General features: G+C 46.2%; 3 protein-coding genes across 3 annotated transcripts in view; 2 read left to right on the top strand and 1 right to left on the bottom strand.

Moving 5' to 3' along the window:
- The first annotated feature begins 1997 nt into the window (after positions 1 to 1997).
- LOC149328885 (uncharacterized) lies at positions 1998 to 27596 on the top strand. Its single transcript, XM_089559128.1, has 5 exons — positions 1998 to 2071; positions 9291 to 9412; positions 18838 to 18945; positions 23390 to 23497; positions 27466 to 27596. Exons 1-5 carry the CDS (start codon positions 1998 to 2000, stop codon positions 27594 to 27596), a joined length of 543 nt encoding a protein of 180 aa, XP_089415254.1.
- A 6151-nt stretch (positions 27597 to 33747) lies between these two features.
- Positions 33748 to 45498, top strand: LOC149328886 (uncharacterized). The gene is made up of 2 exons (XM_089561983.1): positions 33748 to 34029; positions 44628 to 45498. The coding sequence occupies exons 1-2, from the start codon at positions 33748 to 33750 to the stop codon at positions 45168 to 45170; spliced, it is 825 nt and encodes a 274-aa protein (XP_089418109.1). The 3' UTR covers positions 45171 to 45498.
- Positions 45499 to 61565: 16067 nt separating this feature from the next.
- LOC149328887 (uncharacterized) overlaps positions 61566 to 72089 on the bottom strand; it is a 15879-nt gene continuing 5355 nt past the window's right edge. Inside the window, exon 2 of the mRNA XM_089561984.1 lies at positions 61566 to 63409. Coding sequence (XP_089418110.1) covers positions 62765 to 63409 — 645 coding nt within the window. The 3' untranslated portion in view covers positions 61566 to 62764. The remainder of the gene's footprint in view (positions 63410 to 72089) is intronic.

The raw sequence follows: 72089 nt of genomic DNA on the forward strand, positions 1-72089 counted from the left end.
ACCTCGCGCTTTGAATACGGTCAAGAGAAGAAGATAAAGTTTCGGAAAGCTCAGTGGCTCCACCGGTAGCTCCAAGGGCACAAGAACAACTTTGAAGACCACCCTTTGCTGCCATTCTCCCATGTAAGTGCTCTACACTTCCCCTCTTATAGTAGTGTAGCCTGTCTTTTTTCGGGGACAGGCCGCCTTGGCAACCAACTAGCACTAGCTTCTGACTGCTGGGCGCTGTGTAGCGGGATCGAAGCTTGACCACGGCCGCCTCATTCCATCGTATCGAAGTGTGACAATGCCTGCGCGGAGGGGAATCCAGGGCGGGTTGAAATATTAAATGTGATCCTAATTCTAATGAACTCCGCTGTGTGATGGTATGAACTGCGATGGTGGTACGTGTCGCTGAAGGTTCCAAAACTACAGAGCCAATAGGAGCAACGAAGTAGTAAGAAGAGGGGAAGAATTTGCTTCGGATCAATTCTCTCCTCCTAGTGTTCTTCACATCTTCTGACACAGCACAGAACAACGGCGTCGTCGCATTTCGCCTGCATCGCAACTGAACCGCTCCTGACAGAATTCCCTTTTGCGCCCTCAGGCTGAGCTGCCTCAAGGCATAGCCGTTAAGTCATTTGACCCATGATAGGCGCCCTACATTGCCGAGTCTCAGATGTTAGCTAGCAGCGTCCGAGCTTGAAACCTAACATTTCCACCTTGAATATTTCTATGCTGCAGTTGAAATTGCAGCTCCTGTTAGGACGAAATTTTATCCCAGAGCGAAGGTGAGGTTCTGGCATTACAGTTAAGGGAGATTGACTGTACACACTTTCCACTTTCGCTAAAGCCGCTCGTAGCTCTCAGAGAAAAAAAGAGTTGTTGGGTGAGTCGAGTCATTATCGCGTGGGTAACTGACAGAAAAGTGGACATGGAAGGCACAAAATAAGTGTACCTTCCCATAAATTAGTTTTCTGTGCCCTTCCCGTTCTTGTCTCGGTTCGCGCAGTTACCTCTCTGTCAGAGGAAAAAAAAAATCTCAAGCACGCCGCCATTACCTTTTAGAACTACGGATTTGAGCGGAGTAAGTTAAGGTTGGTTGGTTGGTTTATGGGGTTTAACGTCCCAAAGCGACTAAGGCTATGAGAGACGCCGTAGTGGAGGGCTCCGGAAATTTCGACCACCTGGGGTTCTTTAACGTGCACTGACATCGCACAGTACACGGGCCTCGAATTTCTCCTCCAAAGAAATTCAGCCGCCGCGACCGGGATCGAACCCGCGTCTTTCGGGCCAGCAGCCGAGCACCATATATACTGAGCCACCGCGGCGGTGGTGTAAGTTAAGTGCGCAAAGATGAAGACAATTGTATTTAGAAACTAAGATGCGGGAAATTAAGTTCATTTTAAGTTGAGAACATGTTTATTTTCGGAGTTTGTTGGCCTTGGAGAAGTTATGTTCGTGTAGACTTTGACGGTTCGAGCGCTGGTCTCCTTAAAAGCGAGAAAGGTTAAGCGATATGTAAGAAAGGTGCCGCTGAAGCAAAAAGTTATTTAGTTGACGCCTCTGTGCACACACTCCTCAATGTTTGATACATAATTCTGCACTAGGTTATTTTGGTCCTTACAGTGAGCTTTCAGTTTTGCATGGAAGTGTTTTTAGCGGAATAGTACTTGTAGCCTCGATTTCGGACACAGATCTATGTTTTTTTTGTGAAAAAAAAAGTACCTTTTTTGACTTAAAACGTAAAGGCTAAACTTCCAAAGGCGTAATCATTAAAGAAGCGTGAACAACGTTGCTCATTCTTATATGAAGGAATAAAAGCTGACACATGCACCGGTGATAGAAGTTCATCAGCACTATATAAAAATTCATATGCGTTAGGAAAACAACATATTTCGAAATTGCATTACATCTTAAAGCGTCTCCGCCGTCGAGTAGCGTCTTTTTGAATGCCCGAATATGCTTTTTCAGCGACCAATTTTCCTCCAGTACCCTGACGCTGATAGGAACCTGAGATGATGCGCTTCCTGGCCATAGCGACATCGCTGTTTCTCTACCTTACTATACTACAGTGCGCAGCGCAACAAAAGTAAGGACTGCATTGAAACTTATGAACGCGTATTACATAGAGGGAATCTGACTTCATTTAAGCAAACGGATTCAAAATGACAAATATTGGAGCATGTCAGAGAATAATACATTTTTCGTAAACATCAACAGGTATCAACCTCGCCATAAAACTTTCCCTGCGAAGCATTCTCCGGTCACTATTCCAACATTTTATTATATGTTGTAATCTGTTGAGAATGTTTTTTTTTTTTTCATGAGAACGGAGGCGTGTAACTTTTGTCGATGAATGTCATGGGCTTCCGTGTAGATAAAATGGAATAGTGTTCATTGGTTGAGTGTAATTTCATGCTGTCGTTTTTTGTTCACGGCAGAACATGAAATTGTTAAGGATAGTGTAAACAGCCTTTCATTCACTATATTTGGGCTGCAGTGACCGTTAACGTTCTGGATCGATCCTACCAGAAAATGAGGCTTTGCAGTATATAGCGCGCAATAAATTGTTTTCCGTGTTTACAGCAGCTGCGGTGCGAAGCACGACATACAAGGGACATTCAATAAAGATTTCCCCTGCCCCACTTGCTGTGGACGGAGAGCAGCGAAACTTTGCAGATTTATTAGTCCTTCTCTACATAGGTGTCAGCCAGGGACACACACTTCTGCCATCTTGTTATGCAACTTTAAACACCTCGCTTGTGGAAGTCGACAGGTTGCTCCAAAAGCCATGTTGTGACTTCAGAAATCAGAGTCTCATCATCTGGAAAATGCTTGCCCTTCAAATATGACTTTATTGTTGGAAATAGGTGGAAGTCCGATGGTATGAGGTCGGGTGAATAAGGGGGATGCGGTAGAATTTAAAAGCCGCAGCAGCGTGCTTCCATCTGGGCAACATGTTAGTTGTGAACTGGGGCACTGACTTGCATGCCAAGTTCCTTGCTTTTGATAACCTCCCGAAATTTCCATAGCAGTGAAGCATAGTATGCCCCAGTAATCCAGTAATCGTGGCACCATTTGGTAGAAAATTCATCAAGACTACTCCGTGCTGGTCCCAAAAGACTGTGAGCATGACCTTGGCCGCCGAGGGTTGGGCGCGTGCCTACTTTGGAGGCGGTCAGTCCAAGTGCTTTCATTGCATCGACTGGACTTTAGTCTCCAGATCATAGTGCTGGACGCAGCTTTCAGGCTGTGTAATCAGTCTGTTGAAAAAGTCCTCCTGGTTTCCATGGCACATGGTCAAACGAGCCTGGTAGCATTGGACTCCTTCCTGCTTTTGGAAAAGTGTGAACAGCCGCAGAACCCAGCGAGTGGCTGCCTTTCGCATATGACGGTTGTTCTGGACGATTTTTTCCACGGACCCTACACTAATCGTAACTTTTGGGGCTATGTCTAGAACGGTTGCGCGCCGATTTTCTAAAATGGCAACCTCCACTTGCAGGATGGTGTGTTCATCGATAGTGGAGTGGGGTCGCCCTGCAATCGGAGCCGTTTCCACCAAAGTCCGACCACATTTGAATTGACGATGGCAGTTCTCACTACATCATATAATGGGGAATCCTCCCCATAACTCTTTTTTATCTCATCCAGCATCTGCCTTGGAGTGCGGCCTTTCAAGTACTGGAACTTGATGACTGTTCTGTATTCCACTGCATCCATTGCCACACCTAACATCACTTCCGCACCTGTAAAAGAAAGACCGCTATTAGTTCAGAGTTGCACATTGGCACGTGACCTATAGTGACATAAGTCATTACACGTGCGCAGTTTCAGCATCGTGCAATAATTATAAGTGAGTCAGGGGAAATTTTTGCTGAACGCCCCTTGTAGAGACTTCCACCGCCGTTGCTTTTCCGCTGTTTGCAGGAAATTTCTTCTTTGAAGCGGAGAACAATTCGCTAATTAGAAATTGTCACACAACTACATGCACGGAATCAGCTATCCAGAATTGAGACGGAGATAAACTTTTTATAGTATCACTTTCTTCGGAGGTCCACCTACCTAAGATGCACAGCGGGGAATGCTCTGTCTCGAGCACGGCGGGTAGCAGAATATTTTGGCCTGGAAATGGCAGGAACAACCAGCGATCCCACGAGGCACTAGTTGGTTATCGAACAGGAACTTGGTGTTTGGTTGCGCTTTACAAGACCTTGTGGTAGGAAATCAGTTTGCTAGTGGCCAAAAGATTGGGAATGACCGGGTGCAGCGGTTTCCTTGTCGGCTTTCGGTCGGGTTAGAAGGTATCTGTTTGGAAGGGCCAACACAGGAAAACAAGCTCTTCTTAGGAGTTAGCTGCGGTGTCGGAGGCTTTCGAGCGACTCTCATCGGTTACCCTGCCTAAACACTTTGAATATAATAAGTGCGTGCTCAGGTTGTCCACCGCATTAAAGGTGCACTGAAGAGGATTCTGAACATGTCTTTTTGCCGCGGGAAGTCGATCCACACGTTCCTAGCATTCTTAGAAACAGTGACTTATTGCCCTGTGTGGCCGATTTCCCCAATTAAAACGAATTAACGTCCGGCTCCCGCCTTTTTTTTTTAATTCTGCCTCGTACGGTGGGCGGAGTCGACCAACGCGTGGAGCGCCTTTCACTCAGTCCCGTCGAGGCTTTGCTTTCGCTTTATTTTGTTTTTTAGGTTTCCATGAATGAATAGTCTCATTCGCAGATAATATAGCCGCAAAATAAGCCCGAAGAAATAAAAATACGCGCGGACTATTTGCTACTACGGACTACTACGTATTACTCCGCCGATGGCAGAGCGGCAAGCCGCCACGGGACTGGGTGAAAGGATCTCCGCGCGTTGGTCGACTCCGCCCATCGTACGAGGCAGAATTAAAAAAAAAAGGCGGGAGCCGGATGTTAATTCGATTTAATTGGGGAAATCGGCCACACAGGGCAGTACGCAGTTTCTAAGAAAACTCGGAACGTGTAGATCGAGTTCACGCGGCAAAAAGACAAGTTCAGATTCCTCTTCAGTGCACCTTTAAGGCCTGGTCGCCTAACCGTCCCAGAGGCCAGCCTTTTTTTATCTGCTTATTCAAGAGAGCACTAGAGGGCCCCTACACTTAGACGATGAGGTAGAGCAAGCGCAGGCGGTAAGACCACAATACGTTAGACATGCCGCGGTCTAGCTTAGGATGCTGGCAGTTCCCTTTACGAACCCGCAACGAATTCCTACACGCTTTCTGTGAGTACGTAAGGGTGATTGCTGGCATAGTGGTATTACGGTATTACTTGTCTTCTTGTATTATGCTAAAAGGTCTATGCCTGCAGCTATGATGAGTTTCTCGAATTCCTGGGCGGCGCTGCCGTGTATTTAGATGCCGCCGCGTGCTGGAGAGCTGTCGGCCATGGCGACCGCAGGTGTTAAAGCTTATATGCTACGAGCGCTACTCGTCGCCAGTGAGCTGCACGCCAGCGCAGTGCAAGACCGCGATGACCATCGGACAGCTGAGGTCATCGGCGACGTCGGAAACTTCACAAGAGCATTTAATGACCCGTTCTAAAGTGCCGCTGATTCCAACGCAAGCCAAATACCCCAGTTGACCGCAGCGGTGGCTTAGTCGTTTGAGCATCCGCCTCGCTTGCGGGAGGTCCGGTGTTTGATCCTCAGAGTCGCCGGGGAACCCAACAGTGATACAATGCGTGCAAGCTTTCGTCTGCATGGTGCTCAGCTTATTTAGGGTGAAATGGAAAAAGCGCAACTTGCGCAGCAGCCCAAACCTACTTTCATGCCTGTTCCTGCATCTATCCTCTCCGCTCGCTTTAGTGTTGTTCATCCCTGTCACCGTGACGAGCACACCCCAAAGCAACATACGCGTAACAACGCAATGGCAAGCCTAGCAAGTGGAAGCAAGTGGAGATTAGCGGCGAAAACACAGAGCTCATTCCACGCTTTGTACAGCGAAGTCCGTACCGCCTGACTAATGCAGATTTCGCGTTTCGGGTAGAAGAAACATTTTACCTATATATTTATGATTATGTTTCGCAGAAATAGCTTCATGCATGCTCGCAGGCGTGCGCATCTGCACCGGATGTCTATAGCATGCTGCGTCGGCCCGCAGTTTCTAATGGTCACTTGTGTAAAAAAAAAAAAAAAGTTGTAGGGTTGCAATGTAAAACAAAGTTGTCCTGCGAAAGCGTGTGTTTAGCCTGGTTGGGTGGTTTTGTTTTGCTCGGTCGTAGGCGCGTCTGGAAGCGATATTACGTTGAGGTTAAGCTCTGTTCGAGGTTAAGCTGGTCGCGCCTGTTCGCGCCGCAGATAGAAGCTGATGAAGACGACGATGATCAACTGACAGCAAGAGTATGTTGCAGGTTAACATGAGGCGTGATGAACTGTGGAGATAGCATTGTGCCCTCGTGCAGTGGCCAGCGAAGCTGATCTGTTCCCGCCGCCGTGTGTTTGAAACCAAATGGCGGTAATATTTGCTTTATTTATGCCCCCTTATGCAATATTTATGCCCCCTAAAGGTTAGGGACGCCATAAGATTTTTGGTTGGGTATGACTTCCTTGTAGTAGTGCTTTCGCAATAAAATAATACGACTTATACCAACAATCTTAGCATTTTGGCCTAACGTCTCCAGGATGATAATCATGCTGTCGACTAGTGCCGAACTCCTGAAGCAGCATACTAGGACGTTACCGTGGCTTTCCGTAACTTTGATTCGGTTCCACATCCCTTTGCAACAAGTATTCACTTTCTAAGTAGATTTTTGTAAAGGAAAATAGGCGTTAGAATATGGTAAATACGATGCTCACCAAACAGTAAAAACTATTATGGACTCTAGAGGTTTCAGCGTATTAGTGGCCCGAGGAGAATGTGCAGCGTTGTGGCACCTGCCATGCACCCTGATATCATGGAAGCGTTTTTGTATAGCACGCAGCGCCACGCCCGCCTTGTCTGGCGTAGCGGTTGAGCATCTATACACTGTTTCATGCATCAGGTGCAATGCTGTTAAGAATATCGATATTGTTTGCGTTGCCTACATCTGCGATAAGAAGTAGGGCGTTCCTTGTGGTGAGAGAAAAATAATGAATGCTTTGCGTGCAGGCCTAATAGGTGATAAGTTTGCTCTGAACTTTATTAAATGCGCTCTTATTGCTGACGACAGCCTGTCGCTTTCTCGTGTCTCTGATGACTCGGCCCCTATAGAAACGCGGATTACCATGCCTGATTTTATTTTTTCATCCGGACTACTTCCTTACCTTTCAGAGCGTTGCACGTGATGTATGAAACGAAGGCTGCGAGCGGGAAGTTCTGTTTGCAGTCGATATCTATCTGACTGCATGTTTCGTGGTAATGGTGAGACGTGGGTCCGGGCCCACTCGTCAAAGATTTTGCGTTGTTGTAGGGGGTCGTCTCGGTCGCCAAGTAGTCTAAGTGAGCGTCTGCATTGCTGCGTTGAAGGGCTTTGCACAGATAATTTAATTCTTTTCCGTTTCATATTTCATCGAACATATTGCCTATGCCAAAGGAGAGGAGTTTAGCTGCGTCGGCTTTTGCAGTGTCATTGACGATCGCCGCCTCCATTTCACTCTCCTCTTCTTGGGAAAGGTTGTTTTGTAGCAGGAACCAGGTAAAACTATCCGATGATGTTTTCGTTTCCCGATATCTGCCTCTTGAATTCCGCGTCGTCTATTAGACACGACTACTAACGTGGTCACACCTGTGTATGAGGATCAATAGACGCTGTAACCTTGAAATTTACTCCGGTGTTGTGCTGGATGTAGATTTCTACGGCGCAGATCCTATGCTCGTAGGGGATCGATTGTTTGCTGAGGAGTGCCGGAGATGGGGGGGGGGGGGGGTTAAATGTAGCCCATGCGCTGTGTGTAGCGCCCAAAGCCTGCCGGAGTCCTTCCTTCGTCAGAGCCTGTCGTGATAGAGGGCTTGCAAAGCATGCACAATTTACTGTTCCGGTTCGCTAATACAAAGTTACAGTCCTCTGATAGCCCAGAATGCGGAATGCTTTGTTCCTGATTCCCATTGTTTTATTTTCTTGCGGACACTTTTACAGGGAAAACGCACTTTTGTGGCTCGAAAATAGTGTGCATTGACATAAAGGAGGCACTCGTTTGAGAGCTTGCTAATCACGAAAGAAGATCTCGATGAGCGCTTTTGTGGGCAACTTGTTCTCCCAGTATTTAACTAAAGCATAGCTGCAAACCTATTAAACAGAATATAGCTATAGCCAGATACAACTCAAGAACCAAGCGGAAAATATCCCACTAAAGAGGACCTCCAGCTAATGGCGTCAGCCGATTTCTATGACACAGCGGTTAATACGGTTAAGCGGCAGTTATTCCACATTCATCTGCCACTCAGATCGATTTCATACTAGCCCACACTAGGGGATCGGCCAAGGGAGAGGGGGGCGCAGTGGTACAGGGGAGAATCGGTCAACGCCATTGGCTGGAGGGGTTCCTTTCCAGGCGGGTCTGCCGCTTTGTTCCTGAGTTTTATCCGCCTACTGCAGGCTTCATTTTCTGTTGCAAGAGGCGCTTGCTGCAGTGCATAAGAAAAACTACCTAAGCACTATTTGGCAGTTGAGATTATAACAGAGTGGCGTTAGGATGTCACATGAATGTATTGAGTGGTGTTAGGGGTTTAGGCAGGTAAAACCATCCTCACAGGTTAAACCATCTGGTCAGCAAATGACTTGTCTGAATGTAACCTGCTAACGTGATTCGTTATCGAGTTCTTTGGGAGCAAAGCTACAAAATTCCTCCGAAAACTTCGCGTGGAACCCTGATGCGTTATTGAACGTGAGTCGACTGTGTGTCAGAAATAGTGTTCGGAATATGCAGTAAAGAAAAAATAACAAAATGCTCAGCGCTTATTTTCTCTAAGAGAAAAGGCATTGTGAATGGTTTGTTTTTTGTTCCATGCGGTAAATACGCTCGCGAAGCCATAGTGTGAAAAATAAGGCCTAAGGCAAAACGAAGGAAATAGCTTTGAGATGATCAAAATCATCTTCATTTAGGCAACCTGAAAAGATAATGTCCTATTTCTAGCAGCGCCCCAAAGGTTCCCATGTAAAGCGACTGTAGATGGCAAGGCCGTGTACTCGGAGTTTCTGCGTCTTTCTGTCTTTGTGCGCGTGTACCTACGAGATGAAAGATAAATTGTAGACAGGCTGTTTTATTATTTCATGGGCGAGACACCATGACATACCGCAAGTTGGCCAGTACTTATGCATGTATGAAATAAACAAGTGGTTATTGCCGTTTTCTTATCATTTCAGCGCCTCTGGTACTTGCGACGTGAAAGAGTGCACCGGAAAGTGTACGGACGCGTACGGAAAAACGTATATAGATGTCACCGGGAAATGCGAAAATGCCAAGTGCATCTGCCATTTTCATACGCGTACGTATACTAACTAAACATAAGCTGCAAAACTGCATAATTCCGTTCCAGTGGTACATCAATCTGCGTTCTTATCAACGCAACACAGGAACTTGATGACGATCCAAGATTTTCGCCTTATCTGAGGCAGCTCACATACAGTTATTGAACGGTCAACTGAACTTAGAAAACGCAGAGTTGGAATAAAATACGTATTCACTTTAGCAGCCATTGCAAGCTGTTACCTTTAATTTTATTTACCTTGACACGCACTCAACTGACTGTTCAACCAATAAGTGTTTCAATACCGCTATTTTTTGTTCTTGCATGTACCCGCTCCCTGGAGATCGTTTATAGGCATTGGAACTTGTACCTGCCAGGAAGCTGTAACACTAGCAAGCTTTCGTGCAGTAATCATGCACTACATATAGGGGTTCGCTGTAATTTGGGTTAAAACCCCGGGCGCTCATTGCATTTCACAACAACGTAATTTAAATTTGTGCATAAAACCGGCTTGCAAAGATGAAAACTAACATGTCAATATAAGGATAAAGAATACAGCAAAGAACTGAGTCAAACCAGCATGATTTGTCTGGTGCAGCTTAGTTTTGATTAGTTAACGACCCGCACATGAGACAGGGATCGTTGCTTATCAAGCATAGAATACGCGTATTTAGAGCTTACCCACGATGCAACACCTCTGTTAACCATTTGTGGGGCAACGGGACACATACGTCCCACTTTGTTCCCCATGCAAAAAAACTCCTGAAAGGCAGTGAGACTCAGCAGTCCCACTTATGTTGTTCTCCCGCCTGCATTAAGGCTTCAATGATTTGTTCAATAATAGCCGCCGCGGCCACTCAGTGGCTATGGCGATTACCTGCTGAAGCGAAAAAAGCGGGTTCGATCCCGTCCGCGGCAGTCGAATTCAGATGGAGGCGATATTCTATAGGCCTGTGTACTGTGCGTTGTCAATGCACGTGAAAAAACACCAGGCGGTTGACATTCCGGAGCCCTTCACTACGGCATCCGACATAACCTGAGTCGCTTTGGGACGTTAAACACCCAATAAACCAAACGATTTGTTTAATACTAGTTCAGCCTCGTTCACTATATGAGGTACCGAGTTAAGACTGTAAAGAGGAAGATCATCAGCAGTCAGAGCAGCAGAACCGAGGCGAGGCGCGAGACGAGAAGACGACGATCGGCAGCTGAAGTAGCAGAGCTGACGCGCGGCGCGAGACGAGAGCGTGAACTGTTCCGGGTCCGGACCTGTCCTTGCTCGCTCTAACCGGCCTTCACAACTGTCAATAAAGGCCGTTACATCTTGGTGGAGGCTGCGGGATTCCGTCCTGGAGCTACGCAACCGGACCATCGCTACCCCCATGCCTGCCAACGCCAACCAGCCAGCCGGCTCTTCGCCGGCACCCGTTGCTTGCCATGGTGCGCTCCGCCAGCGCGACCCGGCCGTCTTCAGCGGCACGGACGACAACGACGTGGATGACTGGCTGTCATCTTACGACAGGGTGAGCGCTCATAACCGATGGGACGACAGTATGAAGCTTACCAACGTAATCTTCTACCTGACCGGCGTTGCCCACCTTTGGTTCCAAAACCACGAATCGGACTTCACCACTTGGACCGAATTCAAAACCAGCTTCTCTGACATCTTCGGCCGTCCGGCGGTACGCAAACTTCGCGCCGAGCAGCGTCTTCGCGTTCGTGCACAGCAGAGCGGTGAATCATACACTAGCTACATCGAAGACGTCGTCAATCTCTGCAAGCGTGTCAATGCGTCCATGGCAGAGGCCGATAAAGTTAAACACGTCCTTAAAGGAATCGAAGACGACGCTTTCAATATGCTTGTGGGCAAGAACGTCACCTCTGTTACCGATATATTCGACCACTGCCAAAGCTACGATGAGCTTCGCCGACAGCGCGTTTTCACTCGGCAGCCGTCTCCACAGACAGACACAGTTACTAGCATCAGCATGACGACAGAAGACAGCTCGCTACTGCTCCAGATCAAGCAGTTTGTCCGTGAGGAGGTTGCGCGGCAGCTGTCGCTTCTTCCTGCTGTTCCGAGTCCTTCTAACCTAACTCCGACACTTCAGCACGTCATTCGGGAGCAAGTGTCCGAAGCCCTGCCATCGGTTTCCTCTTCGCCTCCCGTCGCTGCGCCACTTACCTACGCCGAAGCCGTCAGGCGTCCCCGGCCAGAAACGTTCGTTTCGTACCAGCATCCACCGCAGTCGACACCATTTCGTCCTGCCCGGCCACCACCGCAACGTTTCCGTCCATGGCGGACACCGGACAACTTCCCCATTTGTTATGCCTGTGGCATTCCTGGTCACGTGATGCGTCACTGCCGCCGCCGAGTGTTGTCCCCTGCTGCCGATCCCGACCCTCGAGGTTACGCCTACGCCCCTCCCCAGCCTTTTCACCGCACTATGCCTTCTGAGACCACTGCTTCCTCCGATCTCAGCCCGTCTATTCGCCGCCGTTCTCCATCTCCGCGTCGCCGCTCGGTTTCCCCGATACGCCGTCGTCCCTCTTCCCCTTCGGAAAACTAGTGCCCGCAGTTCCGGAGGCAAGAACTGCGTGCTCGTCGCCAAGCTCAAGACCTCGACTTTCTCCGACAAATTTGATCGCGGTTTCTGTGGAGGGCACCGATGCTTTCGCGCTTGTTGACACCGGTGCTGCTGTATCTGTACTCAGTGAGAAATTGTGCCGCCAGTTACGAAAAGTGATGACTCCGCTATATGGTTTTATGCTTCGCGCCGCTAATTCGCAAATTATCGCGCCTTTGGGGGCATGTACAGCCCGAGTTACTATTCAGGACGTTCTGTATATTGTTGAATTCATCGTCTTCCCATCGCCGTCTCACGACGTCATCTTAGGCTGGGACTTTCTCTCCCAACATGACGCTGTCATCGACTGCACTCGTTCCGAAGTCGCCCTTCTTCCATTCGGCGACGACTCGGTGAACGCTTCCACTAACTTGTGCTCCAAGCTGACTGTGGCTGATGACGCCATGATCCCGCCGTGCTCTGCTGTGCTCGTCTCTGTTCATTGCGACTCTGCATCCAACGGCCCTGTCATCTTCATCCCGTCCGACTCCTTCGCTTCTCGCCACTGCCTACCCCTGCCATTCGCCGTGCTTACCGTCTCAGCCGGCTGCAGCGCCTTGCCCCTGACGAATCCATTCCTGTGCCCCTCCACTCTTCTTCGCGGTGAATGCTTGGGATATGTCCAGCCCTTCGCCTCCGTCGTCACCTGGGACCCTTCTGAGGACGACTCCTGCCGCCTGCAAGTGTCGTCACTTACTTCTTCCCCACCGTCTCCTGATCCCGCTCCCGAGGCCGTCTTCGCGGGCTCAGTCGACGCGAATCTTTCGCCACCGGAGAAGACCCAGCTTGCGACCCTGCTAGATACGTTTCGGTCATCGTTTGACTTCTCTCACCACCGTTTGGGCCGCACTTCAGCTGTTACCCATCGGATCGACACAGGCGCCCATTCGCCGTTGCGCCAACGCCCATATCGCGTCTCGGCCACCGAACGCCAGGTTATCGACACCCAGGTGAATGATATGCTGCAGCGTGGCCTCATACAACCATCACACAGTCCTTGGGCTTCCCCCGTCGTCCTTGTCACCAAGAAAGACGGCTCTATCCGCTTTTTCGTTGACTACCGGCGCCTCAACAAAATCACCCGAAAAGACGTCTATCCGCTGCCCCGCATTGACGACGCACTTGACTGCCTGCAGGGAGCTGAGTTCTTTTCATCGTTAGATCTCCGTTCGGGGTATTGGCAAGTCCCGATGGCCGACGATGACCGCCCTAAGACAGCCTTTGTGACGCCTGACGGGCTGTATGAATTCAACGTCATGCCCTTCGGACTATGCAATGCCCCTGCCACTTTTGAGCGAATGATGGACACCATACTGCGCGGCCTGAAATGGAAAACCTGCTTATGTTACTTAGACGATATCATTGTTTTCTCCCCAGATTTCCAGACGCACCTCGTTCGCCTCGAGCACGTTTTGAGATGCCTCGCGGCAGCCGGGCTTCAACTCAATTTAAAGAAATGTCGCTTTGCTGCTCGCCAGTTGACGATTTTGGGCCACGTCGTGTCAAAAGAGGGTGTTCCTCCTGACCCAGCAAAGCTTCGTGCTGTCTCTGAGTTCCCGAAGCCCTCTACGATGAAGGAACTTCGCAGATTCATCGGCTTATGTTCTTACTTCCGACGCTTTATCCGAAATTTCGCTTCTATCATCGCACCTCTGACTGGCCTTCTTCGTGGCTGTAGCGACTTATCAAGCTGGAGTCCTGCCTGTGACGAAGCGTTCACCACGTTGCGCCGTCTACTTACTTCTCCACCCGTACTGCGCCACTTTGACCCTGATTCTCCAACTGAAATCCACACAGATGCCAGTGGCGTTGGTATCGGTGCTGTTCTTGCTCAACGGAAACCGGGCTGTGCGGAGTATGTTGTTGCATACGCGAGCCGCACCCTGACGAAGTCAGAGCAAAACTACTCCGTCACTGAAAAAGAGTGCTTGGCAATCGTTTGGGCAATCGGGAAATTTCGACCTTACGTATACGGCCGGCCTTTCGCGGTCGTCACGGACCATCATTCCCTTTGTTGGCTGTCCTCCCTAAAAGACCCAAATGGCCGCCTCGCCCGATGGGCCTTACGCCTTCAGGAGTACGATATTCGTGTGATCTATCGCTCTGGCAGGAAGCATAACGACGCCGACGCTTTGTCTCGTTCACCTCTAGCCAATGAATGTGCCTCTCCTCCCGCCATCGACTGCGCCCCCTTGTCATTGGACGATATGCCCAACGAGCAGTCCAAGGACCCGTGGATCACTTCTCTTGTACGTTATCTTTCAGACCGTTCTGTCGTGTCGGTACCGCGTGCAATCCGCCGTCAGGCTGCCCACTTCACTATTCATGATGGGATTTTGTACCGCCGAAATTATCTCCCTGATGGCCGCAAATGGCTCCTAGTGATCCCTGGACATTTACGCTCAGAAATATGCGCAGCCTTTCATAGCGACCCGCAAGCTGGTCACGGCGGTGCTTTCAAGACCTACAACCGGCTTCGCCTCCGCTATTACTGGCGCGGCATGTACAACTACGTTCGAAAATTCGTCCGTTCCTGCCCCGATTGCCAGCGCCGCAAGCTCGGTCATCATCATTCGACCGGCCCTCTGCAGCCTTTGCCTTGCCCATCCAGGCCATTTGACCGAGTTGGCATTGACCTGTATGGACCCCTTCCGTACACTGCTGCAGGAAACCGCTGGGTTATCGTCGCTGTAGACCACCTGACACGGTACGCTGAAACAGCCGCCCTCCCAGCTGCTACAGCGCGGGATGTTGCCACCTTCCTCTTGCACCATTTCATACTTCGGCACGGAGCACCGCGTGAACTGTTGAGCGACCGTGGGCGGGTGTTTCTGTCAGACGTCGTTTCATCTCTCCTGCAGCAATGCAACATTACTCGCCGCACCACTACTGCCTATCATCCCCAGACGAACGGCTTGACTGAACGTTTCAATCGAACATTAGGTGACATGTTGTCAATGTACGTGGCGGCCGACCATACTAACTGGGACGTCGTCCTCCCCTTCGTCACGTATGCCTACAACACCGCTACGCAGAGCACTACTGGTTTCTCACCATTCTTCCTTCTGTACGGCCGTGAACCGTCCTCGCCGCTCGACACTATTCTTCCTTACCATCCCGATTCGTCAGAAACCACAACCGTATCTGAAGCCTCCAGACACGCTGAAGAGTGCCGCCAGCTCGCCCGGTCATTCACGTCCGACGACCAAGGGCGCCAGAAATACCGCTTGGACCACTCCCATGGCACCGACACTTTTCAGCCGCAATCCCTTGTTTGGCTCCGTGTGCCTTCTGCTGCACCAGGTCTCTCTAGCAAGTTGCTGCCGAACTACCAGGGACCCTACCGCGTCCTTGAGCGCACTTCTCCGGTCACTTACGTAGTTGAGCCCGTGACGCCATCACCCGATCTCCGACGACGTGGGCGCGAGACCGTCCACGTTTCGCGTTTGAAGCCGCACTACGACCCCTGCGTCGTGTTGACCCCCTAAATCGCCAGGATGGCTCTTTTTTCCCCGGGGCCAAATGTAATAGAGGAAGATCATCAGCAGTCAGAGCAGCAGAACCGAGGCGAGGCGCGAGACGAGAAGACGACGATCGGCAGCTGAAGCAGCAGAGCCGACGCGCGGCGCGAGACGAGAGCGTGAACTGTTCCGGGTCCGGACCTGTCCTTGCTCGCTCTAACCGGCCTTCACAACTGTCAATAAAGGCCGTTACAAGACCTTTAAACATTGTTCTTTTTTTCGGGGACGGTGCAAATTTGTGGCTGTGTTTGATCTCTAAAAAAATCTAAATGGTCAGTGAGTGATTATTTTTTTCTGCGTCGAGTGGCACTTCTCTAGATCACAACGAGCACTTGTTCAGAAGATTTAAAATGAAAGATAAACATGGGTTTTTGGTGACAATAAATGCCACAGTAACTGTCTCATATATCTCGATGGACATCGGGAAGGGATAAAGGAGGACGCGAAAGAAAAAAAAAAGACTGAAGGAAAGAGCGATAGATGGAAAGAAAGAAATAAGGGAAGAAAGAGAGAAAAGAAAGAGAGAGGGAAAGAAAGAAAGAAAGAAAGAGAGAAAGAAAGAAGGAAAGAAAGAAAGAAAGAAGGAAAGAAAGAAATGAAGAAAGAAAGAAAGAAATGAAGAAAGAAAGAAAGAAATGAAGAAAGATAGTAAGAAAGAAGGAAAGAAAGAAAGAAAGAAATAAAGAGAGAAAGAGAGAAAGAAAGAAAGAAAGAAAGAAAGAGAGAGAGAAAGAAAGAAAGAAAGAAAGAAAGAAAGAAAGAAAGAAAGAAAGAAAGAAAGAAAGAAAGAAAGAAAGAAAGAAAGAAAGAGAGAAAGAAAGAAGGAACGAGGTGCCGTAGCGGCGGTATCCCGTTTAATTAAGACCACCTGCGGGATTTCTAAAGTGCACGGATATCGCACAGCACACGGACGCCGTTTGCGTTTGGCCTCCACCGAAACGCGGCCGCCGCGGTCGGATTCGCATACGGGTACTTCGGCACAGTAGCCGAGCCTCCTAACCACTGATCTACCGCGGCGCGTTGCAATTAATGAGAGGAAACCACTTTTTTTACCATGCTGAAAATAATTGGACTGGGCATTTAACGACAGAAAATTGAGTGGTAATTCTGAAACCTTGTATGCAGAGTTTGTTCTTGGGCGCCATATCATCAATAGCCAAACATTCAGAACCTCGAGCAGCAAGAAGCGCTTGGAAGGAACATAGAGGGCAAAAAAATGGACAAAACTAGTTGCCTTCTATGGTGAACTTCGGTTCATCGGCAAGGAACACAACCTGTGAAAGTCGAACAAAGGCGTAAACGCAACTGGCTTCGAGAGGGGAGCAGTAGTGCGAACGAGTTCGACAAGAGGCGACAAAGTGGTCACAAGTTTATTAAATGGTTAGAAGGAAGTACCGCGATGAGGAAACCCAATAGATCAGTGGAACATATTTTTCCCATTTTCTTTATGACCCTTTCGTGCCAACGGGACAAATAAAGCTTTGAATAGCTCAACTGCAGCTAGTTCGTTGTTAATTACAAACAACACAAACTTCACAATGACACTGAAAGAAAGACCAGTGTCTCGTCTTCATTTCTGTGTCCTTGTCAAGTTTTGCTGTTTTTTCGTTTGAAATATGTCCCTCTAGTTTCCACCTAACTATTTGTATCAAATTTGTGAAATTTACTGAGAACCATTTCATGCGCCTCACCTGCTTGTGCAAAGAAAAATTTTCCGTCCATTCTTTCAAAAGATATATGTTGTCCCGCAAAAGGGTTATTAACACAAAAATTAAAAAAAAAGGCAAGGCTAAAGGATTGCCCGTGAGGATCGCTCAAGTGCGCGGAGCCTAAACGCAGTTAGCGCTCGATGGCTCCGCCATCTATCATCGTTTGGGCTTAACTACACTGGGCTTAACTACTACTACTACTAGATTGGGCTCAACAGCACTGCTTCGCCTAAAAAGGCTAAAAGTGAACCTGCAAAATTTAAGTCCGCTTAAACTTCGCTGGCCAACTTCAATGGGGCCTTTACTGTCTACTTTTTAAGTGCCGAAAGCGAAACACGAGTGATCCCAGAGCAGTACGCATTTTGACACGTGCTATATGACAATTTTGTTCAAGTCTCGTTTAGTACCAGTCACGATGACCGCCACAATATATGAGGGGTCCAAATCATGACCAGGGTCTAATGGTATCAAATATCTGTGTAGCAGCTACCACACGTTCTATGGCCCTGAACATCAAAAGTTTCGTGAGAAATCTAAATTTTCGGTAGTTCTAAAACATGTACATACAGAAAATTTTGAATACAGGTCGAAAAGGTAGAAATCGCGGTTGGGTTTCAGGTGGGAGAGGTTGTTCAAGAAAAAAACATTTTCATAATAGCTGATTTGTAATATTAAGCATAATTTAAGAATTTGCGGTTAAAAACAAAAATATGCGTCCATAACATATCAGGGGTGGCCTTACAGATGAGGTTTTGCTGTCATGGTAGAATATCAAATTCAACACACCCGTAAAGTCTCTCAAGGAGCTGAGCAGTTTCTACCTATTACAAGAGAAATTATCCACTTTTTTGGGGTGTTTGTCCCCAGTGGCAGTCAGCAGATGGCACCAGGGGTGATGTAAAAGTAAGCGGGGTTGGCTACAAGACTTCAGCAATGCTCTATTTTGTATTTATTTATTTATTTACAAATACTGCAGGCCCTTCTTGGGCCCATGCAGGAGTGGATCCAAAGAAGACAATACAGGGGAACAAGTCAGGTACATATATAATACAAAATAAGAATCCATCATCATAGCGGCATCGTGGTGGTAATGATGCCAATCAGGGAATCGAAAGTAGCGGGTTCAGCACGTAAACAAATATAGTTACAAAAAGTACAGAATGAAAGTCAGTATCATAGCTTTATCACGATGGCATTATTGATTGATAAATCAATGCTATTGACATCCTCTATCAATGATTAAACTGAGTTGCAGTTCACAGCTGTCAAGGGTAGTTTGTTCCAGCTAGATATAGCAGCTGTAAACAAAGAATATTTATGAGCATTAATATGGCTTATGGGTTGATGAAGTGCTTTCTCATGGTTAGTTCTCGAAGAGTGACGAAATGGTTCCTGGAGGTATGTTTCTCTTGATATCTTCAAATCACCATGATAAAGTAAGAACAGAAATTTTAGTCTTCAAGTTGTTCTACGCTGCGCCAAGGTGTGAAGATCTGCTTTGTGAAGTTTCTTCGAAAATTTCCTAAATCTACTGTAACACCACGCAGATCCCCGGGCATCATTACAATGAATCTTATTTTCTGCAGCTTGCAGCGAAAAATCTTGCGCGGAGGTCTGCCAGAGGCAATATAAAGGAAAGCCCGGCCTTTTGTCAAACTGCACAGAAAATGTCTGCTACTGCGGCTACTTCCAAAGTAAGTGGCGTCCTTTTCTTCCCCTCTCTACATATTTATGTGTCCACGAACTTCAGAACGCTTAATGTGTACAAAAAACGCAATGGCAGGTATTTTGAGCCGAGTAAACGTTTTGTTTGCCTGCGAGGCTTTTACCTGTAAAATAAAATCTCCTATAGGTAATAACACTTACCTCAAAATAAACTGAGGATAGCGCGGTGAGCTCTAGAAAGGTTTATGGTTTAGTGGGGTTCAACGTCCCGAAATCCGACTCAGGCTTTGAGGGACACCGTAACGAAGGGGCCCTCAAATGTCAATTATCTGGGGTTCTGTAGCGTGCACTGACATCGCACACTACAGAGGCCTCTTGCATTTTGCCTCCATCGAAAACTCACCGCCGCAAGCGAGATTGAACCCGCGTCTTTCGGGTCACCAGCATAGCGCCACAACCACTGAGCCACCGCGGCTGCAGCTACAGAAAAGAAAATTATAGGGTTACTGTAAGAAACTGTCAAGAGTCACTTCTAAGTTTTTTGAATCTGTCTGCCGGTCTATCTTTTCGCGCAGTTAAATTTTTTATTCAGGATTGTAAGAAACAGCGCAGTGCAAGATGGCGAAGAAAGAAAGGGGAGTGACACAACCGCATTGACATTGGAAACAAGAAATGGGCATAGGCAAGGAAAGGGTACCGATGTTTCTATAAGGTAGACGAGGGGGTTCCTAGAGAAGACGAACGTAGGAGGGAGCGGCAGGTAGTCAGGAGAGGGGATCAGATTTTAAAGTTTGGAGAAATATGGGGCCACATTTGGCCTAAGACACTTTATTAAGGTATATGGGAGGTGCCTATGTTTTGCAGTGGACGCAGTGGAGATGATCCTGATGATACGAATGATGACAAAGTTCCCCAGAAATAAACTGAACACGGCTGTATAGCCACTGGCTCTAAAAGAAGAATAATGCGAATGGTGAGGTGCCAATAATGAAGTGCATCGCAGCGCTCTGTCAACAGCAGGCGACCAGACCTGGCTACTGGCTGCCATTGGCTGTGATCTGTAGCCAATGGTGAGATCCGCTCGCGAACCACCCAATGGCTGGGTCGATTACCGGAAACGCTCTAAAGCCGTAGGTATATCTCAGTGATTGATGGCAGACGACCAAATGGACGCGAATGGAAATTTCACAGCTTACTGATTACGACCCCTGTTTCTTTGCGCACATATTTTGTTGGAATGATTCCAAATATAAGAGGGTTCCAGATATACAATGAAGTATTGAAGAAACAACAGTTTAGATGAAAACGGACATTGAATGTACCTCCATATTTTGTTCTTGTATTCAGGAGCATAGAATTACTGAGATACCGCTCTACAAATACATGAAAAAAGAAAAGACAAAAGCTTTTCAAAGTTCAAAGCTTTTGACGTTTGTGTGGGGTGGGCTGTGGTGGCAGATTTCTCCCACCATTGCGCCCGTGCATGGTTCCTAGAGGTGAGGCTAGCCTCTTCACTTGTAAGTAAGAAATTCCAAGGCACTATTATGATATAACTGGGGAAGTCAACCGTGCTTATGAATTAGACGCCATGCCACACATTGTAATGCACAGTGCCCAAAATACCTTGGAATCGACATCTGTTCGCTACTGCCTGAACAACAAAACCGAAAAAAAGAAATCAAATTACCCATGCCTCCTTTCTTTATTCTGCGAAAACCACGAATGGTACTTCAGAGGCATGGTTCTAATGTAACGGTCTTCTATTTCGCTCGGTTTCTGCTCACCGACTTTTAACTTACCCTAAGGGTTCTAGTCTACAGACATCGGTAGCGGCATTAGGTTCAACAGCACATATCACAAACTTAATCGTTCACTTAAAATCATCGGCTTTATTACGAGGCTGAAATTGTTCCTTGAAACTAAACAAAAAAAAAACAAGCATTCTTTCAGGCTCTCAGCCCCAGTGTATCCGGAAATGATGAGCACAGGCAGTGCGGTACCGCTGTGTAAAGCACGGACGACATCAATTTTGAATCCGTGTCATTGTCATCACGTACGACCTGTGTCCTTTGGAACTATGTCACCGATCGCAACGAACCTAGTGAAAGCTGCAAACTATTTGAACTCGAGGCCGTTACGAATCTTTGAACGTTATTGCCAGGTGAAAACTGGTCAAAAAGCGAAGGTAGCGTTTCGCGATTAATCATGGAATTTTTGCTGGCTTTAACGAAGGAATGGAAAGCTTAATTTTCTAAACATTTTACCATGTGTAAGCAACAGACGCTGATGTATACTTTCTATCTCGCTGTACTAAAGAATTCAAGAAGGCGGAAAATCTTTCGAGCATTTTTCTGAGCCATGCACATTTAGCCAGAAATAACTGGCGAAGTGAAGGGTTAAATGGAGAGACATGGGAGAGGTCTTTGCCCTGCAGTGGGAGTAGTGAGGCTGATGCTGATGATGAATCATCTGATTAACAAGTGAGGAGGTACAACTGAAGGGCTTTGCGCAGGTTATGCTGTTTCCCTTGTGCCTATGTTTTGGGAGTAATTTAACAAAATAGTCTTCCCATCAGTGTTTTCCCGTCAAATATACCCGATGTTATACCTTAAAAACAGGCTTTTCTTATTAGAGAATATGTGCTTGGAAATAATCGACTAGCTACCTTGTACCTGTTGGAGCTAAGAAATTACCTTAGAGTTGTCAATGATTCTAGTCAACTCTCGGGAAGTTTGAGGAATTCATCTGCAATTTTAACTTGGCGTTGGCTACCTTTTAAAATCCATCTGGCAATATTTTTGTGTGAGTTCTGTCACTCTAAAGGCTGCGTGCGACTTTAAATTCAAGAAGTTTTTGCCGGTTGCGAAAAATCAGCAACGCTATTTGCTTACGAAGCAGATACAGGACAATCCATCCGAAATAGTAGGTGCTGCCAGATACCCTGTTCAGTTCTTCCTAGGGCGGCAAAGCTTTTCTGCTTCGCGCCTAAAGGTGCATAGACACCTAATTTTGGTGGCATATTTTCATCTCTATAATGATGCGAAGACATCACTACGCGCGAATTACCATATGCTCTTCGCCTACGGCCACCAAATAATTTCCAATCAAATTTTTCTGTCATGCTCTTTCGGTTTCGGTTTCAACAGCCGAACGATGGCTGTGACGTCAAAGAGAGGTTATAAGTTACGTGGACACGCAAAAACTACGATAAAATCTCTTCATCGTTTTATTTCACTACTGTGTTGAAGCCAGCCTTCCTCAAGAGCCGGAATGACAACGTATCTGGAAGCAGTGATTATATTGCAGTTTTGCACGTCTCACGTGTTCTATAACCTCCCTTTGGCATCGCAGCCACCGTTGGGCCGTTGAAACCGAAAGAGTACGAGAAAGAAATTTGATTGTAAATTATTTAGCGGTAGTAGGAGAATACCACGTTGTAATCCGTGTGCAATAACGCCTTACGCCTCATTACAAAGAAGAAAACACGCCCCCAAACGTTAGGTGTCTATACTCCTTTAACTTGGACACATATGCACATAACAGTAAACGTCAGCGAATTAACAAAGCCTCGCTCATGTAGCTTTTCACTATTTTACAGAGAAAAGAAATAATCTCTTTTGGAGGCACGAACGCGAAATATTGAAATGTAGAGCTCAGCTGAGTGCACGGCTGGGTGCTTATTGGTGCCGTTCCACTATCGCCATCTGCCGAAAACCAAAAGAACTGTAGCCGTTTCGTAAAGTCCCTAATAGATGGCAAAACCGGCTCTAGAAATCTGTTTTTCTCCTGGAGCTTTTTCTGTAGTAATGCGTAATCTTTATAGTTCTAGTTCTTTAGCACCGAGCGAGAAAAAAAAAAGGGACAAATATCACTACTATTCGTACAGCTAGCTCTCCATGCACAATCCCCCATTGTTGAATACCAGGATGTCGCCTCAGAGGTTTCCTTGTTTATAAGCTGAGAAACTGTTTAACCGCGCCGCGAAATCGCGCGGATTGCACCTCGTATGAATTTTAGAGTCATACCGCCTAATGCAGTCATTACCTGTTCGCTCGCGTAGGTTTCCAGGCGACGTGACACTTTGTTGTCATCGGTGCTTTAGGCCACTGAATGTGCAATTTTCAGCACAGTCGATACTAGTACGCGTTTTTCATCATTAAAAGTACATTTGTAATTCTTGTAATTGAACATTGAAGGACATTCTCTCCATGTCAATTACTTTTCGCAGAAATGGATATGTATCTTTATGTGCGCAGGCCTCAAGTCGAATTTTTCTTTGCCGCTTTCCGCTCACCCTGCTTAGGCCTGTGACCACAGACTGCGTAAAATGTTAGTGACAGGTTACTAGCGTCGTGTTGCGCCACGATTGCAAAACTTTTGAGGTACCCTGTATTACTGCAAGTATTATTGCCTTTTAAGTTCATCAGTTGCCCAACGGCGTTTGATACCTACATTCTGCTTGCCCTTTCTTAGCGTGCTTGCTGCCAAGGTGTGCGTATCAGTGTCAGCAACAGTACCCGGACAAGACCAATCTCGAAGCGTTCTGCAAAAACGACGTTTGCCATTGCAAATGGCATTCGTGTAAGTATTTGTCTTATGTTCACTTTTTTACAGCAAGAGCAGTATCCGCGACGTTTTCGTGGGTATCGCGGCAACGTTATTGTGACTGAACATTTTGTAATAGAGACGCCACGAGATCGCCGCTGAATCTGTAAAGCTGTATAGCTTTCCTTTGTAGCCATATGACTGCGCTTGGGTGGATGAAAATGAGTAATTATTCTCTTATTACCAAATGTACTCCACCTTGGGCGATTCCCCTAAACACTTCACAAATACTGTTGCCACTTCGAGTTATTGATCAATTCGCTCTCGCTCTACCATAAGCTTGCCGTCCCGGTTAGCTCATTTGGTACACCGACCGCTCCGGTGAGGCGATGGTCCCTGGTTCCAACCCCGGACCAGGTCGAATTTTCTTTTTTTAAGAATGCTGTATAGCTTTCCTTAGTAGCCGTATGGCTGCTAATGGGTGGATGCAAATGAGTAGGTACTCCCTTAAAACAAAATCTACTCCACCGCAGGGAATTCCCCGAAATATTTGACGAAATCTAAAAAAATTGGCTTCTTTTCGAGGGATCAGCTTTTTTTACTGACCCAGTAAAACAGCATCACGAACTTCTTAACGGGAAAAAAATTTTTTTTCTTAGGTTAGCCTGCTTACGCGTCGTCGCAAGTGATGCTCCTATCAGTGTCTTGCGCTGGACACAGGAACGACAGACTTTTTGCAATGTCAATGTTTAATGCACTCCGGCAGTCCTTGCGACACTGGACATATTTAAATTTCAAATGCCTATTCCTCGGGTTCCTCTCGCAACTCTACTGAACGCTCACCTGTTTGTCTGTCTCCTATTTCATTCTAACTCACGCCTAATGTTCGCTTAAAATTTGTGTCAGGGTTCAATAAGTTTCTGATTCCGGCCAAAGGTTTAAACAAGCGTAGCGCAACCATGCTTGAAAGAGGATGTATGGCGATGATCATAGTAATGGTTTTTGTCGTTCCATTTAGTTTCACGGCAGTAGGCGGAGCCACTTGCCGCTTCATGCAGTTTCTACTACTCCATAGCTGTGAAACCACCTATACCTCCCGTTGGCCACGTATTGCACACGCTAGCTACAATTCCTCCGTCAGTTACGCTAACAGCGGGTGAAGCAGAATACTGGCTGCTTAATCTACACGACGACGGACGACCGAAACACGCGAGTGCTGGGGGTGTTCATATGCTTCACGCACGGACTGTTACAAAATCAGGCCAGCTAGGAGAATGGGGCGTATCTATTGGGTGGCCGCTCTACGCGCAACCGTGAGCCGCGCGCCGCACTTTACTTGGGTTTTCGTACAGACTTTCAGCGCTGTTGTGTCAAGTCAAAGTTGGTCACGCTGTCGGTAAAATGTGCTAACCGCAGCGCGGGTTCGATGTAGAGAGTACAGAACAGATATTTTGCACATTTTTGTTGGCAAATTTTTCCTCTTACTTTGCACCGAAAAGAGATACTACTTCTCAAAATACACTACAGGCTTATGTTGTAGCATTCCGCACAATATAGATAATGTGTGTCGCTGCACCAGAGGGATTAAGATCTCAAATGGCGTAGCTGACATTATCAATGCTTAATTTGTTGCATAATTCAAGCAGTGCATGCACATGCTATCATTCCCTGCTTACTGAGTTCATGCAAATACAGGAGGATAATTCTGTGCACAGAGAGTGCATGCGGTTTGGCGCATGTACGACATACCTTAATCGTAGTAAATTGCAAGAAAATTGTTGGGTATTTTGTAAACATTTATAAATAAACCACTATCACTCAATGACATTCACTGTCCATGGACGCAATATATGTGACACTAATAGAATTCATTCAACATACAGTTGCGCAATCGGTTCCCACCATGTGCCGACTCTTCTGCGAACCAAACCCTTCGGGAACATCAGTGACTAAATCATAGTTCCACGTGGTCCAAATGGCCGGTGTCTCCCGAGAAAGTGTCGGCAGGTAGCGGTTCTTGTATTATCCATATGGGTATCGCTGCACTCTTCGCAATTTCTACGGTCAAGAGCATCAAATCAAACACCGCCGCAGCTCGCGTAGCATCGGCTTCACTAAAGCACGAAGGAGCACGACGCCAACGTGACTTGGACCGGCGCTGAAAAGCAGGCGATAGCGCACGAGCTGACCCGACTGTAGATTTCACGAAACACGCAAATGATGCGCGGCGGTTACAATAGGTGCCCGGGTGAGAAATTCAAAAGGGATATGGAGAGAGATCTTTCCTCTTTCCAGAACCTTCTTGAGTTTCGGTCTTGTTCTTTATTACAGAGGCTAGCGAAAATTCATCCTTCAATTACTTTCATAGCGGACGGGTGCGCGTAACGGCTTCAGCGGAGATTTCTCCAATTAATATGGTAGCTACCCTGTGAAGCGGCTGGGCTAATACAGGTCTCTTTTAACTTAGCTGTCTGATTTTTTTATGCCTTATTAACGAATTCTATGGTTAGCGGTAACCAATAAGGCGACCAGGTGCTGAATCTACTGCCACCAAAGTAAGGCTCGTGATTTGCAGAATCCATGTTTTTCTGCGCATTAATGTGAGAGTACCGTTCTTTCCATTGAGTTTTCTCGACGTGATTTGATAGTATATGTGACGGCTGTGAACAGCTTACAATAATATGTGAAGGCTTTTTCATAAGCATCAGAAGTTCAAGCGCTGACATTTTAGCGCACGCTCCAGCATTTATTTCGGTCTACACTTATGGCTCCGCAAATAACACTGAGTTATTGTGAGCTCCGGATTTTATTTCGGTCTACAGTAATGGCACTGCAAATTACACTCAGTTATTTTGAGGATACTTCCTCCCTCGTGGGTGGTCAAAGCGGCCGTAGGAAACTGAAGAGTCGGGCAAATGTATCACTTCAAATATATTTAAATCTTGTGCAAGTTCGACGTGCCTTGGCAAGATACTAGGGCTCTCAATCTACACTAAACGAATAATGGCGATTTTTTCAAGTGTTCTTTTTGTCGCAGCGACCGCCACATATTGGGCAGGCAAAGTGACGCTTATATTGATTGTGCCGTCCAGGCCTGCTTGAAATTTTTATTTTTCTTGACGGCGATTTCGGGACTCAGTACTTTAAAAGTACGCGAACTTTGTGTTTTTGGACGACTCTCAGACATATACTGACTAGTGTCCCACGGCGAGGCATGACGTTTCCGAGATGACATGGCGAATTCGTTTCCTTGCTCTCTTTGCTAAAATTCCACATAGCGGCAGCACTGAACTGCGAGAAAGGCGTCCTGGGCATACAGTTTTGCGTTTGAAACGTATTTTGTATTAAGTGAATTTTTTGCGTCCACAAGAGGCTCTCAGGATTTAATCACGCAGGCATAAACGCAGCCAGACAGAACAGTGACCGGCAACAGGCAAACTTCCGGCCGACATTTTACTTCATCCTGAATAAAGTTACAAAAATCACGTGCCTTTTCTTCACAAAAGGGAACCTTAATATTTCGCAGAACTAGTCAAGGCAGAAGAGCGACCAAAATACGGAGGACACGAATATTGCAGTAAAGTTAGACTGTAATTATTGGACAAATCATTCAGCTCACGAACAATGATTGAGCTAGAATTTCATCAGGGAAGCGAACATAACCACAAGTTTTTGCTCTTGAAAATGCCATAACTAACATATCATAGCCCTGCTATCTTCTCTGATGAATTGAGTAACAGCGTTGTTCACTACTTTCGCCCTTGCTTCGGTGTTCACATTGATAATTGCGACTGAGCTTTGTGTCGTGTTCCTTCACTCAGCATTCAAGCCGTTAAACATGACCTAACCAGTCCAAGAACAATTGCTCCTGACGAAGCTGTTTTATAATATGAGACGCAACTCTCGCAGAACGAGCTGCTCAGACGCGTGGTAATTATTACGCCTGTTTAGTGCGCAAATAATACTTTAATAAAGGAGTAAATGTTTGCCGTGCTTTATTACAGTCGAACCAGGACAAGGGCAGCCACTAAAATTTCCTGCTGGGCCTTCGGATGTATCCGAGACCAATCTGCTGTCTTTCCGTGCCACCAAGCCGGTCTATCTTGGGGAGCAGGCCATAGAGCTCCATGTATGACAGCCTTCAGCAGAAAAAATGCACACTCATGTTCTTCTCAGCCTCCAAAACTTACTGAATTACTGAATAAAGAATTCTGAGTGCGTGGGCTATTGTGTGCTTTTGTTGTAGAAAACAATGTTACACATCCCGCGGCGATTTGCTGATCACCGTCGAAGAAATCACTACTCTAGGACAACCACTGGTTGCCGTCATACAATGTAGGATAATGCTTCGGTAACTTACCTAAACTGCATGGTGCTGCAGCCTATAGCGAAGCTGCGTCGGACTTTGGTAGCACGGTGCACAGGTCGGATCTACGGGAGCTTTTCTTTGCTGATTGATGAAATAAAGGAGTTGTATTTTTGCTATTATGCAAAGGTTAAAAAATTTGTACGAGGTGTCAAAATTTCGCCTTGCATTGCCTGCTCTATAGCCTTATATCCGGTATTTAACATGCTCAGTTCAGCAGCTGCGAAAGCGAGTGCTCTAATCACCACCTGTTGCAAACACGCAATCAGGGTCGACTGTAGAAAGACTAGTGCTCCTAGATACTGAGACCACGGCCTGGCGTACCTGCAAGTAAAGCACAGAACTAGCTATGACAGTGTCAAAAACAGATTTTTGAAGACTATTGCAAAAAGCGCAGAATGGCATTAATACCATACGAGTAAGTCTTAAGGCTTCTAAGTCAAAGCTTACAATTACAGCGAAAATATTAACAGGCAAACCGTATTTAGGCGCCGTTGTATCTATTCTGCTTGGCATCTCAGAAAATAAAATCAGTTTTCTGAGGCAAGTACAGGCGAATTCTGCTGAGCGCGCTTTAGAATATTTTACAGATTTCATAAGATATGCATTATGAACATATTTGTGATCCAGGTTACACTTGAATAGATAATCGCGCTTTTTCGTGATGCATGTAGTTTACATGAGCAAAATGCTGTAATTGTTGAATTCAGGCCGAATGACCCTCCTTATCCTGGCACTACTCATACTGAATATATTTAGCATAAGACAAATCGATTGCCCGACTGAAGACTGGACATATCAGGAGACATTGCAAGTAGCAATATATGCGTGGGATTTATGTTTGCACCGTGATATTCTTATGTGCAGTGAATTGAGGTTTTAGAAGAAAAAAAAACCTGCACTTAGGTCCTTCGCGTTAAAATATGTTAAGACAATCACGGAAGCTATAACACTACTGAATTACAAATTATTTTGCAAACGTTAACATTGCACCAAAGGAGAAATCGGCGAATTTTAAAGATAGTATCCACATCTGAAGAGCGCATAATTTGCCAGTGCTGTCGCACTTCACATCACTGAGAAGACCTCAGAAAAACAACAAAAAAACAGAAGGAATTCATCTGTCCTTAATGTATACAACATGCCTTGAATCCCGAACATTTTTGGCGTTGCCTGTCGCGAGCTTTACCTTCTAAGATAGTACTAATCATTTCACAGAGTGAGAGAGTGCATTACTGCTTGATCTTGTGATCTGCTTCCTTCTGGCAGTCAGATTACACCTATTCGCTGTCCGATTTTTTACTTCTTGTGCCACTTCCGCTCGCATGGTGACAAATATTGGACTCTCGGGTAGTATAACTTTCAGGGAAACGCAAAGCTTGATACTGAAGGGTCCGGATCGTACAAACTGCCGTGTCTGTTAATTAAAACATCGCCCCCTCTCCTCATGCAAAGTTCTCGTAGTAATTCCTCCCATCAGGCGTGGAAACTAGGCCGTCTCGAACAGGCGCAAAAGAGTTTCTAGGCGGAGTTGCCTTTGGTTTAAATTTATTTTCATGTAAAAAATTTCTTGGCGAGAAGCAGTTAAGGAATGCTTTTATTCAGCTCACTTTTTTTCGCATATAACAATATAAAGAATATTTTGCAGTTTTTGTCTTCAGTACCCCTTGAAAAGTAATTGTGTCGGCAGTTTTTAAAGCTGTTGATCTTATACATTATGTTCGCCTGGTGGTGTATGAGAATAACAACAGCATTTCCACAGTTATTTGCTGAGCTCTGCTCGGTCGATTCACGCGGAGTTAGGTGTCCTAATAAACCACCGTGTGGCACCGCCCAATCCTTACTGAGTTCAACTGGCACCGACTCAATAGGAATTGGAGTTACGCGTGTGACAGTGATAATACTCTCAAAGATATTTTTGTGTCGTGGTAGGGGTCAGCGGTTATTACCTGGCTGAAGAAGATAAATTCCTTGACAACAACAAATGGTTCGTAGGCTATTGTTATCTCATATGCTTTTCCGAGGCTACTAAGCAGTACTTAAGTTTTCTGCATACCGAATGCAATCTTGCACATGCCTTTGCGCACGGCCGCAGCAGAAGCCGTCATGCGCTGCCGCCAGCGCCGCTTCAGGATCGACACACCGATGCGGTTCGTTTTTTAAAAAAAATTACTCGGCAACAACACCAAAACGTAGTTTACCAATCTTTATTATGTGGAAAATAATTCGATGGCTCGGGCATTCGGCTATATTCGTTTTCTTATTTGCCGTTTCCCAAAAGGCGTCTTTTTGCAGCTAAATGCGGCTGCTTCCACAATGAATGGTAGACATTCGCAAAAAAAGAAATAACAGTGCAAGGTAGTGGGATGAATAATTGGACGATTCGGTAAATGTGCATATAAGGATCATATAAGGTAGATTAACGTCCAGCACAAATGGAATTTCGCCCATTTACGCGGTACCAGAAGTATGCAAAATGTAAGGGCAGTTCGCAACTTCGACGCGAGCAGTGCTGTTATAAAATTTTAAAAACACTGCTAAAAGTCTTACTTATTTATTTATTTATTTACAGATACTGCTGTCTCGGAGGAGAAACATAGCAGGAGTGGGTGCATACAATGGTAAAAACAAATAACATGGGTAGCATAGAAAAAAATAATACAGAAGTATTAAAAACAGATCAACAGGTCAAATTGTTAGGCAACTGAACAACGAATTCTTCAATTGGCAATGAGCGAAGTGAGCCGTCCAATCGATTATAAATTTCAACAGTTAGATGGAAAAATGAAAATTTAAAACAATCTTAACGTGGTTTGAAAGGAACAATGTTTAATGGGTGGTTCCGTCGGGTTTCACGTGCGCTTGAGGACACAAATGAGAAGGGCACCTGAATGCCAGATGACGTGTGAACGATCTTATGCAGCATAATGATGCGTTGACATGTGCGCCTATGTTCTATCGTTTGCAAAAATAAAGAGTGCACATGTGAAGAAGATGAATAGCGACCGTACCAGCCGAAGGTGAATCGTATTGCTTTTTTTGAGCTGATCGTTTTTTGACCATTTTGAGCTAAACGGTCAATGTCGCACGCGTGATGAAGGGACGAAACACTTGAGGCGTACTCCAGGATCGGTCGAACAAGTGATTTCTAGAGCTAATTTACATTCCTTCGTGGCGTTTTTTAAGTTTTGTTTGAGATAGCCCAGTTTGCGAAGTGCTTTTCCAGAAATGTTATAAATATGAGCATTCCATTTTAATATATCTGAAAAAGGTATCGGAACTCGTTGATATGCCTCAAGCAGTTACTGTTAATATTGTAAGAGAAATGCAACAGATTCTTTTTGTTACCGAAGGTCATTGTAAACTATTTTAGTGAAATTAGTTTTCATTTCCGCTCCATTTTTCTCCGTTCACAGAACAATGAAAACATTTTGTTTAGTTCCTGTTGATCATGGGCGTTAGCAACGTTGGGACAAAGCACAGTCATCGAAATATAGGCTTAACTTCACTGCGGAGTCATTAATAAATTCGCTACATGATTAATGAAAATTATGAAAAATAGAGGCCCAAGCACCGATCCTTGGGGCACACCTGAAGTTACAGTGACTGAAGATGACTGTGTAAGGTTGAGAGTGACGAACCGGGATCTTAAGTATAAGTAGTCGGTTATCTAGTCGAGTAACTTATTGCCGTTAAATATGGTCCGTAGTTTAAGAAGCTTATTTTGGCAGACCATGTCCAATCCTTTGGAATAATATATAAATATTGCATCGATTTGATCGCGGTTAATTAATGCGGAAGCTGTGTCGTGAGCTAATTCAATGAGCTGAGTGAGAGGCGAAAAATCAGATCGACAACAGTGCTGACAGTGTGACAGTTGATTTTGACAAGTACTCAACAATATGCCTGTGAATAATGTACTCAAGAAGCTTCCAGCAAGTGCAAATTAGGGACATCTGTCGGTAATTACTGATTTGTTGTTTATCGCCAGATTTAAACACCGGGATGTCAGTGGCAATTTTCCAAACCTGGGGAACGGAGAATATGTCCAGTGATTATTGAAAATGACTATAAGATAACGGGCACTCCATTCCGAGTACCTCTTTAAGAACATGTTAGGTATGGGGTATGGTCCCGTACTTTTAGTTGGGTCAATTGTTAATAACAAATTGTGAAGCCCAGCGTAACTTACTTCGAGGTAGGGTAACTGTTGTTCCCAGCTATGAATGAAAGGAGGATTGGTGCTATCATCAAGATGAAAGACAAAGATAAAGTAGCTATTAAAGACTTCAGAAATGGTTACGAGATCAGCGCGAGGCTGATGGTTGGTAATGAAGGATACAGAATCATGGGAAGAGGGTACTATTGTTTTCCAAAACTTCGATGGGTTCTCTTTCATGAATGTTGAAAGTGCGTCGAAGTAAAAGTGTTCATGCATCTTCTGCCATTTTCGTCTTTAGCTCAGACTTTAGTGAAAGAAGTAGTGAATCGCGGCTTTCGTTTCGTGACCGGCTGCGCATGCGCTTGATGCGTCTTATGAGATGAATTATGTCTCTTTTGTACCATAGATGCTTCATGTCACGTGTCACACATTTTGTGGGGACGAACTGAAGCACACAGCTATGTACTAAATTATGAAACTGCTCTAACAAAGCATCAACGCCACACGTTTCACTGCCTGTCACAAAATCGCCGAGAGATGACTGTAGCAGTTCAACAATCGCACGGTCGTTAGCAGGGGTAAAATATGTAACCTTAATGAATTTCGGCTTATGGGGCTCACAAATCACGTTAAATTGCATGAAAACGCCGCTGCGTTCTAACAGTCCGTATAATACGTCACACTGAAAACCGTACTGTAGCAACCGTTCATTAACAAAAACAAGATGAAAAACAGAGTTTACTCGAGTTGGATATTCAACCACTTGTGTTAAATCAAATAATATAGCCAAACTAATATCAGATTCACAAACAGCGTCGCCATGACCTGTTGAAATTAACAAGCTCCATTCGATACAAGGAGTACTGAAATCACCTGCAATCATATATTTAAAGTTATGGAGCCTATGTTCCGGTGTGTATTCTGAAATGTGCAAGAAACTGTTTTCAGTACCGGGCGGACCGTACAGAGCGCACACAACTGTCGCGAAACAAGAAATGTTTATCCGGCACCAAAGAGACTTAGAATTTGGAAGTTCTGGCATTATCTGAAATATTTTCTTGTTAAGCGCTTCTAGTTTGAAACAAAATGATTGTCATCTACGGTATATATTTTAGGGGTATGAAAGTACACTTCAATACCTGTTTATGAGGCGAGATAAATTTTTACGGTAGAACATTTTATAAAAATGCTCAACTACATGGCAATTATTTATATTTTGAACAATGTCATTGAGGAAAAATACTTTTTCTTCAAAATAACGTCTCTAGACTTCTATCTGGTCTCGTCATGAATATAAACTTTCATGAGTTTGCGCTTTTTTCCTCTTTTGATTGGTTTGGTTTCTGGGGTTTAACGTCCCAAAGCGACTAAGGCTATGAGAGACGCCGTAGTGAAGGGCTCCGGAAATTTCGACCACCTGGGGTTCTTTAACGTGCACTGACATCGCACAGTACACGGGCCCCCAGAATTTCCCCTCCAAAGAAATTCAACCGCGCGGCCGGGATCGAACCCACGTCTTTCGGGTCAGCAGCCGAGCACCATAACCACTGAGCCACAGCGGCGGCTTTCATCTTTTGAAAGGGAGAAAAGAGCCGTACTTGATACCAAGGCGCCAGGTCAAAGGCAACCGCTGATATGCCAGCGGACCTATTGCTGGCGGCTGTTATCATTGCACGGCAGGAGCGATGGGCGTGTACAGAGCTGTTTTAACGTGTTATCGGTAAAAGCTCCAAGTTCCGCGTACACCACACACGGACGATGTCTGAGCGCGGTGCTTCGTACGTGCTCGTTGGATTCTCGAAGGAAATCGACTTTAGGCCACTCAGATTTGTCGAGCCTCTGCCTGAAAACAGGATCTGCAGCGTATGCAGGTACGTGCCCAAGACGACGTACTTTCTACCGTGTTGCCATGTCCTCTGCGAGCCGTGCTACACGGAATGCAAGGCGAGAGGAGAAGTTTGCGTGTTGGACGGTGAAGGTTGCCCGGAGGACGAAGTGGAGTGCCGAACTCTGTCTCCAGAAAAGATAATCGGAAAGCAGGTAAACAACTTGCAATGCAAGACATTGTCACTAAGGCAGAACAACAGCTAAGCTGCGTAGCACAACTGGTGGAGAAACATTACATAGAAGTTAGATTGCTTGTGCCTCTAAAATACGCGTCCACAGTTAACAAGAACTATTTCTACAGATGACGGCGTGCGGAGGCACCGGCTAGGTACCGTTGAGCAAGACATGTAGCTAACGGCAATAGGAATGGCGCGTAGTGAACGATTTGCTGTTATCAGATGAAAACTGACCTTTCTAGCGCTAGCTTAGATCTTTTTATCCTACATATATACTCGAGGATGTTCCAGCTCTTGTAACTTTTGGTTTTAATTGCAGCCCTTTTTTATCATATCCACTTCTTAAAGAGCCTCGTCTCTTTAGTGGCCGTCGCCATGCGCCGTGATCGGTTGGTTGTTGCTAGCGCGGGGAAGTTATCTAGCTATGCTAGCTAAAGAGGAGGCTATACTTTTCGGGAGAAATTGTAAACGTTGCAGAACGGCTTACTCATGCCATTTTACGATGCTAGAAAGCGCTTTTTTCTTCCTGATTTCAGGCACTCCCTCAAAAGGCGCAGCTTTTTGCTTCATCAGGCTTTTCTTGACACTAGTTATAGGAGCTCTGTCCACTTAGGTGATTGTCCCTCGGAACACCTTCAACCCTCTTTGCACCCCATTCCTAGCCAGCGCTTAATTACTCAGCGCAGACGTCACAAAAGTGCCTCGAATTTTTCAATGCGCCCCACCGCAGTTCCGCCAATAACTGGGCTCTTTGCCTCTCTTCTGAGCGACTATAATGCTATATTGGAAGTTTATATGTTTAAGAATCAACGTGAAGAATAAAATCAAATATTATAGTTTTAGAAGTGTAATATTTATAAAGATGCATATTTTCACGCACTTAAAAAAAACTACCGTGAATGAACAAAAACACACTTTATAGTATTTATGTGAATATGGTGCAATTTCTTGATGTCGCATGATAATGAATTAAAAAAAATGTTTCTCTGCAGTTCGCAGTTTAGCACACATAGATCTTGGTTTTGAAATAGAAATATAAGTTTTAAAATATAAATTTTGTTAAACAAATTGAATGTCAGTTTTAAATATGCCTCTCTAATGGTAGATACGATGATTTTCGAAACAGTGAAGAAGGATCGATGCGTTGTTACTTAAATCAATAATCCTGACGTTCTTGAACGCGTATTACTGGTGTAAAGGCGTTAGGTATCTGTTTCCCTAGGTAAAGAAGGCGTTGCTAAAATAATTCATTACGCTGATGACACAACTTTTCTTGTGCTTGAAATAAACTCATTTAGAATTTAACAGTAGTACTGTTCTAGCAGAGAAACCGGCATGCCCTATTAGAAATTCAATCAAGGCTAGTTATTGTTTTAGCCTGAACTCTCATCGTTGTTCGCTGCGCATTCTTAGGCACTCATATTAATGAATACTGACTCTGTGTACTTGACATTTTAGTGTGATGAAGGAAAATATTGTTACGTCCGTTACAATATTACCAGGTTGTATTTGGAAGCAACTTTATTAAACCATGCTTCTGACACTCATTCTAACTTTGTCGGTGAGGCAAACTAATGTTATCTGTTTAGCATAGCACGCCCAGAAGGCTAGCTGAACCGGACAAATTTGTTCAATTTTAAAACGCAACTACTAAGCTATATGCGAAACAGTTTCTGAATAACTTCAGTTGAGAATGACAAACGATTAGAATCATTTGTAACACTTTTAGCAAACTGCTGTTTTTTAGGGCAGCTGAAAATGTACCTCGTTTGAACATGAAGGCAGCTTTAAAAGCAAGACGCTCATTGATTATATTCGCTGCTATATTCATATAGGATGAGATGGAAGTACCTACACCGCGACTCGTATCCTTGAGGTTATTTAGTGAACGGAACACCTACTAAGTGTACAGAGTACAGAAATGAAAGCGCAAATTCTTTTGGGTAACCGATATTTCTGTGAGCATTAGGAGCACCATTACTGACACCGAAAACATTCCTGAGTCAATTACCATTGAGAGAAGGATTCGAAGGCTGGCCACTAAACTCGATTTTTTTTCTTGCATTATTCGGTATGGCTTTCGAGAAAAGTTTTTATTTTCTATTGTTTCTTGACAACGCTTGCAGCACGCGCAATTTCAATTTCATTTTGGGGTTTCTCAGTGTTTTCAGTGATGCAGAGTCTTCGTCAAAAGTCTTAAGGCCAAATGTATTTCGATTAAGCCGCATAACAGAGCCATTATGGAGCTATTAAAGACCGAATGACCGTGAAATGCTAGCAGTAGGCTTCTTGTTGCGGTAGAGAAGCTTCCTGCTTGACTTGTATTTTGAATAATACGCTACACGGAACATTCTAGGAACATTCATTTCGCTGCAGCTGAACGCTGCGGCCTTAAGACTTCTGACCAAGCCTGCACCTAGCATTCTGAATAATTTTTCATGTGGATGGTGGGAAGAGGCTTTTCATGGTTCTTTTTAGTACCTTTGTGCAGACTACCTTTTCTTTTTATGGGTTTTAGCAGATCTTGTGAATTTTATCGTCGATTGTGAGGTTTTTACATCCCGTAGCGCCGCATTGCCTATGAAGGATGCCGAAGGATGTTTGTGAAAATCTTTACTCTATTTTTTTTTCTTTGTCTGTTTTTCCAGACATTCTATTTTTGACTTACTTTTATTTTCTGTTTTACTGTTTTTAGTCGTATTTGGCTCTTTTCTCTTAAAGGTACATAATGACACCAGGCAGTGTGTGGAAAATTATGTTTATTTGAATAAAACAGCCCCAGGAAGTTTGAAAATATGAAGCTTTGAAGTGGTATTACTAGCGCTGGATCTCCTGGTGCCAGGCCGTTTTGGTCCTTGCGGGCTTCTCCTTTCTTTCGCTGGCCAAAATCCACAACTTCGATGCCGCTGCTGAAGGAGAGAACTAGCTTAAGATTAGCATACTAAAACTATCTACACCATTAAGGTCAGATAATCAATCCGTAGCAAATGTAATTCTATGCCGAAGGCTTGAAGGGGTCCTGAGGCGCAAAGCCGCAGTGAAATCGTAAGCGGCTCTTTTAATAATGGACTTAAGTCGCAGGCGGCTCTTTTATTAAATTTCGATACCAAATTGAGACGTTTATAAATTTACACATGACAACCAGTTATTAAGGCCCATCTCGCTAACTAGAACATCCCAGAGCAAGTGCTAGTGCACGCGTCGGCAGGCTTGAGCTCTGGGGAATATAAAAGTGCAATCGCGAAAGCGTGGCTCTGCCGGTCAGCTGCGCGCTGGTCATAAACAGTATGTGGCTCCCTCCAATTACAAAAACTGGTTTTCATTCCACAAGCAACAGTAGACTTCGATTGACGGCTTTGTCGTGTACTGCCGCCCTGCGTTGTGTAGTAGACAACAGACACCTGCGACGGCACTTGCCTCCGTCCTTAGAGCGGCCCAAGGCACTCGAACGGCTAGCAGCGCCTTGAAGCTTTTTATTCCCTTTCACACTGAGCAAAATTGTAATCCTATTACAAGAGTGCTTATACTTTGGTCGGCCTTAGGGCAGCCTCACGCGGGCTGGAGCCCTTCTAAATAGCGTCGTCGTCGAGTGTATGCATGCACAAAAGAAATAGTTTATAACGTTAATGACCGCAATGATTAGCGTGTACGAATGCACTAAGTGCTGTTTAGTGTCCAGCGACGACGAATTCAGTGGGGTAGGATGGCACGTTGTCTACACAATAGCATTATCAGCTGGCTACAACTCATCCATAAAATACATATAGCACATTATTCACACCAAACAAGAAGAATTGGCGCCACTTACATTCTTTTGCAAATATTCCAGTCAGCAAACCCATACAGAAAACGCGCGTGCTGTGCTTCTATACGACGAGAACCATCTTTAAGAGAAAAGGACCGCAGCAAATCGAAGTACCGCGCAATACACAATGCACATTAACCCATACGGTAAATTGCCTATGCTCGCTGTGCTAGTGTACAAATATAAAAACTGAATTGTAACGAGTTGCATGCATTTTTAAAGCAATTATTTCTAAATCGGAGGGCCACGTGACTGGCGCTTTACGTGTAGCTGCTGTAAGAACAACAAGTCAGCATAGATCTGATGTCTGTTTTCGAAACCTTCCGTTGACAATTGCTGGATTGTCGTCGGCGGCAATCATCTTACTCCTTACTGTAAACGGCAACCATTCGCATACGATGTTTCGCCTTTCTACTCCGCAATGTCATTGTACTCTATGAACCGCAGCGAGGTATAATGAGTGACTGTGGCCGTCACTCAACTGCGGATCTCGTGGAGGCGTTCTTGCGCCTGTGCACACCTTTCCGCCAATCAAAGCGTTATCACCCACAAACGAACGGCTTGACTGAGCGCACGCATAAACTCCAACATGCTTTTTATGTATGTGGTCTCGGATCAAATTGAACCTTGATACTTGTTGTGGCCCCTTATTGCTTTTGTGTGTGTGCGCCCCCGCGTCCTCCTCCTAACGACCACTCGCATCCTCCTCCTAACGACCACTCGCATCCTCCTCCTAACGACTACTTGCCGCTCGTCGCACGCTGTCGCCAGATGCCCCCCCATGGTGCGCCCCCGCACCCTCCTCCTGTTTTGGGAAGCCACTCCCTCCCGTGGACGCTTCTCCGCTCCCTCCTTTCTTCGGGCGGCCAGTTCGGCTCCTGCCTCGGTCGACGCTGGTCGCACCCTCATCGGCTTTAAATAAACGAAGTCTTAAAGTACCGTGTGCGTCTTTCGCTGCATTCAACACAGCGACCGGACACGACAGTGGCGACGAGAAAGTGGATTCGACCCGCGCTACGCAACGCTATTGACAAGCCATGGCTACGCGAGGGTTTCCCAATCAGATACCAGAGTTCAACGGCTCATCGTGGTCATCGTGGGTTGGACGCCTTCAGTTCTACTTTGAAGCTAACAACATCACAGACCCAGCCTTGAAGAGGGCCAACCTGCTGACGCTGTGCGGGGAGCAGACCTACGATACTGTCTGCGCCCTTATTCAGCCAAGCACACCAGCGGCAGTGTCTTACGACGACATCGTAAAAGCGCTGCAAAAGCACTACGACCCAAGGCCATCCGAGGTCTACAGCCGGGCTCGCTTCCAACGACGAGATCAACTGGGAGGAGAAACTGTGAGCGCCTACGTAGCCGCGCTCAAGAAGCTCGCTGCCGACTGCAATTTTGGAACGCTGTCGACAACAGCTACCGGGCAGGAGGGAGACGCAGCTTCTTCTGCTAACACCACCATGCTTCCCTTGGACGTGATGTTACGCGACAGATTTGTGTGCGGACTGAGTGACGAGTCACTGCAGCAGCGCCTGTTCGCTGAGAAGGACCTCACATTCAGCAAAGCTTACGACATCGCCGTTCGAGCGGAGAGCGCCGGTCACCAGCAGAGAGGGATTCGCCGGAACACCGAGCCGGTACACCAGACAAGCAACCAGGTGCGCAAGCCTTCTGTTGTTGTAAAATCGGTCAAAAAGGCACAACGCTGCTGGCGGTGTGACGACCAACACAACCCCCAGGGATGTCGATTCCAGTCAGCCACGTGTAATTTTTGCCACAAGCGAGGGCATATCGAAAGAGCATGCATTACGAAACGGAGACTTGCCAAGATAAAGTCACCTTCCCAGCCTAATCACAGCGTCAACGCCTCAGAGAATACGCCGCTATCTGATCTCCATGGAACAACATCAGCAACACCATCTGTGTTGTACGACCTGAACACCATGAATCTCGGCACGCGACCGAAGATTTTTACAGAAGTAAGCGTACATCACCAGCTGATTAAGTTCGAGGTGGACTCCGGCGCAGCCTGTACTCTGATCAGTGAGGACACGTTCCGAACTTCATGGCCATCTGACGCACCCGCCCTGCAACAAGACGACACGCACCTGCGAACGTGGTCAGGACAGAATCTGCCACTATTGGGCTCTGCCAACGTGCAGGTTAACTACAACGGCCAGACCCATACGCTACCTCTGCTTGTTGTGAAGGGCACAGGATCAAGCCTTCTAGGGAGAAACTGGTTTTCTCCACTAGGCGTGATGATTGCTCTCCGAGATTCAGTTGAAAAAGAGTTGGACAAACTGGAGCAGCAAGGTGTCATCGAGCCGACGCAGCATTCAGAATGGGCCACACCACTTGTCGTAGTTCGCAAGAAGAACGGAACCATACGCCTCTGCGGAGACTACCGGAGCACCGTCAATCTTGCGACTAAAGCGTCCTCTTACCCGCTACCGACACCTGAAGAAGTATTCAGTGTACTACGTGGCGCAAGAGTCTTCAGCACATTGGACCTCACCCAGGCGTATCAGCAGCTGAAGGTGAGCGAGTCAACTGCTGAATTATTGGCAATTAACACACTGAAAGGCTTGTACAAAGTCAAGCGACTGCCTTTTGGCGTAGCTGCAGCCCCGGCCATATTTCAAAAATTCATGGAGACAGTGCTTCAGGGCATCCCAGGAGTTTGTGTCTACCTTGACGATGTCATCATCAGTGGCACTTCCACTGAAGAGCATGCAGTGCGCCTAGAGCTCGTTCTCGAAAGGCTAGCAAACGCTAATTTGTGCATAAGCAAATCGAAGTGCTGTTTTGCGGTGCCAGAGGTGCAATTTCTGGGACACCGAATTGATGCGGAAGGCATTCACCCTACCGAGGACAAAGTGCGAGCGATCACAGAAGCACGAGCTCCAACAAACAAGCAGGAGCTACAGGCTTTTCTCGGACTCTTGACGTTCTACGACCGGTTCTTGGAACAAAGAGCTACCGTGGCCAACGACTTATACCAACTCCTTCGGAAAGATGTGACATGGACATGGTCGCCACGCCATCAGCAGTCATTCGATGCCCTGAAAGACCTGATTCGAAGATGTACAGTCCTCCGCCACTACGACGAAAGGAAGCCTCTGCTTTTGGCTTGCGACGCATCACCGTACGGAGTCGGCGCGGTTCTATCGCAAACTGACGAGCAAGGAAGGGAAGCTCCCATCGCCTTCGCCTCACGTACGTTGTCGCAAGCAGAACGCAACTACGCGCAACTTGACAAAGAAGGGCTAGCCATCGTCTACGCGGCGACACATTTTCACCAGTACATTGCCGGCCGGAAGGTGACCTTTATAACCGATCACCGACCGCTATTGGGCATTCTGGGACCACAAAGGCCTATGCCACCAACTTTGTCTCCGCGAATGACACGTTGGTGCATCAAACTCTCAGCGTACGACTACGCTCTGGTCTACCGCAATGGGAGTAAACATCAAAACGCCGATGCGCTAAGCCGTCTGCCACTAGACGCAACTGTTGACGAACCATTTCCACCAAGAGACGTTCTGATGTTCGAAGCACTGCCAGAACCTCCGCTTACAGCAGGCACAGTTGCAGCATCTACGCAGAAGTGCGCAGCTCTCCGGCTAGTTTACACAGCTGTTCAACAAGGCAACGTGCATAAACTCAAAGGGGACAACTTCGACGCTTACCGCAGGCGAGCTACAGAGTTGAGCACCCATCGCGGCTGCATCATATTTGGGTCCCGAGTTGTGATGCCGAGAGAACTACGCGCACAAGCTATGTCTCTCATCCACGCCGGACATCGGGGTATCGTTGCAATGAAAAAGTGTGCCAGAAGCTACATGTGGTGGCCTGGCATTGACAACGACATCGAAACAGTGGTGCGAGAATGCAAGCCTTGCCAGAGCAGCCGGAGCGCCCCGCCGAAAGCTCCTGTCCCAGAATGGGAAAAGCCAGACACACCATGGCACACACTGCACATTGATTTTGCAGGACCAATTGAGGGCTGCACTTTCCTTGTGGTCGTAGATGCCTACACAAAGTGGCTTGAGATAAGGCAAATGGGACAGACGACTTCGGCAGCAGTCATTGACAACCTCCGATCACTATTTGCAACGTTCGGCCTGCCGCGCAAGGTAGTGTCGGACAACGGAACACCGTTTGTGTCTGCGGAGATCCTCAAGTTTTATCGCGACAACGGGATCTCATCAGTTACATCGGCCCCCTACCACCCAGCGACAAACGGACAAGCCGAGCGCTACGTAGCCGAGCTAAAACGCGCCCTTGAAAGAGATCAGACAGGCTCGCTGCAGCGCCGCCTTGCGCGCTTTCTCTTCAAGCAGCACACGACGGTTCAGAGCACAACAGGCGAGACCCCCTCGAAAATGATGTTCGAGCGTGAAATGCGAACCCAGCTCACAGCCATCCTCCCCGAGCCAAAGGCAGAGACGTTCCGGGAAGAAAAAGCAATAAGGGGCCACAACACTTCAACAGCCAGCCTACAAGTGTTTCTCCCCCGAGCGCACAAAGCCAGCGCGCCTCCACGCGTGAGCGCCGACCCCCTGCACGATACCAGGCAACTTTCTAAGGGGGAAGGAAGTGTTGTGGCCCCTTATTGCTTTTGTGTGTGTGCGCCCCCGCGTCCTCCTCCTAACGACCACTCGCATCCTCCTCCTAACGACCACTCGCATCCTCCTCCTAACGACTACTTGCCCCTCGTCGCACGCTGTCGCCAGATGCCCCCCCATGGTGCGCCCCCGCACCCTCCTCCTGTTTTGGGAAGCCACTCCCTCCCGTGGACGCTTCTCCGCTCCCTCCTTTCTTCGGGCGGCCAGTTCGGCTCCTGCCTCGGTCGACGCTGGTCGCACCCTCATCGGCTTTAAATAAACGAAGTCTTAAAGTACCGTGTGCGTCTTTCGCTGCATTCAACACAGCGACCGGACACGACAATACTATACCTGCCTATTATCTCCTACGCTTTCAACAGTGTGACCCATGAGTCTGCGGCTTATAGCCCTTTAGTTCTGTACGCCCGGCCATCGCGCTACACCCTGGACACCATCTTGCCTTTTTCCACGCATGACGAACCCTGCATCGCAGAGACCCTCTGCCTTGCGGAGGAAGCGCTGCGTATTGACCGCCTGCGGACAATAGCTTTGCAAGGACGCGTCAAGGCAGGCTCCGACAAGCAGCACAGGCACGTCATCTATGCTCCGCTGTGAGATCATAGGTGACCCTCAGCAGTCGACACAAGCAGGCTGACACAGCCTGTGGCAGTGTCGAATGCCACGGGCTGTAGTTGCTGTAGTTTGCTCCCTTTCCATCTTGGCCTTGTCGCCGTGGCGTCGTCTCCTGACAGGTCATATCTTAATGTCCAGACTGCCTGCGGCTCCAGGAGATCGGCAGAGATCATTGCATGAATACTGGCGTTGTAGGTTGCCTTATTCATTAGGAGTCGATATTCTACGCCGCCAGAGCCCTGCTAGAGACATGACGGTGTATTTATTTGATGGGATCAGAATATAACGCAGATTGTAATGTGGAAAGAACTGCCCGGACCAAAACAATTTGGCCGACTGGTTGGCAAGACTGCACTGCACACACTTCCTAAGTATGATGTGTATCCTGCTTTCGTCGTCACATATTTCCGGTGAACAATTTTTTGAGTTAGGTCTACCTTTTCCGCAGTTGCTGCACTGAACGTGTAGTCAGCAAGCACATAGGAGAATAGCAGAGCTGGCGATAGTTTGTCTTTTTTATTGTATTAGCGTAATCACGGTAGCAGAGGACTAAAGTGATGTAATTTTTACTAGCGTAAAGCTTTTGGTTATAAAATTCTTTGGGCGAATCTTGGTTCTCGCTGGATACTTTGAACACGGGGGGGGGGGGGGGGGGGGCGGATACATCGAAGCAGCTTGAATGCTCTGGGGTACATCATATATTTATTTATTCATTTTTTAGGCAATACAAGTATTGCCCACGAGGCAAGACAAAAGGAGACTATTGGTCTCCTGACTAGGTCTTGGCCTCGCCGGGCGCAGCAGAGGCAGTAGTACATAGCATATCGCCATAATCATACATCCTAATCACGATCAGATCAGATGATTATATAATTCTACATGCAATATACATATGCACAAGCTGCGAGAAATAAATGGCACTTTGCTTAATAGCGACATGAAGAAACATAGGAATATTTAACAAAAACAAAACAAAGACAAACCAGAACATCAATGACACAATAAGGCACGTGCTCTTTGCCTAAACTGATGTACAGATGTAACATTTTTTGCAGTAGCTATTATATCTGGATAGGAATTGCATAACTTTGAAATTTGATGTTCGATAGTTTGGGTACCATAATTTGTTCTTGGCCTTTCTATCAGTAAGGTAGTATGGCGCAATGAATAACCGGTATCTCTATCAAGGTACTGACTACAAAACGACGCAGAATTTGTTGTCATCTCTTTATATATATACAGACTCAGTTTCAGGTGATATGAATACATGAAAGACGGTAGATTGTGGCGGATCATAAGCTCAGAAGCACTAGCTTGTCCATTTGCTGGCTGAAATAAACGTGCAGCTTTCCGAATGAGCACACATAGTCTTCCATATGATGATGATGATGTCTTCCAGGTAGGTGATTCACAAACCATTTAGAGCCGCACATTTCATGCTATTGAAGGTACATATGCTGCAAATTTTGGTCAGTACAGCAGATAATCCATTGAAGCTTGATTAACTTTTGTTTTATTTTTCAGGTCAGCTGCTGGAACCGACGGAACGGCTGTGAAGCAGTAAACGATGTTTCCACGATACTGAAGCACTTCCATACGAACTGTGCGCACCATTCCAGGCGCTGCCCGAAGTGCGCGGCCAATGTTCTTCGAAGAGACCTAATTGCACACCTGGAATCACAGTGCAGTGAACTAGTTTTGCTTCAAAATTATTCAGGGGCTAGCAATGCAACTCTGGGCAGGGAACAAGACCTCATCAAGATTTCATTGTGGGACATCAAGAACGGATTGCTTAAGATGTCAGAAGAGTGCATTTCCCAAAGGGCAAATGTATCGCAGGTCAGCGCAGAACATCGACGTAGTCTCATGCTTAACTCCCATTATGCAAACGTACTAGAAGTAAGAAAACGCGCCGAAAGAGCAGTGAATGCTCTTAAAAGGAGCAATGAGATCCACGTTGACCGTGATGTTGACATAGAGGAGTTGAGAGCTATTCTTAAAGAAACCGTCGAAACATTAGGAGAGGCATTAGTGATTATTGTTACTGTCACAGACGTAGAAATTTAGAACCGGCAGGGAGAAGTTGGACAGAAGCTCGGTGATCAGTAATTTTATAAACGTAATTCTCTGGCATTACCTAACGTTTTCTCACCTCGTTTTTGCATTCTAATTTAGAGATTTTGCTCGCCACTGCAAAGGACACAGCATTTGAAAGAGAATTGCATTATCCTGCTTTGAGCCGAAATTATGAACTCGGAAACTCAGAAGTTACTTTGTAAATGTTAATCAGTTTTCTACGACGCTTACTTTCGAAACATCTGCTAGAAGAGCACTGTAAATAAGCATATTTCAATATTGGTTATTCCTTGAAGCCGATAGAAAGTCATCAGGAATATAAAAGAGTGGCAGTGGGTGCAATAAATTGGGTATTTTTATGCTTATAGCTACTCCTGTTCCTCGCGTTTGCTTTCGGTGTCAATAAAAAGTCACTTTTCGATGAACAGGAAGTTAAAAAGTTGCGAAAGCAGATGGTCCGGTAGACATAACAAATCTGACCAGCGCTTTGGAGTGTCGCCCGTGGTTACTCTTGAAGTAAAGAAACAGGGCCAAGAATCAGCTGAAATTCAATGAAATAAAACGCACTGTTATTGCAAACGCGCCCTCGACCGCATAAAGTATCTCTTCGTTCTGTGACTTACTTTCGGGTAATTCCGTTTTCTCAACTTCACGATACCCACTTCAGTTTCGCCATCGGTGGAACAATAATTTTGGCTGAAAAAGACAAAAAATTAAAAAGGGAGAAGATGAGCCCAGACAACTGGTTTCTTGGCTATAGTTTTTGGTGTAAAAAATGCAAGAAAATAAATAAAATTGTGCAAGAGAATTCAAGCGGTTGTCTCGACGTGTTGTCTGTTCCAAAACGCAACGCTAACGAATTGAATCCAGAGAACAGGTTGAACATATAATTTTAATTTGTTTTATTTTTCTCAAAAAAGTTTTGCCTATATTCCTCCAGGCGTTACTGTTCAACCGGTAGCTGCGGTAGAAAGATGGGTGCAATTAGTGAAACGATAAGCTCATGGAGTAGACGAAATAGTGGCCATTGCAACGCAAGCGCATATCGTGGTGTGCACAGTACAGGACGTGCTAGGGTGGAGTGGATAGGTTGAAAGGTACGTGGTAACCGTAAATCGGCAGATAAGGAAAGTTAAGCTAGGAGAACACCTTGGAAGAGGTAGAAATAAACTGGGAAGTACATGGAGCAGGTGTCGCAAAGGGTTTGGTCGAGATGGCAATCAATTTAGCGGAGGTTGGGAGCAGAGAACAATGGCGCCTGGCGGGCCGTGCCGTAGCATTTTTAGGTGGTCCACGGAGACATCGTGTGCGAGCGCGGGTGGGGCCGAAGCGGAAAGCGTAATGCTGGAGGCTGAGCCTGATACAGTGATAACTAAGAGGTACAGGAAGAAACCTACAACAATAAATTTAGCACCAGAATAAGTTTCATAAATATGGAATGGGTTAGAAAAAGAGCGAACTGGTTAAAAATAGAACACCAGTTAAAGGAGGATGAAACAGGTGTATACGTTTTGTGCGCTACACATCTCTGGGACCTCAAAGGGTCACAGTTCATCGATCGCTATTTCTGGGAAGGGTGCAAGAAAACGACAAAGGAGAACAAAGGGGTGGGGTAGGTATGCTAATCGATCAAGAAACAAGGAGGAGGAGGAGTTAGAGGAAAGGCAGGGAGGTTAACCGAAGAATAATCGCTTCGCTACCCTACACGGGGGCCAGGGGATGAGGGGATTAAAAAAAAGAAAAAGAAAGGAGAGTAACAGAAAATTGAAGTCATATGGAAAGTCATCGTTCGTTAAAGTCACAGCCTATCATGCAGGCCAGAAGTTCGCAAGAAGCGGAGCAGTGCCTTGGAGGCCTTCATCGCCGACGACCGCCGCGGCCAGTGGCCGAGAATCTTCATTTCCGTCAGTGGGCGTGGATCTAGACGCTCCAGCGCACGGCTGAGAGACTATCAAGGAACAAAATGACAAAGAATGGAATAAACTTGAAAAGGACATGTCAGGCTTTTAGGAACAATTGTCGGTTTGCTTGGGGTAGCTTATTTACGTAGAGGGGACAAATTCAGGCGAGAAATGGAGGATATAGTTAAGGGCCGCACTGACGATATAAAGTAGTTTGGCGATGATGCCGATTTCACTCTATTGGGTACATGAATGGCCACATCTAGGGTCTAGATGGATACACAGAATATAACGCGGAGCCAGTAATAGAAGGCACCGCTTTCAGAAGATAAAATGAACCAAGAATTGAAGGTTTGTAGTCAAAAGAAGCTTGAAGTAAAGATCCTCGTCCAAGGCAACTTACAACAGTCAACTGATCGCGGGGTGGCTGAAGTTTGCGATGCAACTAAAGGTGGGGCAAGAAAATTCTGGAACTATATGACCTGCCTGGTGTTGTGATCGGAGGTCCAGCCAACGTTAATAGACGGGTCAGGCAGATGCCACCCAGCTACCTCTACTTTAAAAAGACGAAGTTGTTCGGAAAGGATGTAAGAAACGGTGGTTTGGGGCAGCTACTGGCGACGGCGTCGAGGTAAACAAAGACATCTAATTTGTTTCGCGGGTGATGCTGAGTGCGGCGCTTCTCACGTAAAGCGCTCTCTCGTGAACCGGTGAAGGAGACACCGAGCGGCGGCGGCGCGAAAACACCGCCCGCTTTCCCTTGAGCGGTCTGACAAAGCGGGGCTCGGCACGACTAACTCTTCTCTTCCTCCTGAAGAGCTCACCGGTGCGAGAAGTCAGATCCCTTCTCTCCCACTGTCAGGACCGCCACATAGAAGCCACGACCTTATGGCCTGGTCAGCCCGTGAGAAACCAAAACACTTCGCGAATCAAGACATCAATATTTTTCCTTGCCTGTTTCTGTCATGGGGGGGGGGGGGGGGGGGGGTCGCGTTCACGTGGTGAGGGCGGGGCCTATGAAAAGGCTAGATGCTCATTGGTTGCTCGACAAGCTGTGAGATTCCCTAGCTAGGTGCCTGGTGACAATCAACGGTATTTAAGCCGCAATCTGGCGGGTTTCAGCGCGCTTCATTTCTGACTTTGGTCTCCTTGTTCTTTTACGCGCTTGCATGTACTCTCTTTACATTTGTAAATATGTAAAATAAACGTTAAAGTTTGCTGATTCTCCTGAAGGCTTCCCTTCGTAGTCTGCCTACTTCATCGCCATGCGATGAAGTGCTAGTTCCCGATCCCCGATCATACCAGATGGTAAAAAGAAATAAAAAAAGCACGAATGGACCCAAGGTGCCGAAGCAAAATGTTTAGAGAGAGACGACGCTGTGACCTACATTGAATGAGAATCTGTATCTCCTTCATTAAGGAGCGATGATAGGATATTCTCCCCAAATGACGCAACAACACAGGACAGCACAAGAGAGGAGGTCGAAACTAAGAAATCTTAAATAGAAAACGGGGAACCAAAATTTCTAAGCGCACATTCGCAGCGGAAGAAGAAATTCCAATTCAGCTGAGTAATGAACTTGGTCCGATAAGCAAGCAAACTTTGATGAAAAATTCGACAGAGTAATAACAAAGACAAATTCCGTACAGCTGATGACAGAGCAGATTAAATTTGATTTACAAAGAAATGGAGACAGGATGAACACAAAATCCATCATAACGATCACAATAACATCTATTATATACAGGCTTGCAATGCAGGCGGTGAATTTAAAAATGCAGACGTTAAGAGAAAATAAAAATTGGTTGAGGTTTAGCGTAATTAAGTCGACTAGACATGCAAAAGCAGGCGTTCATTCTTCAATTGGATGGGGCACTTAAGCTCCGCCTTAAGGCTATTGCGCGATACCTTTGGTTGGTTAATGCCCATATATGCAGAATTGATTATTCTCTACTTAACACTCACAGATGGCGGCGAGTCCTCATATACCGCTACCATCCCAGTGGCGCAGCGGTTAAATGATGCACCACTGCACTGGCAGGTGGCTGTTTCTATCACAGCCAACGGTAGAGAATGTGCCACCCATGTTACTCTTCCTGATAACTTCTTGCGCAGCTGGCGCGATGGTCCTCTGAACTGATCCGAGCTTACCTAAGTTACAACGCGACCTCACCGGAGTAGCTCGAGTAAGCTCGGGTAGTAACTCGGGCTGGTAGGCTACGCCGCAGGGATGTATACGTACGTACTTACGTGTACGTACGGTGAACTACGTGCGGTACGAAGATTATTGGCCTTTGTTGGTGACCGTATGAGCGCTTTCGCACTAATTAAATACTAGCGGAACTTCAGAACGGTCAGAAAGTGGTGGACACTTAGATGATAGCCAGTTCCTCCTTGCACAACTGCTAGAATAGCTAGGACGGAAAACAGATCTCGGTATTTAGCCTTCTTAGAGATAAGCTGTGCGTACGGCAACGTCAATAGGGAATTACTGCTTATCATATCGAAAGATAGAGCTATCCGCATTGCTGTAATTGTTTTCCTAAATGAAATAAACCGAGATAATAAAGCTGAAATTGCTTCGAATGGGATTGACAGAAATAGCTGGGCCGGAAAACATATATCTGTATTTAGCCTTGTTAGAGATCAGCTGGAGTTACTGTGGAGCATATTGGAAGATAGAGCTATCTGCCACAAGGTAATTGCTTTCATGAATGAAAAATACCTAGACAATAAAGGCGAAATTGCTTCAGATGGGATAAGAATTACAACTGCCGAGGTGCCCAAAGGATAAAGGCAGGCTTGTGCTCTGTCAATGCTGCTCTTCGTGCTTTATATGATAAATATAGAAAAAGAGATACAAAACTTCAACATTGGGTATAGTCTAACGTAGAAATCAGGTGGAAGGCAGCACAGCAGTGTCTCTCTGCTTTATTGTATGTGAGCGATACTGCACTACTAGTTATTGTACGATATTGTGCTATGAGGAAGATTTGCAGAAACTGGAGCCGATCTAGGCTTCATTTCTAGCGCAATTAAGTCAAGTCGCATGATTTTCAACGATATAAATGAACAAGTGCTTACAATACAATCTCATGAAATATGCAGAGCAGCAGAATACAAATATGTTGAGGTATGGGTTAACGGAGGAAAGAAACAGGGGGTTTCACCGAAGGCTTTATACAGTTTTTATAAATATTCTATTTGATACAGAAGAACGCTTTTTTCGGCATAGCATTGTCAGCGGTGCAGTACATCACAACACAGCTAAGACATGCTAACTAGCAGCCTTTCTTGGCCTTGAAAAGTGCGCTAATGAGTCAACCCGTGCTGCAGGCACCCGATTACTCAAAGCCATTTGTGGTACAGTGCGACTCCAGTGACCGCGGCATGGGCGTGGTATTGTTCCAAACAGCCGAGGCGGCGGAAGAGCATCCGATGCTCTTTGCTAGCCGTAAGCTGACGTTACGAGGAGAAGAATATAGCGCTTCAGAGAAGGAATGCGCCTGTCTTGTGTGGGCAGTGCAGAAACTTGCATGCTACCTTGCCGGATCGAGGTTCATCATTGAAACGGATCATTGTCCTCTCGCGTGTTTGCAGACTATGTCTCCCAAGAACGGTCGACTGCTCCGCTGGAGCCTCACACTGCAGCAATACTCGTTTGAAGTTCGTTACAAAAAGGGTAAACTGAACGCCAATGCCGATAGCTTCAGTCGCTGCTTTCAGTGTATATGATGGCCTGGGAGATTCCAAACCAAACCAAACCAAACCAAACTTTATTTATTTTACAAATGTGCATACAGTCTTTAGGATGAGCCACAGGCCAAAAGCTAAAGAAAATAGCTTGAAAATGCCTGTGGCTCATCTAAGAGCCATTACAAAATAATAAAATAAACACATGCATACAACGGTGGCAGATCGGAAACGAGCACACTGTAGAAAGAATTTATAATATTTACGATTGAACTGATGGGTACACAGAGATGTAGTTTGAAACTAGAAAAAAACAATTAAAACTGAACAAATGCATTTGAAAGTTATACACTGCTGGGTTGATTACAAAGGGGAAAAGGACACCGATACATACACAAACTACAATATATGAAAAGAAGTTATGGAATATTATTTACAAAGTACACTTTTAAATCATGTGGTCGGAGGTTATACATGCTCACCTGGTTAGATTCGTAGCTGTTTAGAACATTAGGTATAAGGAAGTTAAGTGCTTGTTTACCATAGTTAGTTCTAGCTCGTGGAAGTGTCCATTTTGCAGTTGATCGGGTTTGAACATACTTTTCTATGGGCTTTAACAATGCGATATTAAGCAAAAAATTACATATTGATGGTGAAGAAAATTTGAGATAGTATAATAGGCGGTACTCAAGAAAAACATTGACACGAATTACTTCATACTTAGTAAACAATTCAGCCGTATGGGAAGTAAAACTGGCACCTGCGATAATCCTGATAGCTTTCTTTTGGAGAATTAGAATTTTCTGTAGATTTGTTTTGGATGTGGTAGCCCAAACTATGTGGCAATAGTTAATGTGTGATTGGAATAGGGCATGATAAATCATTCGTTTTATACAGGGAGGAAATTCAGTGCGGTACCGAGCAAGAAAACCAACGGAAGGAGCTAATTTCTTGCGAAGATGTGTTGCGTGTGCGGTCCAGCTCATACAGGCGTCAAAAATTACACCGAGTGATTTGAAGGTGTCCACGATTTCTATTTTATGATTCCCAAGTTGAAGATCATCGTTTAAGTTAATTTTGACGTTTTTAGGCCTGAAGAAAACAGCTTTAGATTTATTGGTATTAATAGACAACCCATTTTGAACGGACCACGCATGCAAAGTTTTAAGAACAGCATTACCGCGATTTAATAACTGATCTGTTGAGGAGCCCGTTAAGAAAATACTGGTGTCATCTGCGTACAGAATGAATTTAACGTTACTGTCAATGTTTACGAGATCATTTATGTATACGTTAAAGAGAAAAGGACCTAAAAGGCTGCCCTGAGGCACTCCACAGTTTATAGCCTGAAGAGTGGATCCATGTCCGTCACAGAAAACAGCCTGTTTTCGATCAGTGAGGTATGACCGTAGAAGATGGAGACACATTCCTCGAACACCATACATTTCTAGTTTAGCAAGCAAAATAGTGTGGTTAAGAAAGTCAAAAGCCTTACTGAAATCAACAAAGATACCGAGAGTTAGACATTTACGTTCAAAATTTTGCAAGATAAATTCTTTTTGTGAGAGGAGAGCAGATTCGGTAGAGCGTCCTTTTCGAAACCCGAACTGTGAATCTGTTAGCAAGCTGTGTTTAGTAAAAAAGCTATCCATTCTTTTTAGAATAATCTTCTCATATACCTTCGAAAAAACCGGAAGTACGGAAATCGGGCGGTAGTTGGTTAATACGGCTTTATTACCTCCTTTAAAGATAACTGTTACTTTGGCATTTTTCATTTCATTAGGGAAAATAGAGCATGAAAGGGACTGATTAAAAATGAAAGCTAGATACGGGGCTATTAGGTCTGCAACAAACTTCAGCGGTTTTATTTGCAGCCCATCATAATCCACACAGCGTGTTGATTTCAGATTCATTAATACTGAGAACACTTCTTCCGAATCCGTTTGATAAAAGACTATTGATTCATTAGGCATACTGCTAATTGTACTAGTGGCAGGTTTTACATCTCCGGTTGGCTTAAAGGCAGTAAAAAAACAGTTAAATTTCTCTGCAAGGGAGGCCCCGGATAAAAGCTCATTTTCGACAAATAGTTCACCTAGTGTTTTGTTATGTTTTTTGTGGACAAAAGCTTCATTCAAAACTTTCCATAGCTGTCGGGGATTGTGCTTGTTATTACTAACTAAGCGCTGCTGGTAAGCTTGCTTAGCGCTCCTTAGCTCACTTGTTAGATTATTACGATATTTTTTGAATGAAACTAAATCAGCAGGATCCTTAGTGAGCATAAAATGCTTGAAAAGCTTACTTTTGCGCTTCATCATTTTCATGTGAAGGGGGGTTACCCATGGTTTTCGGATCTTAGATTTTTTAGTTTTTGTCTTCCATGGAAAGCAGCGTGTGTAGTGTACTTTTAATTTATTAAGAAAGTGCTTATAGCAATCGTCCGGCTGAGAGTAATTGAAAATCGAGCTCCAGTCTTCAGAAAGTATTGACAGCCTAAAACGGTTAAGGGATTCTTCATTAATGCACTGGTAAGTAAAGACGTTATGTTCACAATTGACAGCAGGTGTTTGGGCAACAACAGAAGCAAATACAGCGCAGTGATCACTAATATCCGAAACTATAGTTCCAGCACAATTGACATACGAAGCGATGTCAACAATCAAAAGATCAAGTGTACTCGAAGAAGTAGCTGTAAATCTGGTAGGTGTGGTTATTAAATTCAAAAATCCATTGGACCAGACAGCTTCTAAAAAGGCACTGCTGTTACGACTATTATCTTCAATGTTAAGATTAAAGTCGCCACCAATAAGCGTAGATTTTTCCCGAGAGCAAAAGTCAAGAAAGGCATCAAAAAACTCAATAAAGGTATCAGTGCAACCTGACGGGGGCCTATATACCACTGAGACAATACTGTCAGCAATTTTGACTGTAAGTATCTCAAAATCATCCTTCATAACAGAAAACTTGGGTAGCAGGTCTGCTTTAAGACCGCTTTTGACGTAAATGGCTACACCGCCACCTCGCGTGCTTCGGTTCAAATAGAAAAGAGAATAATCAGGAAGGTTTATAAAATCAATTTCATGCACCGCCCACGTTTCTGTGAACAACAGCACATCAAAACTATGTTGAAGGTGTGCTAAGAGATAGGGCAAGTGGTCGGCCTTGTTTCTTATCGAGCGAATATTTAGGTGTAAAGCTGAAAAGCTGTTTTCTATTGCTAAGCTGCTCTTAACTTCGTGCGGTAGGAGAAGCTCGTGGTACTGCATAGTGTGTAAAAAGCTTAAGACAGCTGAGCGAGGTCCGCTTCAGATCGGACAACGACGACTGAATCACCTTGCTTCTTTCTGATAAGGATTCTGCCGTTTGCGTGCCAAACAAACGCATAACCGTGCTCCTTAGCCCAGTTCTTTGTGACAAAGAGAAGATTACGAGCGTGCTTTGTCAGGTTTTCCAGGATGTACTGGTCACTATTCTCGTCACTCAAGGCACGTTTCTTGGCAAACCATTTATCCCTTAATTCCTGACGGGCAAAACGAACGATGACACCAGGTATTTTGTCGCGTTTCGACGGCAGCCTGTGGATTGCTGTGACGTCGTGCGTGACGAGGGGTTCCAGACTCAGTGTTGCACCAATTTCATTTACTTTGTCGAGAAGAATTTCGTTATCCGTTTGAGAAATGCCATGAAACTCCAGGTTCAACCTTCGGCTTCGCCATTCAAGGTCATTCAGTTCAGCTTTTAGTTCTGCTACTTCATTTGAATCACATTTGTTTTCCAAGGTGCTTACCCTATCTTTCAACTGCTTCGTTTCTTTTTCTTGAGCATCAAGACGTGTAGCAAAGATGTCGAACTCCGCTGAGAACAACTCAATAGAATTCTCCATCGAATCAACTTTGCCTGGTAGGCAAAGGAGAGAGTTCAGTTTGCCATTTATGTCTAGAAGTACTGCATGTATGTCTGTTTCCAGCGAGACAGGAGACTCAGCACAGTTTTCTTTTGACCCACCTGGCTTGCATGAGCTGCACTTCCAATTTTTCTTGAGTGACTCTCTTTTGTTTTTGGTTTTAAGTGCTCCCTCAGCAACCCCGGAGCACTCCCCCACATGGAATAAGAATGCGCATTCAGTGCAAGCCAAGCGAGCAGAATCCCCAAGAAACACACCCCTGCAAGCACAGCAACGCGACATTGCAAGATACGTCAAACAGCAGCCACTGAACGCAAAACACTTCACATTGGCAGCAGCGGCGGAAAGTTGATACGAAAAAGGTGAATTTGAAAACTAACCTGCAAAAGTTCAAGAACGAAGAATCAAACAGCGTCCCTCAGACGAGCCGCCGCCGCTGCCAAATGAAGTGTTCCGCCCACGCCGGGAATCAAGCAGATCTTGTCACAAGGAGTCGCCGCTGTTGACGAACGGTATCTGTCGATGATGCTCGCCCTCGAAAAGCGATGTAATCACTGCATTGCGCCCGTCTTGAGCTTGAAAAATGCAGATTGCTGTATGGCCAAGGACCAAGTAGAAAGGCAGCACTTTGGTGATGCACTCCTTGGGTCCACTGCAAAAGTTCAAGAACGAAGAATCAAACAGCGTCCCTCAGACGAGCCGCCGCCGCTGCCAAATGAAGTGTTCCGCCCACGCCGGGAATCAAGCAGATCTTGTCACAAGGAGTCGCCGCTGTTGACGAACGGTATCTGTCGATGATGCTCGCCCTCGAAAAGCGATGTAATCACTGCATTGCGCCCGTCTTGAGCTTGAAAAATGCAGATTGCTGTATGGCCAAGGACCAAGTAGAAAGGCAGCACTTTGGTGATGCACTCCTTGGGTCCACTGCAAAAGTTCAAGAACGAAGAATCAAACAGCGTCCCTCAGACGAGCCGCCGCCGCTGCCAAATGAAGTGTTCCGCCCACGCCGGGAATCAAGCAGATCTTGTCACAAGGAGTCGCCGCTGTTGACGAACGGTATCTGTCGATGATGCTCGCCCTCGAAAAGCGATGTAATCACTGCATTGCGCCCGTCTTGAGCTTGAAAAATGCAGATTGCTGTATGGCCAAGGACCAAGTAGAAAGGCAGCACTTTGGTGATGCACTCCTTGGGTCCACTGCAAAAGTTCAAGAACGAAGAATCAAACAGCGTCCCTCAGACGAGCCGCCGCCGCTGCCAAAATCTGGCTTGAGTACATTTTTTTCCTGACTGAGGTTTACTGTCATCCTTTTTATCTGACTTCTTGAACTTTGTGTGTATGTTTGGAGAATGTTCAGCTTGCTCCAATTGCTGCCGTAATTGTGCGAGGCTTAAAGCCGTTCTGGTTGAAAAAGGAGCCTGGTGAATCTCAGGGAGAGTCCTAGCGCTTGCCTGCTTTGCAGTTTTGGTATTTGTGTTGTTCAAACTGATGCTGTCTTCCTAGAAAGAACACTGGTCTGCTGAGAGCAACAAGCCGTCCTTTTGAGAAGAAACGGGGAGCTCTAGAGACTACCCGTAGAAACAGAGTACCAGCAACAGAAAAGCACATGTTGAACGAAATCCTCCCAACTATCCCTCTGAACAATGGTTGTTGACATTTGTCCATCGGGATCTCTGGTGCCGCCGGAGAAGCTGTTACGTTTCGAATTATTCTGAGCTTCGAGGCAGTGGGTTTCAGATGGACATCCGCTTGTCTGCGCAAATTCCTTCCGGCTGATCCCACGGGCTCGCGGTGCTCTTACGTTTCAAATTCCTCTGTGCGTCGAGACCGCGGCGTTGAGATGACCGTCCGTTGCCTGGAAAGTTTCATCACGGCCATCTACTTGGGCCACAGCAGCATGGTATCGTGCGTCGGCGGCGACGGCGGCGACGGCGGTGCTCTGCGAGCAACCACGACTGTGTACTGGCGGTTATGAAGAGACTTCTCCTCTTGCCTTGTGCGGAACCCTGGGCGCGAGAGAAGCTTCGGCAGTCCATCACGACGGAGGCGGCAGAGGTTGTTTACAGCGAGAAACGACGCCTGTATACTCGCGCTTCTGAAGAGACTTCTCCTCTTGCCTTGTGCGGAACCCTAAGCGTGAGTGAAGCTTCGGCATTCCGTCCACACAGAGAGCTGTGCAGTTCAGGTGTCTGGCCTTGGCCCTCACTTGGGTCCCCTTTCGTGCTTGTCATCACAGCTGTTAGCAATCAAGGGGTGGCCGGATTCATTAGAAGCAAATTGGCTTATTTACACTTAGAAATATACACGAATAAAGCAAACTGATCGTTAAAATTTAAGAAGGTTCGGAGGATCTGCAAAGCGTCGGATCACCGTGCTGACGCGTCTCGTTCCGTCGGCGTCTCCTTCGTCTCTCCTGGGCCCTGACCTCGCTCGAAGCTTGGTCGCTTGGTGTCCCCCCCCCCCCCCCCCCCCCCCCTGCCCCGCGAGCCTGCCGGAGGATCATGTTCTTCTCCGAAGTGGCGCTCGTTGCCCGCTTTGTGGCGATGCTCGGGGAGTTTATGTTGAATCCGTATGCGGGCGCGGGTACGTCTCTTGAAAGCGTAGTTTATGTGCCGGAGCGTCGAATGTCCTGAGCCACGGGGTCTGTGTTTTGACCGGCGTCAGAACGAAAGCGTAGTTTATGTGCCGGAGCGTCGAATATCCTGAGCCGCGGGGTCTGTGTTTTGACCGGCGTCAGAACGAATGGGCAGCCGATCTCTAGTCAGCGTGGCTTTAAGGCAGCCCCCTCCTTACGTTGTTTCGCTCGGCGCTCACAGGAGAGAGATTCTCGTGGTCGCTGAGCAAGAGCGTTAAGTGTCCTCTGCCGGCGTGTTGGGACGCGTGGGTCGTAAGAAATGCGAATGTTGACACTGCTGCAAGAACGGCCTGGACAACATTTTGCAGGATGTGGCGAGAGTGTGTCGGGGACGTCCTGGTGGTGGGCGGTTCCCGAAGACTGTACACGTGACCTAAACTACAGTGATTGGACGTTTTTAATCTAACTTAATTCTCCAACCAGGGACCTAGGGGCAAGGGACCCCTTTAAAAGGAGCCGCAGTGCTCATTTTTCAGTACCGAAATCTCTTTGATCACCATGTAAATAAATCTCTGCTAAGTTTCTCTCTTCCTCGACCCGTCTCTGCATCGGCGTCAATCCCGATGCCCGAGTGCCTGCAGCTCGACTTCTGACTTGGTTTTTCGCTACCGGATGAGTCCGCTACCGGAGCAGACACAACGCAACAAGGGTCAAATATATTAACCGTAAAAAAGCATGTGACCGACGCTGTATCCGGGATCATTCAACGCAGACCTTAGGTAGATTGAGACACACTTATCTGTTATGTCCATGACCAAGTTAAGGGGCTAATATGCTTTACCTCAATTTGATTTACAACTGGTTTCTTAATATTTCATCTGCTTCGTGTCATTGCTCTGCTTTCATTGTTTGCTTAATGCATCACAAGGGTGCTTTGCTGGAATCAGGCTTGCCCTGGCCACACATGAGAAATAATTTTTTACCTTACAAAAATGCTATAAGTATTAAATCCTATTCATGTCATGTTCTATTGGAGTACGAAAATTAGGACCAAGTAGAAAAGGAAACGAAGGGGTCGACATTTTTTTTTAAGTTTACAATGCTCTTAATGACATTTGGGACCATGGCAAGAGCAATCACTACTTAAGTTTATACTAGAAAAGAAGTATCACGAACAGATGAGATTAATATTTATACAAGAACTGTTAATAAAACCTTCTAGGAAGCTTAAATGCACATAGCAAAATAAGCATGCACAAACTGATATCGCAAAAGCACCGAGTGATGTCACCATTCACATCAGTATGTCACTTGAAAATCGCCGGATGCTTTTACTGAGCATTGAAGTAGAACGTCGTTGTTTATACAACCGACACAGCACTAGTCTATTGAAAACTTGTTATTTACACTTATCCCAGGGGACAGAAATATGCTACACTAAGAATATATTTTCTTGGCTCTTTGGAATACACATTTATGCGGAATATATATTACACAGGTCCCTACGACAGCAGGAATGGGAACCTGCCAGTTAGCGCTGCGGTTCGGGAACATTTCAATACCGCTAGTGTGAGGCCAGTTCCGCTCGTGAAAGTGATGGGAGGTCGGGATGTAGCAATTATTTTCAAGTGCGCCGCTTCCCAAGCATCGGCGGGTCACTGCGCTGGCTGAAGTAGTGGCCCCCCATGAGTGAATGTTAGATTGACTTTTTAGCCCGGTCATTGTGTCAGCAATATGCTGATTTTTATTACTGTGTTAGCGTAAGAAAGTCTCCCATTAAAAAAATAAAGTTTAATGGGACCGACCGGCAGCAGTTCAAGCAGCGCAGCGAAAAGGTGTACGAAATGCAGTTTGGGGCCCTGGGTGACTCCTGGGAGTGTGCCTGCCGTGAGGCTCTAAGACTAACGCCCACCGGCCTGCGCTTCAAATAAACACCTTTACACGTGGTGGAGGTGTCTCGGTCGCCGTCCCGGTCCTCATCCTGGAACCTCAAGGCCGAACTTTACTCGCCCCGGCCGCCATGTCAGTCGGTCCATGCCAACCATCGCCGCCCATCCCTGCCACCGTCCTCTCTTCCAGGGTGCAGCGTCAGCGTGACCCTTAATTCTGTTCAGTGACACAGACGACCAGGACTTCGATGATGGGCCGGCCTCATACGAGCACGTCAGCGGTTACAATCAGTGGGATGATTCAGTTAAACTGATGAACGTCCTTTTCTGCCTCACGGATGTTCCGAACCGACAGTTTCGCAAGCATGAAGCCGACCTTGCCCCCTGGTCCTCATCTAAGAAGACCTTCGCCGACCTCTACAGCCTTCCCGCCGTGCAGGAACTCCGCGCAGAGAAATGTCTCCGTGCTTAGCTACCGGCAAAGACCTTCACTAGTTATTTTAAGGATGTCGTTGACTTATGCAAGCATGCCAACCCATCCATAAAAGATACTGCCAAAATTAACCGCATGGTTAAAGCGATGGCCTATGACGCTTTCCAGATGCTTCTGGTGAAGAACCCTTGCTCCGTCGCTTCCGTTATCCAGCTTTGCCAAAGCTACGAGGAGTTACGACAGCAACTCGGTTCTGCGCAGCAGTCCGGCGGGCCTGTCGAGGTCTTGCTGGCTTGATCCTTGGTGCATCGTCTTTTGTGTAGCCCCTTTTCATGCAGCTCGTTAAATACTTTATTTGTGAAGAAGTTGCTTGCCAGCTTTCTCTGCTGCATCACATTCACTGGCCCCTTTGCCCTACTCCCCACCTAGCACCGTCCCTCGCGCCGACTATCTGCCGTGCTATTCAGGAGCAGGTCTCTGCTCCTGCAGGTCACCGCGCAGCGAAGACGTATAAGAAGTGCAGTCGGGAACCTCAGTCGGTTGTTAAGTAACACTGCACGTGTTTTATGTTGCTATGTACTTGCTTTCATCGCCGGCCTTTTATCCCCTCGTCTTGTTCTTTTTTCAGTTGTTATTTTGTATTTCCTTCTTCCTTCCCCTCTTCCATATTATGGGGGGTTATTCTTGTAGTAACGCTCAAAGGGCTAGAAGCAGTTGTCGCTCTCTAGCACCCGCGTGCCATCCCTAGCAGTCAGAGCTGTGACCCCCAACCCGCGGTGCGGTGAGTCGCAACCACGGCGGGTTCGGGCCAGAGGGGACAAACACGAGTATGCTACTCGGAGGAGCGTTTATTGCTCCCGAGCAATACAGTGCAGCAGCAACAATACAACCGCCGTAACGAGGGAGAGGGTTCCGCTCGCGTACGGGGGTGAAAAGCACAAAGGAAAGAACGCACGCAAAAATGTGGGGGAAGTAGGTTCCGCTCACCTCGCGTGGTTCCTCGCTCACGGCCCGCGGCGGTCAAGTCACACACGGTGGCCGGGCGATAAGGGCAGCGGTCTCCTTGGCAGATCTCTGATCCGTGCGTGTGCACGGCTCCCACCCGAAGACAAGCGAGCCTCGGGAGAAACGCGTCTCCTCCCGGGCTGTGGAGAGGAGGTCTCTCCGTTGTAAGAGAGGAAAGAGGGAAAGTCTCCGCGGCGGCATCGCGGCGGGGAGCGAAAGGAAGCGGGGGTGGCGAGAGTGCCCTCCTTCGCAAAACCTCCCGAACGGCGCGCGCATAGCATCGCGTGATAATTACGCGCGGCCGTTACAATGGGGCAGGGGATTCATGTGTATCCCCACAATATCTATAGTATATATTCTGATAACCTTCCCAATAAAAAATCAGTCGTGAGGAGCGCTCGTGTCCTGTCTTCACCGTTTCTGTGTCTTGTTCTTCGCGCTACGTTTTTCAAAGATGAAACCTGAAGGGCGCCTATGAGTGTGTCTGTCGTGATGCTCTTCGACCATCGCCCACTGACTTCAGTTCAGTTCAGTTTATTACCTTAAAGACCCCTCACGGGTATTAGATAAGGGGTAGGTTATATAGAAAAATAAGTACAATGGTTGCCATGTTGGTTCAACATATAAAATGATCTGTTACTGCTTTGGAAAAGTTGGATGGGCAAGTGATAGCAGCGATGCTGTGGGAAAGGCCTTTCCAATCTAACGCTGCTCGGGGGAAGAAGGAGGCAGCGAACGTGGTCGTATGGGTCCGAGGCCGGGCAACTTGAAGAATATGACCAGTGCGATACGATATGCGAGCTGGTGATGTGATATAGCCTGCGTAGTCGTGGGTGCTGTAAAAGAACTACGAATAAACACCTTTACAAAAGAAATGATTTCTTCGCCGGCGATGGCTGTTTGCTGAAGTTCCCTCAGAGTGAGGAGATGAAGCCGCCTCGAACTCTCGGCATCAGCATTTTCCTTAACCGCAGAGCTGCGCGCATGACATTCCGCCGCTCCAGTATTCAGTGAGTTGTCGTAATCTTTATTCATGGCAACTGCACAACTTGGGCTTTTTACTTACAGTCAATGTGAAATAAGCTTTGTATTCGATTTATCATTGCATTCCTGATGGACTGCCCATCTTGAAGGGTGAAAATCATCTGGTCGAAAACACAGCAAAAATGCTCATTAACCTATTAAGCTTGGATTTACGACGCGTCCCATAGTTAATACGAAAAAGAAATCTAATTGCTCTGGTCCCTGAGTTTCCTGAGCGTCACGCGCATTTGAGCATTTACATTGCCCACACCATAGGCCTATTTTTCTCATCTAACATGGTACAAAAAAAAATGAAATTTTGCCGCAATAATTATAATTTATCATCTGCTACAATTAGGGCAAGAAGTTGTAGAGTTATTTTCTTGTCCTGATTTAGGAGGGGGCTCACAAACAACAGTGATTATCGCAAAATAATTTTTTAACCTTCTTTAATATGGCCGTTCAGGTTTCAGCCATGTAACTGCGTCAGTTTTAGTAGATGAGGGGTCCTTCCCAGCACAATTACGTATCGCTCGACGCATTGCAGAAATATATATGCACAAGAAGAGTAAAAGAAATTGATTATCATGAAAAATGTCTAAACCATTGATACCTTGCAATACTTTACAGCTCTTCATGCTCTATTTTTGGGATAGCTAACTTTTGTATTGTAATTATTGCAACATTTATAAAGAGAGAAACTAAAGACTGCATTTCAAAGGCTCACGGAGTTTCTCTCAGGTCGCCTGATTAGAAGGCTTTGTACTTATTACAATTGCCCTTTTCAGCAAACTGGTGTCCGGTGCTTGAAGCTTCAAAAAAACATTTGACAATCTGGAAATTTGGGCGGAACATTTCCTCTCTTTTTTTTTCTTGTTTTACCTACAGGAATACTTTCTTGACATCTGAAAACATTTTCATTGTGACTGTTTTGAAGAATTTTCATTTACAGTGGCCCGAAATTGACTTCAGCTCTAAATGTGCGATTAATTACGGGTCGGCTGTTCATGTAGCTTACAAGTAAAACGTGGGCGGAAGAGAGAAAACTATCTACTCAAAGTTGTTCTCGGCTTTTTGAGCGCAGAGTTCCTATCTATTTCATCTCTCTTCCACGGGTCAGAAAGGCGGATGAGCATTGCTTCAGCTGGCTGCAGTTTTAAAATCACCTTTTATCTCCCTGCAATTGTTCCTTTAGTGTTCGTAATTCTTGTTCTAGATAAGTCACTCTTTCAGCCACAGACTGTGCTAGTGCTCTTTCGCTGCCCATTTGTTCTTCTCTGCAACGATTGAATTCCTTTAGAGCCAATCTAATGTCTCTTATACCCTCATGAGCAGTTTTTTTCAGCGCAGCGATTTCAGCTAGTTGTTTGTCTTTAAGTTTGCTGTTTTCACTTATGATCGCCTCTGAGCGGCACAACCTTTCCATGATTTCCATTAGTCCATTTTGTTCGGGTGAAGTACTAGGAAGACCATCTTGGTGAACAGCAGCGAGCTCGGCGACTGTTCCCCTCAAGGCGTCCTGCTCGCTCGATGCCTTCTGCAAGGCGTCCTTGACGTCTCGCAGAGCCGTTTTTATCACGTCCAGCTCACTTCTCGGAATCGCACTTCCAGGATCTGACAAAACTCGACTCAGTGCCTTCTGACTGCAGCGGGACTCCAAGTGGGCAACCATGTCTCTTCGAAGCACTGAAGCAGCACACTTGGAGCAGCGCGTTGAATGGTAATCACACGTCGTATGAAAGTGGCTGATCATTGTCGAGACGTTGCCGACCGCTTCACAGCCCTTCTCTTTGTTCCAGCAGCGGACCTGCGATGAATCAAAAAGCATGGCATTTGTCTTAAAACATCCCGACTTGTTTCTTAGAACACTGGTTAGGGAAGCGGCATGCACTAGGCGTGACTACTTCTTTTGTTATACGAAGCAATATGCGCAGACTGGTTTGGTAGAAAACTTAAATTATGTTCCAGTTCAATAAATTTTACCCAAGTTTCGTTTGCAAAGTTACACACAACTTTTAAGGCATAATTAGATAGGGGGCTTCTTAGGATGACACCTCGTAGATTTGTCATATGTATGCTTTCAAGACAGTTTAGACCCGGCGCTCACTGAGACAAAAAGTGGGGAGCCACTTAGTTTGAACTTGGCCTTTTCCTTGGCTTGGAGTTAGCATGCTCGGCTCGCCACCAATCGAACATAGGTTCGATTAAAGCCCTTTGGCCAACCAATTTTTCTTTTAATCGAAATTGCTTGGCTCTGACGTCACTCTCCATGGAATAATCAGGATTTTTCTGTCACAACAACGAAAATCACCGCAGTTCAGGCCGAAAAAGACCCTTATATCTGTCGCGTTAAAAATATGTACAGCTAGGATTAACGCCATAGCGTATGAATCATACACAGCTGTGCTAGCTTTGGATTAGCCATATAGCACTGAAATCTGCCGTAGAGCCACCCACAGGTTTCGCACTTCTCCGCCCCACTCATCGTCACTGTCATCGCCTGCCCTGTTTTCAATGCTCCTTTATCGCGATACCGGCAAGGGTCCGGTGTTGCAGAAATGTCGCCGTCGTCGTCGGCGTCGGTCATGAGCGAAAAATTCCCTAAGGAGCAACATAAGGGGCAGGCGGACTACCAGGTCTCGCGACCTTCTAACGTCATAGCAACCGCCCTTCTTGATTTTGAGTAAACTGCCCACCATGGAAAGTGGCACATATATTACTGACTGGTTTCGAGAGGGTGGTTAGAAATAGCAACAAGTGTTTTACAAGCCCCACCGGTGGCAGCACCTGCCATCGCAGGGCAGTGGCGCATCGCTTGATCGCTGTACCTCTGCGCCAGAACTCAAAGCAACCTATGAATGTAAAGTAGAGAATGTCTAATTACGCATATACGGGCATTAACCGATCAACTTTTAAACGCTGGACTGTAGGCAACGTTAAAAAAGCGGAAATTCTTATTGAAAATTCACATATGCTCTTTAAATTAACCGTGAAAAAAAATGGCTGAGGCTTAACTTGGTTAAGCCTGGAGAATGCGAAGCATCATCGTGCCGCGTAATTTGGAGGCGCACAACCGCAGCGACGGCGCGAGGTGGGCCCCCGTATCTCCACTGCCGTGACGTCATCGTGTCACGTGGTGTGGCATCATTGTGTCACGTGATTTGGAGGCGCACAACCACAGCGACGGCGCGAGGTGGGCCCCCGTTTCTCTACTTTCGTGACGTCATCGTGCCACGTGGTGTGACGTCATGTATCACGTGATTAGGAGGCGCATAACCACGGTGAAGGGCTGAAGTGGTAGCTAAAGTAGTATGCTTCGCATATAAAAAACTGCAGCTGCATTTACAATAACTAAGCATGTTTTTTTTCTTCCCTTTTCCACCTCTAAAACATTGGGCTTTCCGATATACGAGGTCTGTTAGAAAAGTATCCGACCTTTGGCCGAAGAAAAAAAAACTGGCATAACTGGAACGTTAGAAACCTAATAACCTTCAAAGTAGTCTCCTTGGGGCTCCATATACATCTCCCAGCGGTGCTGCCATTGTTGTAAGTATTCCGAAAAGGCCCTTTTAGGAATGGAATTTAGCTCTGCTGTCGTTGCAGCCATAATGTCCTTTCTTTTCTGAAATTGCGCTCCTTTCAATGGCCTCTTGATTTTAGGAAACAGCCAGAAGTCGTAGGGAGACATATCAGGAGAGTAAGGAGCCTGTTGAACTACAGGAGTCTGGTTTTTCGCCAGAAAAGTCTGAATCAAATGCGAGGAATGTGCAGGAGCACTGGCGCGATGGGTGCGCCAATTTCCTGTTGACCTCAGCTCCGGGTTCTTGCGCCGCACATCATCACGTAGGCAACGGAGGACATCCCTGTAGTACTGTTTAGTCATTCTTTGACCCTGTGGAGTGCGTACTCGTGGTGTGCCACACAGAGGGAGTCAAAAAAGCAGTCAGCATCACTTTGACATTGCTGCGCACTTGTCGGGCCTTCTTTGGTCTTGGTGACGTGGAATGCGTCCTTTGTGACGACTGGGAATTGGTTTCCTGGTCGTACCCGTACGCCCAAGACTCGTCACTAGTGATTACGGCGTCGGTGAAGTCAGGGTAACTGTTTGTGGAATCCAGCATCTCCTGTGAGACTTCAACACGAAGTTGCTTTTTCTCCACCGTCAGCAGCTTCGGCACGAATTTCGCCGCAACTCTCTCCATGGCCAAATCTTCGGTGATAATGGAATTTGCAGAAAAATTGCTGATATCCACCTCTTCCGCAATTTCTCGGATAGTCACACAACAGTCCCGCATCACCACAGCGTTCACTTCGGCAATTACCTAGTAATTTAGGCATGTTGATGGCCGACCGGAGCGTGGCTCTCTCTCCACAGATGTGCGGCCGTCTTTAAACCAGTTGCACCACTGCTTAATCTTTGTGCTGCTCATAGCATCATCACCGAAAGCCGTCTGAACATTTCGAATGGTTTCCACTTGGCTATCGCCAAGTTTCTGGCAAAATTAGAGGTAGTAGCGCTGCTCCTCTCGCTCCGACGAGAGCACTGCGCACTGCCTCACTCAAACGCTGCTTCCCGGCGACTGACGCTATCGGCAGGCGGGAAAAAATTCGTGCATGCGCACGAGGGTTCATGGTCGGCTGCTGTAAGCGCGCTTGTTTGATATCCATCAGGTGTTCGCAAAAAAAAATAATGTCGGATACTTTTCTAACAGACCTCGTACAACGTACCAATTTAGTCTGAAACAGCTTTTAAGAGCTGTATTGTATGAAGTTATTCTTGCTATCTGGAGACACCCTCATAGCTGCCTGGAATCTCTTCGCAAATTGTAGACAGCAAATTATAGACAACTGGCCCCGCCGCGGTGGCTCAGTGGTTATGGCGCTCGAACCCGAAAGACGCGGGTTCGATCCCGGCCGCGGCGGCCGGATTTCGATGAAGGCGAAATTCTAGAGGCCCGTGTACTGTGCGATGTCAGTGCACGTTAAAGAACCCCAGGTGGTCGAAATTTACGGAGCCCTTCACTACGGCGTCTCTCATAGCCTGAGTTGCTTTGGGACGTTAAACCCCAATAAACCAAACCAACAACTGACCAATTGCTTTACTTAGTTAATCACAACCCTTATACAGTATTCAAAGACATACGAATATGAATGCCAGTATATTTTGAAGTGAAATAAAAATTTGCGTTTCATATGTTCAAATACTGGAAAATTGACACGTGCAGTGTAAGCACTATCGCCTCACATCGTTTTAGAAGGAGCTTAGCTGTCCCCTCGAGATTTTGTTTCTTTCTCAATCTTTCCATTGTTGTTTTCTCTTTCATCCCTCTGAGTGCACAACTGTAAAATGCCTATTTGGGGGGGTGGCCTCCTCATAGAAAGTAAATAAATAATAAAAAATAAAGAGGAGGCCCTCAGGGCGGCCTACTTCCACGGTGACCACCCTCAGGGCTGTTACCGTGCTAGCTGTGTTCTGGTTGCGCATTCCTCAGCTTTACCCACAACCTCATAAGCCACTTGCACACCCATTGTCTCCCGCCCTCTCTATTCTGTGGCATTGCTCTGAGGTTATAGTGCTCCGCTGCTGACCCGAAAGACGCGGTTTCGATCCGTGCCGGGCGGTCGCATTTCAATGAAGGCGAAATGCTAGAGGCCCGTGTACTGCGATGTCAGCGCATGGCAAAGAAGCCCAGGTGGTCGATGTTTTCCGGAGCCATCCACTACGCACTCCCCCACAGCCCTAGTCGCTTTGGCACGTTAAGCACTATAAACCTAACGAAACGTTTCGCATTTGCTCTCTCCCTCCTCTCCTTCAAGCGTGAGGAGAGCTTTCATCTATTCCCTTTCAACCTGCAAACATACGTAACGACTGCGTACCTCTCTCCACTTGCCACTTGCCAATCTTGGAATTTGGTCATCTCCTGCCACTGTTAGAAGGTGACAACTGAATTCTTACAAGTAAGCAAATTTAAAATGTTCCATTTATTTCATTTCAATAAATTAAATTCATTCACTAAGGAATTGAGTCATACGGCTGACGCTGCAGTTTCCACGGTAGAACGGAATGATATGCGGCTAAATCAAGGCTACCACCACTATTACTGTAAAAACGCCTCTATGAATAGAATATGCTTTCCTTCTGCGCATGACCAGCGCAGCTATTCGTACTTTTGCTGTCTGTGGTAAAATAAGGATAACCCACCGCCATCTGTCCGGAGTGCGCTCAGACTACTTATTCGAAACGCCCAAGTTTTAGAAGTGGAAAATGGAAGGAAAAAAAAAACATGCTTAGTCATTGTAAGTGCAGCTGCAGTTTTTTTTTTTAGAAAGCATATATGTATTGTCAATAAGACTTTTCGCTTTCTTAACGTTGCTTACAGTGCAGCGTTTAAAAGTTGATCGGTTAATGCCCGTGGTTTGGTTTGGTTTATGGGGTTCAATGTCCTAAAGCGACTCAGGCTACGAGGAACGCCGTACTGAAGGGCTCCGGAAATTTCGACCACCTGGGGTTCTTTAACTTGCGCTGACATCGCACAGTACACGGGCCTCTAGAATTTCTCCTCAAAAGAAATTCTAGCCGCCGCGGCCGGGATCGAACCGGCGTCTTTCGGGTCAGCAGCCGAGCACCATAACCACTGAGCCACCGCGGCGGCGGTTAATGCCCGTATATGCGTAATTAGACATTCTCTACTTTACATTCATAGGTTCCTTGGAGTTCTGGCGCAGAGGTACAGCGATCAAGCGATGCGCCACTGCCCTGCGATGGCAGGTGCTGCCACCGGTGGGGCTTGTAAAACACTTGTTGCTATTTCTAACCACCCTCTCGGTCACATGACCTCTCTCGACAAATCAGGCAGTTTCCTTTCGGTAATTAGCACGGTTTTGGAGTGTGACAACTCTTGGGCCGTCTCATAAATGCTAAATTTCACATTACATGCATAATATCTTTGAGCATGTTTATTACCGATTTTTTCCAGATAGAAGGTAATTTCTGAAGCTTTTATCGCTGTCACATATCTGATAAAATTATTGGTTTGGTTTGGTTTATAGGGGCTTAACGTACCAAAGCGACTCAGGTCATGAGGGACCCCGCAGTGGAGGGCTCCGGAAATTTCGACCACCTGGGGTTTTTTAACGCGCACTGACATGGACAAGTACACGAGCCTCTAACATTTCGCCTCCATCTAAATTCGAGTGCCGCGCCCGGGATCGAACCCGCATCATTCGAGTCATCAGCCGAACGCTATAACCACTGAGCCACCACGGCGGCTATCTCAAAAAATTTTCCAAGCGCGCCGTTACTTCGATATTTTTAATTGAGCCCGCGTACATTCTACGTGCGCGAAAAGCTCTCATTATTTATATTACAAAATTTAGGTTCAATTACGTTCCGCTCAAGGCCCTTTGTCTCAAAATGTCAGTATCGAATGTACATTTCAGCGGAACACATTCGCAATTTAAGTAAACTGAAGCCTTTTGGCTGACCTCGATCAGAGCAATCCTTCAGAAACTGCGTTTCGTCAACTGCACTTCTTATATTTTATTCTTTTTTTGCACACTTCGTAATTTTTATATCCTCGACCCACATGGTTTCCGTGGTTAAGTAGCCCGAGCATATACATGAACCGCTTTTGTGCGTACTTTTTCCAGCACTGAGTGAAGGTGTTTTTTTTTTTAAATTTGGTTGGGTAATTTCATTTTATTTATCACAAACCTGGTTGCATGCTTCGCATACGCGCTAATGCTCAAGATAAGGCCGCCTGCGCAAAATACACATTCCAGCGCTAAAGTATGAGTTAAGATTTAAAAAAAAGAGCTGGTAAATATATCACAGTTCACTTGTTTACCGCCTACCTGTACCTTTCAGCTTCAGGGAAATATACCCACGCATTTCGAAACTTAGCATGGGTTATTGGGTCACAAAAGATAGAAAACGATGAGAAAAGTAGTTACCCTATGTGAGCACGCAGAAATACAGCTAGGGCTTACATGTGTTCCGGACTAACTGTAAGTGAACACCGGGTATGATGCAACACCACAAAAGCATAAAAAAAGATCACTGTGATTGTTACATGAGTCGCTCATTTGAATGGCTAAGGAAATGCCAAAGTGATAACCACATAGCCCCGATCAGCATGTATACGTATTTTCCTCTTGGCGGTTCGAAGCACGGTTCTGGTCAGAGTCATTTCTGTTTCGCACACCTGGAAGGAACTAAAAGTTTAAGGGCTGCATAACTGCATTATGCGATCACAATGCGTTAGAATTTGAAGCCTTTATGCAAATTCTAGCCATCTGTGAATCTGCAAAATTCCTGGGCGGACTTAGCCTACTTGTCGCAATATCTTACAAGTCGATTCAATTGCAGAAGGTACACGATTCATCGGATGAAATCACAGCTTGACGTCTTATGCCAAACGAGGAACAATCTTAACTGGTCACGAAACTTATTCGTCATTCTTCTTCGCTATTATTTCCCTTTTCTACTTTCTGTAACCATTTTGATATTCGCCGACTTATTCCTCGTCTTGTACAGTTTTGCTCAGTCATTCCTATCAGAGCTTTGTTATTATCCATTTTACAGTGATTTTTTTTTAACCGATAACTTTTTTTACTGCACGGTAGGGGTTGTTTCCGTGCTGGAGACCTTCCGGCCTCTCCTCCACTACGTTATATGTCCAGAGCTCCACTTCACCATCCGCCCACTGTAACAGGTGGCTATTCAGTGTGCATAACCTTGCATACGCCGAACCAGACGGGCGCTCACATTGGGACTTGTATTGCTAATGGAATAAAATTGAGACCAACACCGTGTTTCATATTGCTACGGATCTTTGTACCTTTTGTCATTACACGCTCAAAGCCGCAGGAACTCGGCTTCATCATTTGCTTGTGACACGAGGTGCGATCAGACTTAAGTGGAATGATCGCAGCTACGCGCAACGGCGTCTATTTAGCTGGACGTTGTTGTAACTACTCAGGCGCCTTTTTCAGACGGTTTCTGCCCAGCTTTAAATTGAATGCAGCCGTGAGTAGCAGGCATTCTGTTCGACAATTGTCGAGCATGGTTGTTGCTACTGCGCCGCCGAGGGCTTCGGTATTTCCCTTTTTGTACTAAGGGGGGGGGGGGGGGGGGGCGAAGGTCAGAGTTTTTTTTTGGAAAACCTGTTCGCTGTTTTCCTGACTGCCGGAGTGCAGCCACCACTAGGGGACACTATAGGGAGCTCTCACACGCCTGAGTGGCATGGGAGTCCGTTAGAGCCGTCATCTCCTATGGGGCGCAGTTTGCTCATCACGCCATTCGATGACTACTTTCCATGCAGGGCATTCAATAGTAAGATACAACCTAAAAAAAAAACAGGAGTTGCTAACGTCCGTAGCGTAGTGTATTACCCCGCTGGCCAATCAGAGTAGTAAACAAAATCATCGTTTTAATGTTTCATTATATTAAACTAGCCAGGTGACAAAATTTTAGGGCTTATAATTTTGTTCCCTGTTACTAGCTTCTTGTTTAGGTAACAAGGAAGGTTTTAGCAACGGAATACTTTTTTTAATGTCGTGGAGGGATTCCATGCAGCGCTCCCGAATCTGGGCGGAGCTTCGCTGCAAACTAAAATTGTATCCCACTATAGGCTCTCCAGTTTGAGTGACCATTTTCGAGGAATTGTAGGACACCTTCCAGGTTATCGAACTAGGTGAGAAGCTTTTATCTTTCGGAGAGAACACCCATTTCATTGAGTGGTTAGATCTTGGGGGGTGGTAAGTGCAGCACCGGAAGACGCATATATTGTAACTTAGAGATTTATTGATAATTGTGTGGCAAGCTTTGTCGTACCCCACACGGAAGTATTCGCCAGCTATTAACTAGCGGCGGCTCATGGCTACACGGTCCCGGCCGCGGCGGCTGGAATTTCTTTGGAGGAGAAATTCTAGAGGCCCGTGTACTGTGCGATGTCAGTGCACGTTAAAGAACCCCAGGTGGTCGAAATTTCCGGAGCCCTCCACTACGGCGTCTCTCATAGCCTTAGTCGCTTTGGGACGTTAAACCACATAAACCAACCAATCATGGCTACACTATGCAAAAGCGATAAATATTTACAATGCTCTGTTCACACAATTTGTCTGCGCCACGCTCCCGGCTGGTAGCCCCCTACCGAAGGTATATCCGGCATGCTCATCTTAAGATCGTTTGCCAAAACATCTACTTCGGTATGAGTTTCCACACTTTAATATATTCCGGGATGTACTCGGCTTCTTTCAAAGAAGGAATGACCTCACAGCTCAACTGTGAATTCAAAGTGCTCTGAAAACGTTTGTTTTCATGTATACCTATCAGAGCTTTTAATCGAGGTGGCCACTGCAGTGCAATCGCATCTCGCTTACGTCCAAGATCGACGCTGGTCTATACGGAACCTGAGCTGCATTATCCGAATGGTGGATAGATGGTTAGGTTTAGCTTTATGGGGGTTTAACTACCCAAAGCGACT

The sequence above is a fragment of the Amblyomma mixtum genome, chromosome 9 (genome assembly GCF_055824585.1).
Source record: "Amblyomma mixtum isolate Tamu chromosome 9, ASM5582458v1, whole genome shotgun sequence".
In the NCBI taxonomy this organism is placed as follows: domain Eukaryota; kingdom Metazoa; phylum Arthropoda; class Arachnida; order Ixodida; family Ixodidae; genus Amblyomma; species Amblyomma mixtum.

Coding starts and splice junctions, on each gene's coding strand:
- LOC149328886 (XM_089561983.1), top strand. CDS start 33,748: ATGTCTGAGCGCGGTGCTTCGTACGTGCTCGTTGGATTCTCGAAGGAA. Junction 34,030..44,627: donor AAAAGATAATCGGAAAGCAG/GTAAACAACTTG, acceptor TTTATTTTTCAG/GTCAGCTGCTGGAACCGACG.
- LOC149328885 (XM_089559128.1), top strand. CDS start 1,998: ATGATGCGCTTCCTGGCCATAGCGACATCGCTGTTTCTCTACCTTACT. Junction 9,413..18,837: donor CATCTGCCATTTTCATACGC/GTACGTATACTA, acceptor TATTTTCTGCAG/CTTGCAGCGAAAAATCTTGC. Junction 23,498..27,465: donor CCATTGCAAATGGCATTCGT/GTAAGTATTTGT, acceptor GCTTTATTACAG/TCGAACCAGGACAAGGGCAG.